Source organism: Takifugu rubripes, chromosome 22 (genome assembly GCF_901000725.2).
Source record: "Takifugu rubripes chromosome 22, fTakRub1.2, whole genome shotgun sequence".
Classification (NCBI taxonomy): Eukaryota; Metazoa; Chordata; class Actinopteri; order Tetraodontiformes; family Tetraodontidae; genus Takifugu; species Takifugu rubripes.
In genome coordinates, this window is record NC_042306.1 from 1,118,636 (window position 1) to 1,174,197 (window position 55,562).

Consider the following 55,562-nt stretch of genomic DNA (forward strand, 5'->3'; position numbering starts at 1 on the left):
TCTCCCCCTGTCAGGCGGCCCTCCCGAAGTTTCACCACCTTTGCCTGCTCCCCGTGCACCTCTGGAATTCTCTCTCAAACACAAACAAACTGTGCTCTTCCGTCCTCCAGGACTCTTTGCTACTTTCATTAGTGACAAAAGGAGCTGGGAAAAGGCTGGGCTCGCCTCCCAGCTGCACCGCCGGGTCTCCGACTTACAGTATTTCTCAGAACTTGTTGGGTTTTTTTTCCAGAAGCTGCCTGACGTGGCTCCGACGGAGATGCCTGCGTAAATATGGAGAGGAGAGTCAAGTGTGGGTTTTGGGGAGCAAATAGGCGACAACGGCAACATTGTTCACGTCTGTGCTCCAGGGAGAAGGAAGGATTCCAAATCCGAAGTATTTATCCTACCTACTCGTGGAAACGGATCGTTTCGATGGATAAACGGCCTGAAAAAAAAGCTAAATACAGGCTCCAGTTTTCAGAATTTCAGATGCATAAATGGCGCAACCTCCTCAGATCGCCCACGCTCCGGACCACGCCGCTCCCTGGAAAACTGAGCAGCTAAAGTGCAGATTTCTTTTTTTCATCATCACCCACAGCTTTTTGAGTTAGACATCAAGATGCCACGGCGAGAGTGTGTGCCGCGGCATCAGACGCTTCACTCTGCCTCTCGGCGTTCCCGGCAGCTCCCCAGAGGAAGCCGGGGCCCGCGGGTGGCGGGACCCTTCGGCGGTTCTGGCTGACCCTTGACCTTCGCTTACCTCCTGCTCGTTTGGCTCCGGCTGCACGTTGTCCAAAAAAAAAAAAAAAAGGAAGAGGAAAGAAGAGAAAGAGCATAACTTTAAAACTGGGAGAAAGTTGGGATCCCAGTGAAGTTTCTCCTGTGGAATTAATAATCACTGAAGGCTATTTAGCGGAACACTTTTGCAAATGGTGAAAAACGGCGGCTTAAAAGCACAGTCGGTCAATTATGCTCGTTAGAGGAGGGCAGATACGCAGACATGCATGTACACCGACCCCACACACACACACACACACGCGTACTTGACTTGCCTCATTAAAACCCATCCAGCTACTGGAACTCGGAGATGTGAGTGTTTCCCTTGAGGAGTGGGGCACGTTCATTTTGAGTAAGGCAGAAGATTCAACTTTTTTCTTCTTCTTCTTCTTCTTCTCCTCGCTTGCTTATAATTACAGAGATTGCTGGAATGCATGACCCTGAGAATAAGGCTGTGTCCTGGGAGAGTCCGCTCGACGCAGCACCGTCTTCAGTCTTACTCTCCATTGTGCGTCTCCCTTGTTGGATGCCACCCACACCAGACGTGAGCGAGGTCGAGGCAGCGCTCCCATCACTGAAGCAGGGCACCTTGGGGACTTTGTCTCTGCTCCAACTAAACCAACTCCTGAGGCTGAGGGGAAACAAAACAAGTCAAAGTAGCAAGTGACTTAAAACGCTGCCCTTTCCGAGCACGGACGCGAACACACGGCAGGAAAAAAAACAAACGATTCGGCGTTACGAAAACATGGAAACCCATGAAAATGTTTCAGCATCGTCGAGCAAAGGGTGAGAGCAGCTTCCCGGTTTCACAATCAATCACACACTGGACGGGGCAAATGCAGAGTTCATGATGAATTCCTTAAGAGAAACTTTGCCGTCCTAATTATAGTTTTGAGTAAACAACTAAAACTACAGCACCGTTGTTCTGGTGGAACAGCGAAGCAGAGGGGATGCAGAGGGAGTGGTCATCGTCATCGGTGACCTTCCAAGTGGATTTCCACAACTTCCACCTTCCCCAGCCAAGGAGCCCCACGGAGCTACTCCCAAACCGGGTCATTAGCACAGTGGTGTCACCAGGCAGCAGATCGCGGGCCAGAGAGGGAGCGAGAGGGGGACTCCTGGCACCGCGGTGGCTGCTGTGCGCTCTGACATTCAGGGCTGGCTGATCTATGGGGCTGGGGAGCCTGTGCCCTTGCTCTGGGTCTGCGTGAGGCGAAGGCCCTGGCAGCTTTCCCCGCTCACTTACTCCATCATAAAACTCAGGGCACGGGACGCGCCGGCGCTTGTTTGCCATGTTCCGATCGCAGCTGCAGGGTGAGATCGAGATGGAAGCGGAGGTTTTGTCGGTAGCGCCGCCGGGTGTCGCTCTGAAGCGCTCCCACGCCAGTGGCCGGGTCAGCGGGGGCGCCGCCGCATCCCCGATCCAAGTGGAACAGGTAGAGCGACGCCCTGACTGGCTGCCGACTGCAACGTCTCCTATGTAAAGTTTACAGATTGGACTTTTATGCACGTGTCATGACAATAGGCCCCAGAAAGTTGTGTTGCTGGCATGAGGAATGCCATTTAGCCACAATGGGAAGGCACCGTGGTGCGATCAAAAATCATTCTATGGGTTTTATGTCCTGCTCAAATGGCTTTGACCTCCACCGCCTGTCTCTAGCAAATGGTGACCACTATGAACGCGCCAAGGAGAGGACCCCCCGGGGACCTTACCGTGAGCCAAGACGGACATAAAAATCTCCCGGTGAAAGATGGACGTTCTCCACTTGGCACCGCCGGGCGAGATGAAAGGAAAACCTTTCAACATTTCTTCTTTTTTTTTCTTTCTCCTGAAATGAGAGTGATCCCCCCCCCCCCCCCCATCATTATCCCCCTCTCATTAGGAGATCTTCTCTGTAAGATGAGATCAAGCCTTCTCACCTCTGTGTGTCCTACTAGCGAACTAAACTGCAGCGTGGACGCGTCCTGCAGAACATAGTAAACACAGACTGGTGCTAATGTCTGAATTCTGGGTTCACTGGTCCCACCATCAATTTAATAATGTTATTTCAGTCTCCACATTGAGACACGATCAAGTGACAAACCCTCTGGTTTCAGCTGGATGGATAATTAAAGCGCACTAAAATTGAGTGTGTAGTCTGGACTTTGTAGCCCAGAGAAGAAAGAATCCCAAAGTGAATCAGGGGCCTTGAAGGTTTTTGAACGGGTGCATTTACCACTGCAGCAGCGGATGAAATCTGTGCTGCTCTCTCGCTGAGTAATGAGCTGCAGTGCAAATTAAGAGCAGCCATCTTCTCATCAGCATGTCCAATTTACCTCTGGAACGTCCCTGGAAAATAGGCAGGCAGCTGCGCGGAATGGCGGGAGTGTTGTGGTCCTCCGAAAGCACGCGGATTAAAAGAAAGGCTCGGAAGGATTAGAAAAACCCTCCCTCCCAGGACGGGCGCACATTATTCATCCTTCCACCTCCAATCGCTCATCCTTCTTACCTTCTTCACTCACACCCGCCCACCACCTTCCTGGCTCCCCGATGGCCCCCCCACCCCCACCCCCACCCCCACCTCCACATCCCTGACAGTTGCAGAAGACCCGGGACCCTCTCTCCGGACCGCGGTGGCATGTGTGGGGAGTTGCGATGGTGTTAATTAAAAGAAAAGGTGAGCACACACGGGGCTGGCAGAGAGCACAATCAGGAGGTTCCTCAGAGACGCCCAGAAAGGGACCGGCGTCCTCGGGCGGCTGGGGACGGCGGGATGGGGGAGTGATTGGACCATAAAGGATGGAGGGAACGTGACCCTGAAGCTACGGTGCAGCCAGAGGGCGGAGCGAGTGGTTCTGCTCACCTGTCTCTGCACATGCCTTCGTTTGGAGCTGATTAGCATGTCCCAGAGAAGGTCTCACCTCCCTAAACACCACACACACACACGCACACACACACGCGCGCGCGCACACACACACACACACACACACACACACACACACACACACACACACAGAGACCTTCGTTAGACAGCGGGATGCGTGCCAGAACTATTTGGAGGAGAATGTTGGGGAGGTAAGGAGAAACAGACCGAGTGTAGACGAGGAGAGGAGCAGGCAGGGCCGTCCAGAGAGGCCGGTGGGGGGGGGGGGGGTCAGAGGTCAGAGGCTGACGTTGGACTGGGATCACACAGAAGATCACGTCTCTGAGAATTAGCAGGTGGAGATCTGGCCCAGCTGCAGCCGCACCGTCGGAGGAGCGACATGAAATAATGATAAATGATCACATCGCCCAGCTCAAATATGTAGATTTATTTATTGAATAATTATCTTAAAAAAGGTGTCTCATTTGGGGAAACAGTTGGCCTACTTTAGGAATGCTCATACTAGTGGGGGGGGGGGGGCAACAACTGGGAATAAATGATAAATGGATCACACTTCACAGCAGCAAGAGTTTAAAAGATTAATGCACTTAAGTAAACTAATCACACCAGATCACTTTGGTTTTCCAAAAATAAGTCGCGTTCAGCTTCTTCTTCCCGGTCGGAGCGACCAGATTCTTCTCAAACGTCTCTCTCAGGTCAACACGTTGGGGCGATCAAACATGGCGAGCTGATTGCCACATTAATTAATTGCAATAAATGCTCGTGAGCTTTTAAGACAAACAAGAGGGAGTGAAACAGTTTTTCCTTCCTTTGCCCCCCAAACAAGCAGAGATAATTAAACGTCTATCCTCGGAGAAGAAGCGTTCCCACTGGAAGGTTGTTTGGTTTAAGGATTTACTCAGTGGTTTGACTCGCCAGGGACCCTCCATTTGAATCTGGAGGTTTTATATCTCTAACAAGGCTTTAATTGCCAAGGTAACGGACCACCTGATTAAACCCGACAATAAGTCTGCTTTATCTGCGGACTGGAGCGAGTGGAATGGGCTGCAGGGATGAGGGGGAACGTTCAAACCGAGCAAGCATATTAATGCTGCTTATTCAAATAAAGTGCAGAAGAGAAGAAATGGACCACTTCTTGTCAAAGTGACAGGTTGACCTTTCCCTGAACCCGCCCACATCTGTTCCCCCCCCCCCCCCCCCCCCCCCCCCCTGGAGAAAGTTAGACTGTTAGAACCCTAACACTGTGGTTCAGAAGAAAAGAGAAAAGAGTTGGTGGCCTCAAGTAAGAAATTTAGGGGCCTACGTTGTCTTCCGGTGTCCGAGGTGTGTAACTGAAGAAGCTTAAATCCCCTGGAGACCTGGAGGCCCTCCTGGAGAAAAACATTCTTAACATGAGTTATATCGCCTGAACCTGTTGTTTGGTAGAGTTCCCGTGTAGGGAGGTATCCCCATGGGAGCTACATCACCACCAGTTGGTCCACCGGGGCAATCGTCAATATCAGACTTTTCGGCGCCAATCAACTTTTAAATATATTAATAATATATTTAATATATATAAATTAAATATATATATTAATATATAATAATAATATTTCTAAATAGTAGTTAATCATTAATAGTTCATTCATTAATAGTTTTCTAAAACTATTTAGAAAACTACAGAGAAAAAGTTTGGGAAGAATTTGAGGCTTTCCGGTAGTCATCTTTGCAGCCATCTTTGTTTGTTACACGCGCTCGCAGACGGTGAAGCTTCCGATGAAGTTCTGGAGGACTGAGCTAATGACTGTGAGATGATCATGTATATATTCGCTTTACAATGCTTGGCGAGAAGGAAAAAAAAAAAAAAAAAAGTTGATTGGCGCCGAAAAGTCTGATATTGACGATTGGACCAACTGGTGGTGATGTAGCTCCCATGGGGATACCTCCCTACACAGGAACTCTACCAAACAACAGGTTCAGGCGATATAACTCATGTTAAGAATGTTTTTCTCCAGGAGGGCCTCCAGGTCTCCAGGGGATTTAAGCTTCTTCAGTTACACACCTCGGACACCGGAAGACAACGTAGGCCCCTAAATTTCTTACTTGAGGCCACCAACTCTTTTCTCTTTTCTTCTGAACCACAGTGTTAGGGTTCTAACAGTCTAACTTTCTCCAATAGTTTTCTCTTCTCTAGTTTTCACAAATGTTTCACAAAATGTTTGTTCTGTGGAAGGTTTCTGTTCTGTGTTGTTTCTTTCTTCACAGCCTTCTTCAGTCACACACACCATTCTCGGTTTGATCAGTTTCAACACACCCCAGTCATTGGAAGACATCGTAGCCGACAACATAGGCCCCTCACTGGAAGATTCTTCCCGCTGATAGAGAATCAACTCCCCCGTCTTGTAACGGAACACATACCCAAAACTCCCTGTTTGACTATAAGGCTCCAAAGACCATTCTTGCTGCAAAGGCTCAGAAGGTGACGCCTGAGAACGCTGTACAAACACCGTGGATTTTTCAACTACTTTTCCACACAATTCTCTTATAACGGTCACAGCCGTCTCACCAATCACGGATGTAGAACTACTCATGTTGTCCACAGATGGCTATGCCAGGACTATGGCAAAACTGTTTTGTAACTGTTTGTGACTGTTTTGTAACAGATGTGGGTGGGTTCAGGGAAAGGTCAACCTGTCACTTTGACAAGAAGTGGTCCATTTCTTCTCTTGCAGATCAAAGGACGGCCGCGCACCTTGACAGGGTTGATTTCAGCTTTAGAGGGGCAACAAGGAATCGAGCGAGAGCGGAGGAGGCGCCACTCCAAGCCCGGGCTCCCAGGCCACGTGCCCTCCTTATTGTAACGAGTGCATTTCTCTCCTCAAACTCTGACTGCTGAGAGTGTGTGTGTGTGTGTGTGTGTGTGTGTGTGTGTGTGCCGGGGGGGGGGGGGGGGGGTTATTCTTCAGAGGAGACAGGGAGCGTCTGGTGGTGAAAAACTCTGTGTTCAACTCCCATCTCTCCTGTCAGAGGGCTGACACGGGGCATCCGGGGACGAGGGGCTTTTGCTGCACCGAGTGTGGACACTGGCCTAGTTCTCCCCCCCCCCACACACACACCCCCAACCCCAACCGCACACCTCCGCCCCCACCCCCACCGCAACATCCCACCTACAAAACACTGCTCAGCCGCTTCATCTCATCTGTTCGTTACTGTCTTCCTGACCTCAATGAACTGCCCTGCACCCCCCCCACCCACCCCCCACCCCTCCCCTCCAGGCCTCCACCGCCTCATGCGGCTGCCTCCACTGTCTCCAAACCATCTCTTACTAATGAAAGCCGCATCATTTCCTGTTTGCGTCCACAATCCAGGGGTCACAACAGATGGAGCAGATGGATGTTTAATGGTTTGTTAATGGGAGAAGGAGCTTCCTCCCAATAAAACCAGTATATTAAAGCTCCTGACACATCAATGCAACAGTGCTCACCAAACTATGCAGTAAACCCCTGATTTGTAGTTCCAATTGTTGTACAAGAGCACTTTGATCAAAGGCGAGCAACAAAATTTCCCTCTAAGGAAACTTGTGTTTGAGTGACAGCAGCTGCAGGGGAGACGACCTGTTCTCATCCGAGGAGATGAAAAATGGCGTTTTCGGCACATCCGGGAGTGACGCTTCTCACCTAACGGCTGTTTGATGCCCTCGCTGAAAACACGCGGTTCAATCTGCTGAAGACATCCGCTCAAGTTTGTGGACGGAAAATGCTCTTTGTATGTCCACGTAAGACGGGAAAAAGTCTTTCCGGACAACAAAATTGAAGCTTCTCTCCATAAAATACGGCTGACATTCCGGAAACATTTCCACGGAAATGTGCCGTGTCAGGACGGCTCAGCCTCTCCCCGGCAGGTGTTAATGGTGCCGGTTGCTGTCGTGTTCCAAAGCCGGGCTATTTTTGATGGCGATCCCTTCGCCACACCGGCAGCACTCTTTCATGCTGCCAGCCCGGGGAATCCTCCCGGGATACAAAGTGCGCCTCTTAATTTCCCCCGGGATGCAGGCAGGAAATATACACTAGTGATTTCCTGAGGATGAGACGCGTGGAGAACCTTCGAGGAGGAGTTATGAGACATCTCCTGCTGGGCCGGAACAGCGCTAAAGTGCGCTAACTTAGGAGTCTATGCTTCCATTTTGTGTGTGTGTGTGTGTGTTTGTGTGTGTTTCCCAGGCTGAGGGTGGAATTGCGGAAGAGCAGAGCACTGCAACAAGGTGTGAGCCGGTGCAGCACAGTGAACTAGAGCCCCGGGAGACTCAGTGGCCCAGCGGGTTTGGTTTGTAGCCCCGTCACACACTTCTGAGGGGTGACGCGCCTCACTGCTCCGCTGAGGGAGAGCCTCTGCCATGTTTACTGTCATGTTCCGAGGAATGCTGCGTGGCTTCAAACACATCAAAGGCATCTACAGGAATACTGATACTGGGAATGCCGTGGGGAGAAGCAGACATATTCCTGAAAACACACATGCCATGACTGCAACATGACCCCCTCGCAAACGGAACAAAAAAGCAGTTCCGCCCGTCCAGACGCCACTTTTCCAGCATCAAGCCGCGGATGCGAAAGTCTGGTTCCCGTTTTACACGTTCTCCTTCACGCTGGCGCTTCTGGTTCTAAATTTGCCAATATCTTCTTTTGTGGGCACAGCCGTTGCCGTGGCAACAACACCAACAGGAACACCTTTGTTCTTCTCGTGCGAGCTGATCGGAAACGCGACTTTTTCCCCCCCCGACATCTGCGGGGATTTATTATTTTTTTAAGTGCAAATGAAACACTTTAATTACGCGGCCAGAAAAAAAAAAAAAAAAGAAATCTCACATTTTTGAAAAGGATCTCGTCAAATTGGTGCGTGACAAAACAGGCGGCGGCGCGATATCAGCTCAGCGCCTTGAACCTGTCCTCTTTCATGCCGCTCACTCCATCAGCGGCTTCCCGGGCGCCGCGTCACATGATTGGGTTTGATTTATAAAGACGAGTCGAGACTGATTTCACTAGCAAAGAGCTCCCCGCCCGGCGTGCTGTTTGTAGTGTTGACGAGGGCTGAGTTGTTTGCTGTGCCTCTAGGCGTGAGGATGAGGGGGGGGGGGACCAGCCTGGAGTTCCTGCCTGGCTCAGGGGGAGGTTGGACTGGATTAGACGGCTGACAGCTGGGCCACATCTCTGGAGGCGCGGGGGCAGAGAGGCCCCCTGTCTGCCTGCCTCTGCACCAAGTGTCAATTTGAACATGAAGGAAGGATGGAGCGAGCCAAAGAGTAAGTGAGGGAAGCGGGGGCCACTGCCGGCCCGTGTGGGCTGCCATCAGCCGTGCATGAGGCGTGCACACCGTTAGGCATCAGGAAGCACCCTGTTTATTTAGCTGCTTTGGACATGGATGGGGAGGGAGGGGGGGCAGAAAGGCACACACTCGGACGACCACCGACACAAAACAAAGCACCTGGACGCGGCCGCGGCTCCCCCTGCCCTGTGTGTGTGTGTGTGTGTGTGTGTGTGTGTGTGTGTGTGTGCGTGCGTGTGTGTGTGTGCTGCTGATAATTGCATCTGTTCCAGAATCAAAGCCAAAGCTGCTGCTTTTATCTGTGCAACAACGCCGCTCTCCTCAGGTGGCACCTGCACGATCAGGCTCAGTCGGGAGGACGACTGGAGACCGCCGCTAGCTGCAACGTTCCCAACTTCCTGATAAAAATCCCTCCTTCATCCCTAACGGGAAGAACGCTGCGTTCCCTCTAATGGGTTCCCTGAGAGACCGCGTCGTGTGTCTCCCAGACTCGGCCGTGGCCAGGATGTGGGCCGGAGTCGACTTTATTAGCCGCTGATGTTCTAAAGTGATTTATTTTTATAAATGAGTGCGGGGCAGCGATGCAAGTGGGGGTGGAGGCCAGTATGTAAATATGGACCCTCATTAAACACCACCACACAACATTATCTGCTCTTCCTCTGATTGCCTGCGCGCATTAACGAGGTGCAGCCATGTCTGCTCGCTAATGACAGTGTAATGATCACAGAATCCATGATGAAATCATCAGAAGGGCCGACCAGCACCGCCCATGCACTCAGGTGGAGCGCCCCCCCCCCCCCCCCCGCTCGCCCATTAGAGGAGCTCAGATGTGATTAAAACTTTTTCGAGTTGACTGACCTTCAGCTCAAGTCGATCTTCACCTCGAGACGATACATCCGGATCTCTCCGTGCGTTCCTCACCATCCAAATCTAAAAGGAACAAATATTTGCATCGTTTATTTTCACATTCCTGTCATGGAAATGAATCCTCATGGGTCATAAAGTGGAGTAGAAATATTGCTGATTACATTATATTGATGCCACATTTGTCCCTCCCTGTGCAGCTGTGTGCGTTTATAATAAATGTTGTGTTACGCTGATGGTGGGGTTGGAACTGAGCCTCAAACTTTCCTGTGAAGTCGGGACGCGGCCCTCTGGGGCTTCCGCCAGCCCATTTCTTCCTGAAGATGGAAATCTTTATGGCTTTTTCCACCAACGAGGAGATTAACCCCACAACACGCAGACATCTTATAGTTGATCTGAGCATCATTAGTCCCCATTAATAACTCATGGAAGTGCAAATAGCTTTTTTTTATCATCTTAATTACATGACATCTGAGGTCTCATCTAACGACGAGACTCTTCAGACTGAGACGGGCTCTGTGACTTTAGAGGTGCTCGTGTGTTCTTCTCCTGACACGCACGCCTGACACACTTGTGCGCGCGCGTGCACGTGCAGGGTGCCACTGCCCATTAGAGAGATGGATTGACAGGAGTGCAGAATAAATCTTTGTGGCAGTGAGTCAGAAATATAAATAGAGCACCCAAGACAGATTTGTCTGTGGTGTTGATGAAGCTACCTTTGGGGCCGCGGCTCTGTCTCTTTAGTAATGAGGACGACCGCAAACAGTTTGCCCGTCTAATGAGGAATGATAGGTTTGGAGGTGCCGTCCAAAAGAATTTGCAGCTCGCTTAAGCCTCGTCTGCTGCCACTGTTCTGTCAGAATCAGCCCCACCTGGTGGCACCGGGGGGCTCCTGTACCCCCGCGTGGAGGCTCCAGACACGTGCTTATACGTTGGTGTTTAGCGTTTTGTCCCCTTTCCTGCCCAGCGGGGGGTCTGTTTCTGTATCTCAGCTGATCTGAGCTCGTTGCGGTCTCATTTATTCACATATTAAAGGGCTTCTGGAATGAAACCTAGCGTCACGTCAAAGCGCTTCTGCATAAAATCTTTTTTAAGTGCCTGTAATCAGAACTTATTTTCCATAAGAATAAGCACCATTACCAGCAGCGGAGTTGTTTTAATTAGATCAATAAATGCTGGTAAAATCAGGTAGGCCGGGGAGGGAACGTACGCCCCATTATCCATTTTATCATCAAAGCGCGCCTTGTGCTAATTATGCTAGCAGAGCCCAGCCAGAGCCGCACCACTAGAGACTGATAATAGACGACTGCCCAGGGTTACAGTGATTGCACGCCGCAAACTCCCTCTGCACCGTCTCGTCTCGCCGGACAGGTTGCTGATATTTGTGCCAACGTGGGATGAAAAACAGCATTAAGAAGGTGTGACGAGAACGCCGCGTCTGAGTCTGAGAGCCGGCCTCCCATTAGACTGCTATTGCTAATCAATGCAAGGCATTATAGGTGGCATAAATCACACTTTGACACCTGCTGTATGGGTCGTTAACAGAGAAATCACCAGGGAGAGGCAGACAAAAGCAGACAAATGCTGCTAGCACGGCGTTAGCAGAGTCAACGGTAAGTTGAAAGGGTTTCGTGATGTCACTGACTCCTACATTCCTCAGAAAATCCACCGTCTGGATGCCGAGAGGCCGACGGACGACTCGTCCGATTACATTTGCGTGGCCAAACTAGCGCCGACCACCGCAGGCTCCTCAGATATTGGGCGGCGAGGAGAAAAAGCAGGTTCCTGTGAACATTTTAAAGTGGTTATTCTGAGTAAAAAGGCGTGCAGGAAAGTGCACACGCAGGCATTTGTAACCTGAATGCGGTACAGAGGGGGACCATCTGAAGACTCGCAGGCCCTTTGATGTCTCCTGGATATGGGCATAATGCATGTGTAATTAATAAGCCATTTGCATATGATGAACTAGGGCACTTAGTCAATGTTCTCGGGATACAAATACCTGAGGAAAACAATAACAGCGGAGAACATTAAAAAGGGGATTCTATGCAAAAAAAGACAAATCTATGGCCCGCTTCGGATTAGAAATACATTAGCAGCTAATTATATCCTAATTGCCAATATTTTAGCAGGTGTTTGTACTTAACCAGTGGTAATGCCCTCCTGGAACAGGCTCATCAACACCGTCCCCGGGTGAGTTCCACCAGCCCTCGGTGATCACGGCGTGACAGGTTGGTCGGAAAGGAGGGTGTAGGACAGTAACGACGTTACTGTCCCCCCCCCCCTTCCGAGAAAGGGGGGGGGGGGGGGGGGGAATCACACGTCAGCCTAATTGTAATTGTAATGCAGAAATGTGTCCATGAATAAGGGAAACGTCGCCATAGTGAGGGGATATTAGTGCTGAGAGCACACAGTTTGAAGTATATCTTTGAGTATTCATTTTTCTCCCAAATATTTTCAAAGCAATCAGAGACTCCGGGAGGCAGAATTCTCTCTCCTAATCAAACAGCAAATGTAACCCGGCGCTTGATTAAATATTGAGCTTAGAACCTTCAGATATCTTTTTTCATTGGCCTGCTGGCATTCGACAGCGAGGGAGCATCAAACCCCCGTCAAGTCCCCGGAGATCTGGAGACGTGCCGGGTGAGACGGAAATAGCAAATAAACGCAGCGTTCCCGGGCCTCCGTGGGGTCGAGGAGCACGAGGGACGCCAGCCAGGTCACGCGCTTTTATTGTTGTCGCGCTTTTATTGTGAAACAGGAAGTGGAATGCGTCTGTCCCTAAAGCTGCCGTGGCCACCGGGGGTTGTGTCTCCCTCTATAGGCGGCGGGTTTGTGGGTCCAAACGGAGGAATCCCGCCGCCCGGTCGCCGCGCGCCACTTATTTCCCATTATTTCCCCAGTTCTCAGCTTAATACTCAGCCTTGCGTCAACTTTCTGCTCCCTCTTTTTATTTTATTTTTTTCGTTCCACCCTCTCCTCTCACCGTTGGATCGTTCGACCTTGAGCGAGACGCCGTCGGGGTGCTTTTTTAGAACATAAGCGTTGCAGTTTCCCATAATCCACCGGGAGCGCGGAGGTGAACGCCGAGGCCCAGTAGCACTCTGAGTGGCTGGCAGCGGATCAAAAGCAAACGAGGTTCCTGAGCTCATTCCAATTATAACGGCACACACTATCAACTACAAATACAAACAGCACGTAAGTGATAGTGCTGGTGGCCGGGAGGACGGCTGCCAGAGAGCAGCCAGCATGCTAATCAGGATAACTCTCGCCATGGGCTATTTAGGGAATAGCCTCTTATCCTGCCGACTCCCCCATGCCTCCGCCCGGGAGACGGAAGAGAAAGAGGGGAGAGAATTCCCCGAGTGCTCAATCCAAGGACAAAATATGAGAAAATGGATCTTTATCTTTGCTCTCGGCCAGTATCCATATTAATTATCTATATCATATATATAAAGATGACTGCGTCTGCACTGAATAGCAGGTTAGGAGATTTATGAAATTATTAAGGAATAAGCAGCAATGAGCGCGTCCGGGTTGGTGTTTTGACCCCGGTCGTGACCTTTGGCGAGAGGTCGCGCAGAAGAAAGAAACAAGCTTCTCACCGTCTCTCTCGCTCATTATTGGGACAACACCTTCCCGAGCTTCCCGGTTCCTATCAGGTGGACCAGGCTGGGAGGAAGTGAGATCTTCTGGAGCAGCTGCCCCCCCCCCCCAACCACCCTCCCATGAACAACCCCTCAGAGTTTGGCGACTCTCCAGAGCCGCGCGGGGGTGGCGGAAGCCTGAGCGAGAGGCCTGAGCACATTGTGGCACGGCGGGACCCCAGCAGCTCCGGCCTGCAGGCACAACTCTCAAGGACACGCAGAACTGGGCCAGAGAACTTCCAGGCCTCCCACCGGTCGGTGCCGGCTGGGAGCGAGAGGAGGAGAAGGGGCAAAGTTTGCGAGCGGGCGTTGCCAGGAGAGACGCTCGGATTCTCCTGATCAGCGAAATGATTTCAAAACAAAGAGGTCAAACCTGCAGGTAGGCGGTAACCATGGAGACAAGCCTCATAAAGGAGATACAAAGAGTGAAAGCATGTGACCTGGACGTTATTATGTTTGTGTGTGGCGAGCTCTCTGATCTGCTAGTCAAACACAATTACTGACATCACAGCGAGCGATACGTGCAAACTGATGGCTCAGCCACCCTCACGCCGCCGCCGCCGCCGCCGCCGCCACCGCCGCCGAGGGAGGAGAGATTCCGGGTTTATGCATACAAATAAAAGCGTAATCTGGCGGCTTGCCGCTCGACTAAATCCAGGAGTTTTGCGGCGGAGCGGATCCTTTCTAATCTGCATTCACGATGAAAGATTTCCCCCTAAAAGAGGCCAAATCTTTAGCGTCGCCGATGGCGGCGGAGCACAAGTCCCCCCCCCCCCTGCGGTTGATTGCAGGCCGGCCTCCTCCGTTCCTCTTTATCAGGGGGAAGGAGCCACGCTGATCTGAGATGGAGGACCCCCGACCAGAACTTACCACATTGACCCATTCCACCATCCTGGGCCTCTAATGGAAGTCCTGGGTGTCCAGACGCCTCCCCCGCTCAGACGCGGACATCAAGTAGCGCCGGGCTCATCATTGGGAACAGCGGGCCGCCAGCCCCTCCCTGGGACGGCCTTTTTGGGAACATTGGGGGCAGACGTGTCCAGATGAGCACGTTCTAATTTGCGGGCCCAGGTTAATGCTCTGCCAGGAGCCCCGCAGGATCGATATTTTATTTCCCTAAAACGCCGGCGTGGTGAGAATGGGCTCACGGGGTGCTTTTAATACCGCCGCAGTTCAAGTGATGACTGGCTGCTATCGATTGTGCCCGCGTGGAACTACGTGCACCTTCTGGGGAAGGATCTATTTGTGTCGCCCAGGGTTGAGATGGGAGCGCCACTGGAAGAGGAGCGAGCTCAGCCAATGAGGCTGGCGAAAACATCAGAAGAGCCACGGTTCCATGATGACCCGAAGGGGAAAGAAATGACCACAATTAGCAAAGCTGCTATTTCACCGGGACTGGACTTTTACGAGGGCGGAGCGCGTCCAGGAGCGCACGCGCTCACCTTCGAGTCGAGGGCCTCGGCGAGCGCCGCCGTTCAGCGGCAAACGCTGCGCATCGACCACGTCCTCGCTCCCATTTGTGCACGTCCAGCCGGAAATCTTTGCGGCCCTAATAGCTGCTGGCTGCGCGTATCTGGCACACGCTGACGAACACGTGACTCCGTCCGTCTCCATCCGCCATTATTTTCCCAAACAATGCCAATTAATCAATCTCCGTAAACACAACAAATTGCTTCACAGAAAACTCGTTTGGCCCCGCAGCATTTATCGCGCGCATCAGCGCGGAGACAACGCGCGCCGCGTCCAAATCGCACGCCTTTTGTTTGCGGCCGCCCTGACATATTCATGACTGGGGCCATAATAGTCAGAATCCTGTTCTATCCCCCAGAGGGGGCGCAGAGAACGGTGTCACATCCAATTACTGCAGCACAATGTAGAGGTAAATCAAAACTGGTGCCGTGAACTCTGGAGTCTGAGGTGCACACACGCACACACGCACACACACACACACACACACACACACACAGGTTTACACACATGCATGGCACAGGAGCAAAGCAAACAGTTATATCAACACTGATAGAATATTGGAAAACACATTCTCCGGCAACTTGGAGGTCATGTATGGATTACACAGGGAGACGGGATTGGCTGCAGGCTGCAGGCTGCCCCCCCCCCCCCCCCAACATAAACAGACACGAGGTCCGGCAGTAGGCGAGGCAGACTCACACTTCTACAAATATGGATTTGTTGCATGTGCAGATATTGAAATTGCAGATGCAGACTATAAGCTCCTGGCTGGGGGTGGAGGTGGGGGTGGGGGTGGGGGTGGGGGGGGGCTCATCCACATCCTCTCGCCGGTTCCGTGCAGTCGAATAAATGCCTTTGTCTTATCCTCCGCAGGAGTCTTTGGAGGGGGCCCCGGTGGTTGGGGTGTGCAGCCCAGTTCCACCCTGGAGCGGCTGCGAAGGCTCCTGCCCAATAAAATAGGCTGCCTCCCCAGGGCCCCCCCTCAAGCCTCCAGTCAACGCTTGTTTTTGCACCATTTATTTAGTGTGACACATCTCCAATTAAACTGTGGAGGCTGCTGCATTTCCCCCCCATAACTACCTCTTATACCTCCCCATGGACTTTCTGTCACACTGAGGGTAGAGACAGAGAGACAGACACAGAGGGACAGAGAGACCTAGAGACACAGGGAGAGAGAGAGACCTGGAGACACAGGGAGAGAGAGAGAGACCTACAGACACAAGGAGAGAGAGAGAGACCTAGAGACACAGGGAGAGAGAGCGAGACCTAGAGACACAGGGAGAGAGAGAGAGACAGAGAGAGAGAGAGAGAGACCTAGAGACACAGGGAGAGAGAGAGAGACCTAGAGACACAGGGAGAGAGAGAGACCTAGAGACACAGGGAGAGAGAGAGACACAGAGACACAGGGAGAGAGAGAGACAGAGAGAGAGAGAGACCTAGAGACACAGGGAGAGAGAGAGAGAGACCTAGAGACACAGGGAGAGAGAGAGAGACCTAGAGACACAGGGAGAGAGAGAGAGACCTGGAGACACAGGGAGAGAGAGACCTAGAGACACAGGGAGAGAGAGAGAGACAGAGAGACACAGGGAGAGAGAGAGAGAGAGACCTAGAGACACAGGGAGAGAGAGAGAGAGACCTAGAGACACAGGGAGAGAGAGAGAGACCTGGAGACACAGGGAGAGAGAGAGAGTCCTACAGACACAGGGAGAGAGAGAGAGACCTGGAGACACAGGGAGAGAGAGAGAGACCTACAGACACAGGGGGAGAGGGGAGAGAGAGAGACAGAGAGAGAGGGGAGAAAGAGAGACCTAGAGACACAGGGAGAGAGAGAGAGAGAGACCAAGAGACACAGGGAGAGAGAGAGAGACCCAGGGAGAGAGGGGAGAGAGAGAGACCTACAGACACAGGGAGAGAGAGAGACCCAGGGAGAGAGGGGAGAGAGAGAGACCTAGAGACACAGACAGAGAGAGAGGGGGAGAGAGAGAGGCTGCCAGCCATGATCACAATGTCATTTTTCCCCTCAGTGGTTCGGCGCATCCTTTTGAAAGGTACCCTGAATTATAATTATCAAAATATTGAACGAGATAATCATCCTCTTAAATGATGCCGCCACTATCTGAGTGCGGGAAACACGCACGGTTGACGCGCCCCTGCGAGCCCCTCTAAACAACTCATTTACAATTTGTGAAAGATTGCGCTCCCTGATATGACGGACGTGAACGCACCACTCACCCCGCATCTATTTAAACTCGTCCAAAGATCCTTCAGGAGTCTCCTTGCCCCCCCACCCCAAACACCCACCCCCCAACCCCAGCAGCCCCAAACCCAGTCGCGGGAGGAGTGACTTTGTCCGACCCCGATGCCGTCTGCGAGAGCACAGCTGAGGGCAGCAGCTGCCAGGGAGGACTGGTGGGGGGCGCCCAAAACGCCGGCTCTGCCAAGCGGAGTGGGCCAGGGGGAGCCCCAGTGGCAGCTGGGAAGGGAGGGGCGGCCAGCTGTGGATCAGCAGGATAGTGGGTCGGTGAGGAGATGCCACCAAGAGCCGAGCGGGGGTACAAGAGTGCAGATATTCGGACCCGGAAGCGTCGAACTTCGCCTCTTAAAGCTCCGCAGCTGATGAGCCGTCCGCGCGGACCCGCCGCGTCGGCACCGGGGCCTCCTTCACACCCGCGCGCCTCATCTCACGTGCTGCGGCCGCACATCTGGTGCGCCATCTGTGTCCCTCCGCCCCCAGCGTGACAGGTAGTCCCCCCCCCCGTCTCTCCGGGGGGGGAGGAACAGAACGGGAGACGGACACGGAAAGTAATTTTGGGCGAAAATGTGCTCTGGACCTCTCTGCGTGCATCTGGACCGGACAGACAGGCCCGCTGGGCGGCGCGGGGGGGCTCCGGCGGATGAAGACGCATCTGTCACACCCGTCATTGGTTCCATATTACCAGGATAAACGGGCAGAAACGCGCACCCGCAGCATGAACGAGGCTCACACCAGTGTATATTAAAGACTTCTCCAATTTATTGTACAGTTATACAAGACACAGATGAGAGCAGGTCTTTCTGCTGCTGTGGTCGGGGATCCATGACGTCAAACACACCAGGGGTAGAAAAAACTGCACCGCTTTCTTGTTTTCTACCCCCCCAAAATTATGAGCTGAGAACATTAGTTTCACATCTTATGTTACATATTTGACAGCGACTGTAATATTCACAAACAACACTATTCGACATCAACTCATGACGTTTATTCAAAAGAAAAGATGAATCCAGCGCAGCGACGCCCGAAACGAGGAACGTGTCAGAAATATTTATTGTAACGTTTGATCTCGGCCATTTGCAGTCAATGGACAAGACTGAGGTGCTTATAAAAATAGTAACAAAAATAAAAACACAAAGAGAATCTGCAATGGAACCTGCTACGCGCCACCGACCCCGTCCGCCAAGTAACACGGAAAAACCAAATTAGACTAGTTTCTCCATCGGGTCATTCAAAGTTGTAATCCCCAGAGCCCCCACCCCCACCCCCGCTTGTGTTTTAGAACTTCTTCACTTGTTATTTTACAACAGAGTCGTCACCGAAGTAGCAGATTACACTGAATACTTACACGAGTCAACAAAAAAAATAAAAATAAAAAAAAAGCAAAGCAACACGCTGGATGGATCATCGTTTAAAAAATTGACACATACACGTGAAATAACACAGCTTTAGTACTAGTTCTCAATGTCTTATACAAAGTTAACTTGATCTAAAAAGCATAAAATATATTTTTACATCATCACATACATCAAGACATGTACCATGGCCTAGCAGGAAGTCGGTCTGGTGCCTTATTTCCAGCTCCCACGGTTCCTGACTGCTGGCGTTATTGCTTCTGATGAACAAGGAGCGAGTGGGGGGGGTGGTTGTGTGTGTGTGTGTGGGGGGGGGGGGGGCACAGAAATGAAGCACCAGAACAGATTAAACACGGACATTTGAATCATCTCCGATATCCAAACCTGTTGCGCACTTGTTTCACAATCTGCAATGCTAAAGGATAAGGCAGTTCCACATTTAAGGCATTGCTGCTTTGAGACATACCGGAGCGGAAGGGGGGGGGGGGCGTTGATACTACCGAGTCGATGTACACGTAAAGAGCTGTGCGACAGCCCGAACAGAGGGGAGAGTGTTCCGCATCTACGTATTTTTGTGTCTGAGAGGATCTCAACGAGCTACAACCGTCAGTTAGGCCCGATCAGCTGCTGACCAGAGGCCAACGCTGAGACAGACCCCAGCAGAGGTGTTGGGTGGGGGGGGGGGCTGTTGCTGTGACCCTCTCATTGCTGGTAATTTCCATACTGGCCCTGTAGAGAAAAGGTGCAACAGGTTGGTGTTAGTGACGCTCCCAGAAACAGCCAAAGAGTAAAAAAAGAAGCGCGAACGGGACGAGGGTGACAGAAACGTCTGGGTTGGACCATCGGCTGCGGTGGCCGGTGTTGACCAGCAGGTGGCAGCAGAGCGTCACAACTGTGAGCTCGGAGGTCTAACGTATGGACGTACATACATCGGGTCGGTGCAGCGGCATGGCTGACGACACTATTGCCTATGCAACAGTGGACACTAGGGCTACCAATCAGTGCTGGATGCATTTCTAAACAGGGGTCGAAGTAAGATTTACAAAGCAATAACAGAAGACAGTAAATTAGAAAGACGTTGGAATTTTAAAATATACTACGATCCTTTCAGCAGTGTGTGTGTGTATATATATATATATAGATAGATATTTAAAAAACACATTTTCAGCAATTATATATTACATTTCAGCAGACAAAATAGGCTGTGTTTCTGGACCTCTTGACTGAAAATTCGACCCCTGGTTAATAACAAAAAAAAAGAAAACAAGGAAAGAAAAACAGAGAAAGAAGGAAAGAAGGGAGAGAGAAACATGGCAGAAAGAGGCAGAAGAAATAAATGCAAATTAAGGCTAGGTGGTCAAAAAATCTAGATTGGACATTGAGGTCTTCACAGCAACCATTACCTTTGCTTCTTACAGAGCTAGTCAGGGGTTCAAATCCCTGGGTCTTTATTTCCTCATGTGCCCCTGAATATTCAAAGATAAAGATATCAAAGTGTAGCTGTGGTCCCCACATAAGACCACAGGAAATACAGGGCAACAAAAAGATCTCCCTTTAAAACACTAGAGCAGTCTGCATCAAGTTAAAGGAGGAATCTCCATAACAACCCCCCCATGTTCTCTGGGAGTCCTCATATTTTATGGAACCGCCACATAAGCCAGGACATACAGCTCAGAGTAATGACTAACACATTAGTAAGACTTTTCTGCATTCAATATCGCCACAAATGTGATGAAAGCATGCACATTACCTATGAATATTTAACTCCACTTACCCTGATCTCGGATGTTAAAACACAAAACATCGTAAATCATAAGAGACAGACTAAGACAAATGTGGAGGCGAGCCTTGGCGACCGTGCGCTCTCGTGGCTATACTCACCTGGTCGTAACCGTAGGGACGCTGCTGCTGGCCCTGCGGGGGTCCAGGCTGAGGGGGGCGGTAGGCGGCGTACTGCTGTCCTTGCCCCTGAGGGTAGTTGGGATACTGCCCTGGACCGCTCTGGGAGGGGCCTGAAAGATCCAGAAGCTGTTTCACAAAGATGCTGGGAGATCTGAACGGATGTGTGAACGCTAATCTTTGATTTCAGGACCAACCCCACCGTTTTGTTGCATCTCTCTGTGAACCGACGAACACTGTAGCGTTCAAAGGCTCCAGGAGCGAAAACAGCCCAAAGTTTTGCTCATTAACAGGTTCCATTTCCTACTTGTTACTCTGAACTCGGGGGATTCCGTTAGTTTTCTATCACTAATGGGCTGCGATTAAAAAAAAAAGCTGATGGATGACAAAGAGAGGGTGGAGGATATGTCGGACCCATTTGTTAAGACTGCCTCCACAACAACGGTGAATAACAATGAGGGAGTCGGTGCTGGAGCCAGCCAGCGGTTCCCTAATGCAAGAAGACATCAAGGATTCTGTTGGTCTTCATTAGAGAAACAGGCTTCATTAAAAAAAAGGAGAGAGACTCAGCCCCCGTGCACTGTTGCATCCCGTGCAGGTGCTGGGAAGGACCGGGCAACGCTTGACTGGGGGCTCAAGTCAAATGAGGCCCACGCAGCATCGTTAGTCGTTCATAACGCCTCGCGCTGTCGAGCGGAACCTTGTGGGGGCTCGTGAGAAAATGTGCCTGTGCCAGATGAATCTCACCTCCCAGCCTCTGCTGCTCAGCGAGCTCATTACTGAGATGAGCTCCAGTGAAGGGAGGTTACATCTAAAACACCGCAAAGAACACAGACCTGGTGGCGTAAACGCAACATTTTTAAACATCCTTCAAACAGGCGGAAGCTCCGTTAGGAACCCACCAACCGTCTGCGTCCATCCACAATCACCCAGTGAAATGCTAACGCTAACAGGCGGCAAGCCACAGTAGCTGCTGCTGCGAGGCGCGGAGGGCGCCCCCTAGAGGAGGAGGCTGGCGCACTCACCGTAAGCCTGCTGCTGTGGAGGGTAGCCCTGCTGACCCGGGTACTGCTGCTGGGGTGGGTAGCCCTGCTGCTGGGGAGGGCCCTGCTGGTATGGCTCCTGCTGCTGGCCGTACTGGGCGTTACCTTCGGGGAGCAACAGCACGCAACGTGAACAAAGACAGGGCGAGCAACGGCGGCTGGGAGGCGTGAAATGAATGCGTTCTTCTGCTACTTTTCGGGAGGAATTGATGCGGAATCTGTAAGAATTCGTTGACTTTGTTAAAAAAGGAAAATACAACACAACTGCGCGGCGACATTCTACAAGCAAAGGTTGTTGTGGTGGTGTTAGAAAAAGGCTAAAACTAAGTGATGCATGCTGTGGTGAGAGGACATCAGTCGGAAAAGAAAAGAGCTCCAAGTGTTATTGTAACGCTACACTGATGCCTTTAGGTGCCCAGCTTTTATGCTTCTACACAGAATCCACATTATAAACAGGACAACAGCCAGGTTTGATCCACAATTCCTCCAAATACGAGTAGATCCACCACCATGGCTTTCAAGTACATTAAATTAGACGCGACTGAATTATAAATATGTGTCATCTGCTGTTTAGACTCATGAGACCACCCCGAACAGAAAAATCCTCCAAAGTTTCTTGATAACTAATTAGCCTGCTAGCTAGTTAGCAGCAGAGAGGTCCTGTGGGTTGACTGGATTCGTCCTGGTCGTGAACCAAAGCCGCCCAGCAGGACCCCTGAGGAGGCCCAGATCTCTGACGGCGATGGAGGAAACCAGGCTCAGCCCAGGAGCCTCCCTCCTTTTACTGCCCCTGACCTTTCCCTCACTTTTGAGTGGAACACCAGCCCGAAGAACTGAAATTTGTCTCAGCCCGGAATAATTTTCAAATTCCCAGAAAATAATGAAGAAACTGAAATCGGGATTTTTTGGCACAGTCTCTTTGCATCATTTGTGTTTTAACACAATTCCTGGGTTTCTCTTTGCTCCTGTTCAGATTGTAGGGTTCTCCTACCTTCTGAGGCTCCCTGGCCTGCGTGACTGTACTGGTCCCCATAGTAGTCTTCCTGCCCTGGGTACTGCTGAGGGGGTCCTACATACACATACACACAACATACACACAAGTAGATTCAAAGGATTGAAGAGTTGCTTGTGTGAGGGGAAGAATAGAGAGGATGATACCTTGCCTCTAATCGTTAGAAAGGTTTCTTTAGATTACTTATTTGTTTCTTTTTCTTTTTTTTGATTGGAGGCTTTATTTTAGAGGTTTAGACCTGGGGAGGCTGATCTAAAGCAGTAGAAATGGAGGAAGTAGAGAAAAGGAATAGGAGGAAATGTAGATTGTTAGCAGAAGAACCGGTCGCAGCGTTCACCCCCACAGACACTCGGACGGCTTTACCTTGCTGCGGAGGTCGATACGGTGGCATCGGCCTCTGCCCCATGACGTGGTTGCCCTGGTTAACCTGGCCCATCATGCCCATGGGGTTCTGCTGTCCTTGGTAGTGTGGCCCGGCACCCCCGGGGGGCATGTTGTACTGTTGGGAGGGGGGCTGCTGGTGCATCATGGGCCCTGAAGTACACCAAGAGAAGTTAGAAAAACCCAAACCTGCAGAAAACTCTGCTAGCACCAACAGGAAGCAGCAGCTCTACCCTGATTTGGCGGCATGTTCATGTTTGGTCGAGGTGCGTAGTTGCCCATGGGCTGCCCCTGGGTCATGTTCATTTGGTTCTGCACTGGCATGCCTTGGGAAGAGGGGACAGCGTGATTGTAACCACCCATAGACCCGTGGCTGCTGGGCGGCAGGTTCATAGAGCCGCTGGGCATGTTGGGGGGCTGGTTGGGACCTGGCCCGGGACCTTGCATGGGCATGTGATTTGGCCCTGGGAAATAGCAACACAAGTGAATGGTGATGCTCCTGGAAAAGCTCAGGACTGCTGCAGACACAGGCACACGGGTTCATTTCTGTCAAGCAGTGAAAACGGTGAGAAATGAGACGACTAAAGGCTGTTGGGAACGGCCTTAACTGACATCAGCTTTAAATGACTGTACAGTTACTGCACCACAGGAAGCAGCGTCGAGAAAGAGAGGACGAGTTTAGGACCACCAAAGCTGGCAAAACGGTGACATCATCTTTCAGTGGATCGACCTCCCTCACAGCTCTGTGCTGTTGCTAGGCAACCCCAGTGAGGAAAGGAAGAGAAAGAAGGAGGGAGGGAAATTTCAGAGAGAGGGTTCAACTACCAGGCATCTGTCCATTCATCTGGTTCTGCATGTGGGGGGCCGGAGGGCCGCCGCTGACCATGCCGTCAGAGGGCATGTTGTGGCCGTGGGGAGGTTGCGTTGGGGGCCCGCTTTGGTTCATCCCGCCAGGGCCCATGGGCATATTCTGAGTGGGCGGCTACAGGCAAACACCCGGGAAACAAAAACACCATCAGTGGCAGGAATAAAAAGATTCCTCACATTCATCAAGAGCAAGACGAAGCAAACAAGGTCGAATGGGTCAGTCATGTCGTTAAAAATCAGGAAATTACTCATTAACCAATAATTAGAAAGAAAAATAGATTGCAGATAAGGTGATATACGCCATGATGTTTTTAATGTTTCACTGTCAACATCTAGAACTTTTAGGGAATTAGAGGCTCATTAATAAAACTAAAACGATTAAAAGAACATTTCATTGGTGGAGAGCAGAGAAAGTATCACATTACCAACTCGTTTACACAATGACTGCAAGGATGGATGTGACCATATTCCACAAACACACACAATAATAATAATAAATCACTTAATCATTCATCATAGAATTGATGTCTTCTCTATTATTGCATTTTTAATCACCCCTTACAAATGTGCGGTCACATCGACACTATGACTAAACTGACAAAAGTCGCCTATTGTCACGTATCTCACGTATCATCCATAGTATTGCACACACACACGCACACACACACGGCCAGTAACACCACTCACCGCAGGGAGGAGGGACTGCATGTTTTGGTTGGAGTCTGCTATCGTCGCCAGATACACCAGATTTCTGTGCAGCATCTGTTGGTACCTGTGCAGGTGGAGGTTCACCGTGACGGGTTGTGAGAAAAAGGTGATATTAAAAGAGGCAGAAAAGGCAAACGAGCACAACTTTGTCCGTACTCACTGTGAACACTCTGCAGTCTTTCCTTTACTCTGGAAGTCCATTATACACTGGATCAGCTGGTTGTTTTCGTCAAGTAACTGCACACATTTGCACCATGTGTTAATATAGAGCATAAAATGTTGAAAGCAACAAAGAGTAAGCAGAATTCCGGGCCATGCGAATCATTTGCACCGCAATATCAGGCTTTTCTTTTACATGCGAGAGTGCATTTGTTGCTAACAAAAGACGCATTTTGCTAGCTAGCTGCCCTTAGCCAACGAAACCGTGGGCCTTAAAGTACAATTCCATGTTAGTTCGTTAAATCTAGCCGAGCCCTGTCGTGTAATCTCGGGAGCGTGACTCTGGGCACATTCATATTCACCGCGCTTTGACCCTGTAAAATCGTTTCCGATCTATTCAGTCACCCTGGACGGCCGCTGCTACACTGATTAGCCACCGCTAGCACACTGATGCTGGAGCCTCCATTCTGAGTCGCGCTAAAAAGATGAATTACCTTTTGTATTCCAGCGGGTGTTATATCACCTTTCCCACGCTGTCTATGAGGTGTAAACGCCACCGACATGGTGATACTCGGTAAAATAATATAATCTAGAGCATAAAAGTCAAATGTGTGAACACTTAACAAACCAGTTACAAGTCAACCCAACAGCCACAATTGGGATGAAATTTTGTAATGGATTGAACCGTTGTGGGGGGAGACTAACAGGGATCAAAATCTTGGTTGTCGTATAATTATCCAATAAAAGTTCAAGGCTGTCACGCAGTCGTCAGAATATTAAGAAATAAATGCTATGCTCACAGAACACTTAACTCTTCCGGTAAACGTACACATATTTTGTGTGAGAATTAGTTACTGCGTCACCTATTTATTTTCAATAATGGAACGGTCTGGTCCAGTCCAACAGATGACAGGAAATTGTTCAGTGAGGGGGGTTGGAGAACAGTACACTTTCGTAATATTCAGCTATTATCCATAATCTGAATGAATGTTGCACATCTGTAGATTTACGATTTGTGGTCCCGGTTTTATGTGCTAAATTGAATTCCCATTGCAGCCATTGTGCTTATCAAACATTAAACTACTCAAAAAGGTATCGGGTGAACATCGAATATTATTTTAACTGTGATTATATTGATTGAGCAGCAAATCTTTCACGTCACATTAACACGAAAAAAAAAATCGCAAATAGTGCGTTAAATATTCTTTAACTTCCCCCGCCGGGTTTGACCCCAGTTTTGGTACCGTCCGGGTTCATAGTTCATGCGCATGCGCAGTTCCCACACATGACAGCGCTCGTTAGCCGATACTAGCTGAATCATTTGTTGAAGTACTGTCTTTTCAGTAATTATACACACGTCTTAGTACGATGGCGGCAAGGTATGACAGAGCCATCACTGTATTTTCGCCTGATGGTCATCTCTTTCAAGTGGAGTACGCACAGGAAGCTGTAAAGAAAGGGTCCACGGCGGTAAGTTTTAAAATGAAAGTAATTTTTTTTAAGCTAACAATAGCAATAGTCAGCTAGCCTAACAGCTAAGCTCCCACCTAAACTGAGTTTAAATCACTAAAGTTGTAAATTTCGTCGTTACTATTAGCAGTTGGCTAGATTTCACAATGGGGCTTCTTCCTATAGTTTCATAAATGGCAACTAAATGCTGTGTTAAAGGTTCGTCCTGAAAGCACTTTGTCGCTGTGTCACTCTCACAAGTTTCGTTTTTAGTGTTCCCACAAATTTACCCTGATGTTAGTTTGCAGTTAAAAATGTGGAGGGCAAAGTGTTATTAAAGCTTTACATCACTTGCAGAAAATCTTTGTCACGATTTAAAAGCAGATCAGTGAATTACATCTTGCCGATGACATTTGCTATGACACGCGTAATAACTGTTCAATAAAGGTTTTCACCGATTATTTTGTTCTGAACAGGTGGGAATTAGAGGGAAAGACATCGTTGTGCTCGGCGTTGAGAAAAAGTCCGTCGCCAAGTTGCAGGAGGAGAGGACTGTCCGTAAGATATGTGCCCTGGATGAGCATGTCTGCATGGCGTTTGCAGGTAACCGAATAAGAACATAAAACATTGTTCACCTGTCTATGAAACGATAATCTCATCTCTCTGTCTTTTGTCAGGTCTGACAGCAGATGCCCGTATTGTGATCAACAGAGCCCGTGTTGAATGCCAGAGCCACAGACTAACGGTTGAAGACCCAGTCACAGTGGAATACATCACGCGCTACATCGCTACGCTGAAGCAGGTAGCGCTTTGGATCGTTTGTGGCCGTGGGAATGCCACTCAAAAGATTTCCCCTATGTCTTGGGAGAGATTGCATTTCTCCTTGTTGTGTTTGCAGCGCTACACTCAGAGCAATGGGCGCCGGCCATTTGGAATCTCTGCGCTAATTGTGGGCTTTGATTACGATGGAACGCCCAGGCTGTATCAGACGGACCCATCAGGAACCTACCATGCCTGGAAGGTCAGCACGGTTCTACTGTCTGTTCCTTTAGTCGTTGTTTTGTTACTCCATCGGTGTACAGAGCATTTTCTCTCTTTCTCGGGGGGGAAAAAGGCAAATGCAATTGGACGCAGTGCAAAAACTGTAAGGGAGTTCCTGGAGAAGAACTACACGGATGAAGCTATTGCTGGGGACAACGAGGCCATCAAGCTGGCTATCAAGGCGCTGCTGGAGGTAAGATCAGTTTGAAAATTCCTATCAAACATTTCAAGTCTTTCATGTTCAGGCTCAAACATCTTTAAGCTGGATGACAGAAGTAGCGTAGAGAGCAGTTCCAAGAAAGAACCCATATGTGAATGTATGACCAAAGTTTAAAAATGCTATATTTAGCTCTCATGGCATCTAAGGTTCGTTAAGTTAACGGGACTGAGACGCTGAGACAGGTCTGTCATCTTTCAGGTCGTCCAGTCGGGTGGCAAAAACATCGAGCTCGCCGTCATCAGAAGGAACCAGCCACTAAAGGTGATTGGCTGACCTGAATTGTCTTTCTCTCGCCCGGGTTTCACTTTTTAATTTCAAAGTCGCTTTTTTTCTTTCAGATTTTGGAATCCAAGGAAATCGAGGCCCTGGTGGCTGAAATTGAGAAGGAAAAGGAGGAGGAGGCAGAGAAGAAGAAGCAGAAGAAATCAACTTGAGTCAAAATAACAATAAAGCGGAGAGTCAAAAGTCTGTAACATCCCCCAACGTAATGGAAGCAAATGATAATAAAGCTGACTTGTTTGTAATGTGCTGCTGGTTAATAGCCTCCCTGGATTCTATTGTCTTTGTTAATGGTGCAGCAAATGGTCAGAATGGAGGGAAAATGGCCTCTACCTGGTTTTCTGCTCTCATCGATTATTCCAGCAGATCCTGAGAAAGATGACTATGATTTTAAAAAGCACTAGCGGCAGCAGAGTGGACGTGTGTCTGTGTGTGTGTGGGGGGGGGGTGATGAAGCCCAATGGTGTTCATTTATAAGAGTTCTGCCAGATCCAGGATGAGAGCGGGACAGAGCGTCTGTCCTCGCTTGCTTTATAAAGCGCTCACCTCTCCCTCACTCATTAATAACAAATTAGTAATGAGCCAATGAAGTGTCTCATGGGGGCCTGGCGAGACCCCGTTCTGCCACCCCCCCACCCCCCCTTCTTTTTTTATTTCACCCTAAATTCGCTTATCAAGCAGCCGCTGCTCTGAATTCTCAACGACACAATTATGGCCGGCGGTGTGGTAGGGCTGCTTAATGGGATCCTGGCCCCAGACCCCAGTGGGAACTTTCAGTGACTTTAATCTGGAGCCCTTTGAAAAGTTGCGCCGCTGTGCTGAGGAGCCCCGGGGGTTCCCTCCGACTCTCACCAAAGACATAATGGTGAATGGTAAAGTCCTTCATTTAGAATCGGCTCCCCCAGCCAGGATTTCTAAACTAGGTGCCTCGACTACAGAGCAATTGGACTTTGTGAGCCGTTTGTCTTGTTTGTGAGTCTTGGGATCATGTTAGGAGATCAATTAATCCTGCAGTATTACTACCGTGTCTCCAGCTCCCGGGAGGGGGGCAGAGCGGCTCTGCCCTGCGTGGAAGTCTGCTGGAGAAGGTTATTGTCAGCCGAGTGAAATCCCCTAAAAGACACACGTGCACCTTAATCAAGTTTATATTCTGGCTTATCCAGGCAGTCTCCTCCACGTGTCGCAGCCCCTCCGCCCCCAAACCTGTTTCGGAGCCGCTCCGGGAGGACCTCCTTCCCGTCCTTCTCTCCTCTTTGTCGCCGTCGCCCGCCATCAGCAGCGTCGCCCCCGGACAGAGTCCATCTCTCTCATCGCTGCGGCTGCTGCTCGTCATTAATGGCTTCACCAGAGGTCACCGACGGCCTCGGGACGCGTCCTCTCCGAGCAACAATGCGCGCCGCCGCGGGGCCGCCGACGAGTGCATCGCTTGGATGTGTGCGCGCACATACAGATACCCATACAAAAAACAGCGCCCCCCCCCCCCCCCCCCCCCCCCCCCCCCCTCCAATAAAAATCTGTCATGCATGCAGCTAAAGTGAAACTGGGAACAAACATTGCTTATGTGCTTTTTAGGGATTTGTAAAACTTATTTCCAAGTCAGATTTCTGTCTCTGGATCTATTCTTGTAACAGAACCCCCCCCACCTCCCCCACCCCCAGTGGCTCGTTTTTAGACCGTCCTGGGATGTGTGAATTCCGAATGGCCGTGGGTCCAAATCGCCTCCTTCAGAACTCCTTCAAGGTTAACTGCACACAGACATGCACCCCTGGGGGCTGAAGGTTACATTAGTCTTCCATTAAAGACTGCGGCTCCTCCAGGTGTTCCGGCTCGGTACCGGCAGAGGGCAGTGTTGCATAAAAGCAGCAGCCTGCCATCGTCTCTCTTCTCACTCTCTGTCCTGCAGATTGACAGTGTGGCTGACATCTTTGTTCCCCCCTGCTTTTCAACACACACAAAAGGCCTCTGAAACAATTGGAATCTATCCGCGGTGATTTGTTTCCCTCCAAAATATCATCAGATGAATAAAGCGGCGCCGCTCGTGGCCCACAGCGATGGCCAGGCTGTCATAGTGTGTTGGGTCATAAAAGGCTACGCTCTCAACACTGTCCCTTTTCTGCTTGTCACATGTCGACAGTTACGCACCCGTGTGTGTGTGTGTGTGTGTGTGTGATGCCCCTCGGGGCTCTGCAGCAGTATGAAGAGAAGTTTGGGCTCATTGGTGAGCGTCCTCCCAGATCCAGGAGCGACCAGAACGCTACATGTTTCTTTCAATCTTCCCTCTCAACTTGTAGCTTCGGGGGTGCATTTTAGAATATCCTCTTGTCCCATAGCAAACATCTCATCTTTTCTGTCCTTAAATCTAGCTCTTGCATTCAGATACACACTCATCACACACACATGTCTCTTAATTTTGCATGAAAACACACCACATAGGGTGAGGGAACACACGCCACTGACAGCTCTGCTTTATTTTTGTGCCCCTTGAAAGGTGCTGGAATACTAACAGTTCCTGTAAAGAGGCCAGAAGGATGGTTTAGAGTTACCCCCCCTCACCTGTCAGTAAAGGTTTTGTCTGGCGGAAGAATACAAGTTCATCTGTCTCTAATTGAAAGGAGACACCACTGGACCTAAAGCGGAAGGATGAGGGACGGAAAAGAAGGCAGACAGAGCTGAAATAAACAATTCCCAGGATGCCGCGGGGCAAACCCGAACGGCCTTCAGGGCTCCGTGGCCTCTCGGGCCGTGGCAGAAGCCAGTCACACACATCACATAGCATTACCCGGGATGGGGTTACAGGAAAATGTCAGCCGACGCATAAGGAGGAACCATCAGCCCATAGGATAATTCGATTGCCCGAGGGAGGCGCGATCTTGCATTCCCACGATTCCTCTCTTTCCACCCACACCCTCTTTTCATTGTATTTCTGAATCTATTTTTCCTTTCTGAGGTTGTTTCATGCTTCCCTTTCTCCCCTTCGCTCTGCATCCCTGTGAACGGAGGCGTCCTCGCGGCGGCGCCTCCTCCTCTCCTGCGCGTGGGAATTTTGAGGCCCGTCGTTTTGGAGCGTGACCTCCGATACCTCGGATTACAAGCCGAACCTCATCCAGAATCTCCTGACCCTGCTACAGTGTCTTAGAGCATCGACCCCCCCCCCCCCCTTCCCCTTCATGCTAGGGTTCCACGGGGCATCTTTTGGTCCAGATGTGGTTAAGATGCAATAATGTAAAAAGGAAGCGATGGCGCAGGAGCGTGCAGCTGCAGCTCTGTGCGTGCGCCGGGCGAAGACAGAGAAATATGGAGAGAGCAAAAGAAGGATAGACAGCGCGCAGATATGTGAGTGCGTCTGACAGAGAGGACAGCCCCGCAGGCAGGTCCCAGCCCTTCAGCACCAAAAATGACACATGACTGCTTTGACTTTTGTCATCCCCCGTCTCCCTCCGCCCCCAAACCCAAGCCTGCAACAAACACCAAGGCCTAGCTCGGGTGCACACACGCACGCACGCACACACACACACACACACTCTGAGACACACAGTCACACACTGTATACTGCTTAGATTACATTATCTTTATCCCCGGGACATGAGCCCTCCTTGTTGGATGACATTTGGGCTTGTGCAGCACTAAGGTTACCTTTCTTTGCCCCTGAGTTATAGATGGCTGTCTGCAGAATGCATTTGAAATGAAGGCCAGGGGTGGGTGGTGTGTGTGTGTGTGTGTGTGTGTGTGGGGGGGGGGGGGGGGGGGGGGGATCAGATGAGAAAGATTTCCAAAAGCACTTTGATCAGAGGCATCAACAGTCACGCACAAACTTGTTAAGCAGTATGTAAATTTGGGCTGATACTGAATAAAGTTGCCAGAATGGCATGAATCCATTGTGCTGCGATGATCAAAATAAAAGAGGGCTTCATACGCTGGGGGGCAAGAAAGTCACAGACATGAAGGTTTTTTTCCCCCCCTTCCCTCTTTTTTTCTACAAAGGGGCTGATGGGATGCAGAGAAGAGAGGAGGGGAGGGAAATGAAAGATAGGGGGAAAGCCTGGAAGGATCTCAATCTAAATTAGCGCAGTAGAAGTGAGACTCTGCTGAGTGAGACGTATAATTAAAACCAAAGTGATGAAAACATCAGCGCTCATCCAGCCCTCCACCAGATGAGCTTTTCGGAAATTGCCGGCGCGGTGATGATGGGAGAGCGTTCCGAGGCCGTGGGTATTGTTGGAGAAACGGCGAGCCGCACCTCGGCGCCGTCCCCCGTCTCTCTGCCCCGTCTCACCTTGGCGCTGTCTGACACCCTGAGATGAATAGAAGCTGTCACCTAAACTCTTGTAGCCTGTCAGCTTTTAAACAAACAGCAGAAGAAGAAGAAAAAAATCACAGGAAGGCATCCGGCGTGAGAACTGGAGGACTCTCGCTGTGATTGAAGACGCGGCCGCGACCCCGAACTTGGTCGGTCACACCTCGCCGCCGTCTAACCAGGACGCTTAATCACGTCCTTCTTCTGCGCCCGTGTTTGGAGCCCGTTCCCCCCCTCCAGTGGTGTGTTCCTCCACTAAATCTGTCCATCTGACGACAAATGTACCTGCACCCAACAGACCTTTCAAAAAACCCCCACAAGTCTTACTTAGCGAGGGGTAAAAAAACCGCCAGGCCCCTCAGGTGTGTTCCCTCTCACGCTGCCTGCCTGCACCTGCACAGAGTCTCTCAAGTCCTCCGTGTGTCTCTCCTCACAATGGAGACGTTGCATCGCCTCTGGGTCCTCTCTCCAGCTGAGAGCCACCTCTCTCCAGAGGACAGGGGAGGAACAACCGCCAGCGCCAACAACTGATCCAGGCAGATAAAGGTGCAGGAAGGGAAGGAGGCGGCAGTCTGGGCAGCGCCGACCTTCCCCGATTCCACCGCCATCTGACCTAATCATTCATGACGCATGACAATGATTCACCGCTTCAGTCAAGTGGTGCTAAAACCAGAGCGTTCTGGGAGGTTCTGCCCCAGACCGGATGTCAAAATACCTCAAACTGCCATAAAAAGTGAGCCTGCTTTGCATTAAACTGGCTCCGTGAGAAAACACCAGGCTCCCGAGGTCCCTGGAGCCCAGCGGAGCTGGCGGAGGCAGGTGACCCACCCACAGATCGGCGCCCCCTAGGGCGGCTGACTGGAACGGCGGTCGCAGGTCGCCGCGGCTGCAGCTGGAGGCCCCCGAGGTTAAAGAGGAGAACGGCGATGCTGATGCAAACCAGACTTCCGGGGTTCCGTATTCACCAGGACTCCGGGTTTGGTTCCTCGGTCATCTCCTCCTGGTCTCAGTCCGGCTCGGGAGTTCTGGGAAAGCCGAGCAGCAGCGTTTGTCCTGACAAAGACCTCGATACGAACGGGGGCCTGAGCGAGAGTGCTTATTTTATTCTCTCCCACGCCGCTGCGGGCGATGGCTGTATTAATGCAATGGCAGGGATCTTTGAAGTTGTGACTTTATGAGACAAAAGCTAATTTCCTTTCCTTTGTTCATTATCGAGGGAGACTTCCAGCAGGGCGGAAAGCACGCTGTGCTAATTATTCCGTTCTTGAGTCGTCTTGAAAGTGTGAACTGGATTTTACTGGGCCTCTCACAGGTGAGCGGGAGGATCCGATGCACCAACATGGAGGGACACTGATGGCCGACAGGTCACCTCAAACACGGCGTCCACGCCACCGAGTCGCTTCCCTTCAGCTCCAAACAGAACTTCCCGATAGCAGCACGCTCACAGCCTCCCCGGACCCAAAAACCTGATTTTACCTGAACCCAATCTTGCAAACGAGTAGCAGAGTTTGTGGGGCCAAGTTTGACACGTGACATAATGGGATTTCCACCTTTCCCTCAGCCCGAGCTTGGCAGAGCATGAAGCCGAAGCCGCGCTTCCCGTTCCGTCTTTACGGCGTTCCGAGATGCCGCCCACAACACCTGAGCGCGGCCCAATCACGGAGGTGTTCCGTGGCATCCAGACGGGGTCGCACTGAGCAGGAGAGGAGCCTCCTCTTCCTCCTCCTCCTCCTCCTCCTCCTCCTCATTTGTTTGTGCTCATTTCATTCCGCGTGCAGCCTCCTGGCAGGCAGGTCAAGGTTTACCCTCGCACCACACACCATTTCCCTCACACGCCGCCGGGGGGGAGGAACACTCGGCGCCAGAGGCAAGGGCAAAGCCGCGCGGCTCACACAGCACCGCCGCCATCCCCACCTCCACGGTCGCTGATAGAGAGGCAGCTTCCACACAATCAGCGGCCGCCCTGTCTTTATTTCCCCCATTTCCCCTCCCCCGTCCCTCCTCTGCCCCCTGCCCTTTATCTGGCTGTATATTATTGATTTCTGTCAGTGGTAAGGTATATGTCTATTAACCGACAGATTTAATAGAGCGACAATAGAAAGCTACTCATTTGTTCCCCCTGTAGTGTAAGTGTTCATATTGAGAGTGTGATACTAACCCTGGCTAGGAGCTAGTGCTGGATTTTTAGCTGTAAATGGAAAACGCCTGTGGGCTTTTCATTTTCTGGGCCCAGACGTTCCCTTCATGGTGTCGGAGCCCTTGTGTTCACAGAGTTCATGTTTTGCTGCAGGGCTTCTCTCTTTTTTTTATTTTTTTTTATTTTGTTTTATCTCATAGCTTAGACTAGCAGGGCTTTAACTCCCAGAGGACTCCTGCGTAGCAACCGCACAGATCAACAAAGTAAGTTTGTTTATGTTGGCTGTGTCCGTATGTTGTCGACTTATACGTTTCTCAGTCTCCATTTCCTGCCTCTCCTTGCCCCAGGGGAAAAGAGCCCTCTAATTGGATCTTGTTCTAATTGAGCCTAATACTGGAGCTAACCGGAGTTGGGCCCTGTGGCTAACGAAGAGCTGAATCAAAACTAGGCACTAAAACTTTGACTGTGCCTGTGTGTGTGTGTGTGTGTGTGTGTGTGTGTGTGTGTGTGTGTGTGTGTGTCCCTGCTTTTTGCTCTATATTTTAACATGAATGCATCACACTGTTCTACAGAGTAACACATGCCTTGCTGCTGACTTGGGATTGATCAGCGGTGCGTCTCCGGGTTCCTCCGTCATTTCTAATCAGTTCTGATCCAACGGTGGTCAGTGGGTGGGCACCACATTCTTGTCAGTCAATCTGTGAACATCAAAAAGGAATGAATCATCTTCAGCTGTGTTCCTGTCATAAAGATACTCCACAGCTTTACCGTATTTTGCATGTTTGGGCCTGTTTAGTCGCTCCGGATTTGTATGCTAACCTCGCTACACGTCTCACTGGCAGCTGCTCACATTACTCACGCAGCCTTTGAAGCTTGTAGTGTTAGCGAAGCTAATCATCCAAGTTTCACTTTCACCTCTGTGATCAACGTGGTTGGTGGGTTTCACTGTGTCCTGGAGGATTAATTTTGACTTGTATAACGTGAAATTGGTCTGTATGTCAGGCTCGTCCTACATTTAGCTGTGCTAGCATGTCGGCTATTCTTTCGTAGACTTTTTTTTGCCTGGACTTTGTTGTCCGTCCACTTCTGGTAACTTCTTTTGGTCCATTTTCAAAGTTAAATTTTGAACTTCAGTAAATTATTGTTCTTCGGCACATGTTGGGGGAATGTTTGGGGTTCGTGGAAAGTTCTTTTTCCTTGAGTAGTTTTTGGTGGAAGTGGATTTTAAACAAATGCTGAAATTTCTTGCAGTGGAGAAGAGGCCATTGGCAGAGATGCTTGATCCTGGGTTCTTCCCACATCTCCCCCCCCCCCACCAGAGTCTGAAGACCTGCTCACAGCACATTTCCTGACTGAATCTGCTTATTATTCTTACTTTGCTTGGCTAAACATTGAAATAGACAGAAAGAAATGGAAAATGAAGGCCACCAAGTTTACTGCCGGGGGGGCTGGGGACCAGAATGACTTCTCCAGGTCCCTCGGGCTAAAATCATTTGTTTGTGTGTATTTATTTTATCTTTCTGCTGTATATCTCAGAAATGCCCAGGTGTACAGACACGCTGCACATCCTCACAGTTGAATGTACGGATATCTAGCTACCCCCCCCCCCCCCCCCCCCCCCCCCCCCCCCCCTAGGTTTGAGGCTACTTTCTATCTCCACGTCAAAACTCAAAGACAAAACGATCATTTTGCCACATCTTATTTAGAGTCAACGAGGTGGCCAGTGGGCAGCTGTTTCCATGAAACGACACATAAGTCAGAACTACAGTCGCAGTTTCAAAGTCAAGTTAAACTTTGCTGTTTACATTTAATAGATTTCATGCCAACCTTGGCACTTGCAGACAGCCCTAACACATGGCTCATCTAACCTCTCACTTCTTTAACTGGGAGTCTTCTTCTCTGGCTCGTTATGACTACGAATCAATTTTGCACCGTCTTTGCGTGGATCCTCCAGGTTATTTTAGGGAGTATTAACTGGCAAGAGTTGTTAGCTTCAGGTGTTGCTGCTATGAAGCCATTAGCCAGTTAGTTCTATGAATAAATGCAGCAATAGTACGGTATGAACTTAGTTCCACAGCTTTTTTTGTTTGTTTTTCCACCCAGCATCTTTTCTCTGCTCTTAAAAACATGATTTTAATAAATAAAGATGACTGAAGTAGCTGGGGTCCCACTTTGAGCCACACAAACTGGCTGCAAACTGGACTTTCTGAGGAGTCGCTGGGATGCAGGCGGTCGGGGGCGGGGCTTGGGACGGGGATTCGTGGGCGGGGCTTGAGGGGTGGAGTCAATCGATTGCACCCGGAGCGTCACAGATGGAGGCTCAGGTAGCTCCAAGTTGCAACTCGCCCCGGGCGGCTCTGCCGCGTCGAGAGGGTGACACGTTGTTCCAGAGCAAATTTGGTTTTCCAAACGTCCTGCCCCGGGATGCAGCCTGGAGCGGACTGGGAAGATCGGAAAATGTTGATACTGGGAAACTTTGCCGCGGCTCATGTTTGCAGAAGCCGCGGATCAGAATGTTCTCGTCGTTGCAGGCCAGAACAATTTTGAGGAAAAATCTTCTTTCTTGACGAGTGTTCGCGCACCTGTTGGGAGCTGAGCCCCCACACGTGTCCAGCGCTCCTTTAACCCCCCCCAGCTCTCGTCTTTGTCGACACTCTTCATTAGTCCTCCGTTGCTCAGGAGGGGCTGGAGTGAAACCGTGCGTGCCCCCTCCTCCCTTTCGTCCTTGAGCCCTGCAGGATTCTCGGGGGTTCCTCGTCGCCCCCCCCCCCCCCCCCCCCCCATGTCTCGGAGGTGAGAGGGCGGGTGATAATTGAACGCTCGCTGGTACTTAACAAATGCACCGAAAGACGGAATCGAAAAACCTGTTAATGAGATTTCCCTCCCCAGGCCCCGCTCGGGGATATTATTCTTATAATTTCTTAATCTAACGAATTACTCAAAGTTTATTTTCAGCTCTATTTCTTCTTCTCACCCTATAGGACTCATTTTATTGTCAGTTTCTGCTATTGACACAGCATCAAACCGGTCTTAGCGGAGCAAAACTGGGGGAGCGCCGGCCAACCTGGGCCAAACGACGGCGCAGACGCTCGTGTTTAGGTTTGTTTACCCCACAAGATGGCTCCTGGCTCGCCGAATGGACCATGAAAATGGCTGCTCTCCGGTGCCTCCGGCGCTCTTTATAGATTGAGGTTCTTCATGTGGCAGTTACAGGCTGCTGGGAAAGACACCCCAGGGGTCGCACTCTCATTAAGGGCAGCGGCTCCGGGCGCTTTCTGCATCGCTTCCTGTGGCCACTGACCTCCATTTCACCTGTGGGCTCGCAGCTCCTCTCCTCGGTCTCCCTGTCGCTCGCAGCGGCGCCCTGAGGGTCCTCACGCGGCCGGCGTGGCTCTTGACCGGCCCGGCCCGGCCCGGCCCGCCGACACCCCTCCCTCCCTGGAACGATCACAAGGGTCACGCCTGCCCCCGCCAAAATGGCAGCCATGTCCTTGGGCTTTTAGAGGAGGCATTTTCCGAGGCGAGGAGCTAGGATAGCGCTGAAAGTCTGACGGTGAAAACACCAACAAGCCATCCGTCATTTGACCGCGTCCCCGAACTCCTTCAGCCGTTTCTGCGGCCGCCTCCTCGCCGCTTCGTTCTGGCCTGGGCGCGCACGAGGAGCACCTAAAGGTGATCTCCACCAGGTAGTTAATCATTGATCAAAAAAATAAACATTACTCTGGACTTGCGGCGCCATTGTGCCTGAAGAGCGCGGAGAAATATCAATAAACACCCCCTGATCTTTTTTTTTTTTAATTAAAAGCCAAAGGCTCGATGCCCCCTCGCTCTTGTACTTTAATCGACTTTAAAGCGCTTCGGCTCTCCGGCTCCAATTTTGGGAAAACACGACCAACAAAGAGCCGAATGTTTGCCGAGATGCTAACGTGTTAGCACGCCAGCCAACGTCGGCTGAGGAGACGCTGAAGGGCGGCCCCCCGCACGTCTTACTGGGGGATTGAGATATCAGACCGGTTCCCATCAGCGAGACTTTCACCCGCGGGCGAAACAATTTTGTCCTCCATTAGTAAACAATTAGATTATATCCAAATGCACGTGCACAGTCTCCACAAACTGTAGGTCCTCTGCCTGCACTTGTGTGCGTGTGCTGACATTAGGATGCAAACAGGCACGTGCATAGGTATAAAAACACACACACACACACACACACATGCCCTGCAGGTATAAGGTTCCAGTTGGTGTATCTCTGTCTCTAAGCTCCAGTTTGATGCCCTAGTCTCATGGTATCCAACCCCCACTCTTCCTGCTCCCCCCAGGGCTCCTGAGTGTGTAAGATGGCTACTGAACCAAGAGGGCATTGTTTCTCTCCACTGGGGTTTCATAATTGAACGTTCACATTTATGCACTCCTGCACCAAAAGTAGAATCCGAGCACGTAACCAGATTAAACACATGAATTATCACGAGTGAAAAGTCCGACCTGAGATCGCACTCGCGATTACTGACGCGCGGCAGCAGCGGCGGCGGCGGCGCGTGACTCCAAAATGTCGGACGCTTCCGCGGCGGCTAATTACATTTGCGAGGACTGGCGTCTTTCTGCGGGAGGTGAAAACAGCAGTCAGCCCGCATCAGGTTGTGTGCTTCTTGGGCACACGTGTGAGCGGAGCGGGGAGGAGAAAAGACGGCGGGCAGCAGGGACAAACCCGTCAGCCACTCAGATCGCATCAGGTCTGTCGGGACACATTGGAGCACAGCGAGCCTGATGGGATGTGCCCCCCGGGGTTGCAAAGCAGGCCAGATGACATACAGACGCAGGGGCAGGCAAAGAAGGAAGGAAGAATGGAGGACGCCACATCCTGCCTTTAATGCGCAATATGCTCCATTAGCGGGCACGCAATTACGAGCGCTAACCCCCGACTAAATAATGTACTGTCATACAGTAAAGCAGCCGCTGCGGATGTGCACGTGGGCGCCTTTCAAGGCGGCGTCACCGCCAACACACGGCGTGGGGCGACGGCCCCGGCTGCAGCTACGTAAACACACGCTCAGGGATGTAGCCGCTAACGCGTAGCCGCGATCTCACACCAGATAACCTACATGTTAAACAACATGGCACATATGCTAATGTGAAGACATCGTGTTTATGAGGCGCGCACAATGCGTATGCCCGCGCGCGGGTAAATGCACAGACACGCTTGGGTACATATGTCTGCAGGGGCACAACAGGAAATAGACACTTTTCTTCATGCCTGTTCTTTAATTGGGGCATTTATTGTTTTGCCGTGGTGTTTACTTCATTAAACGAAGGCGGTCTTTTTGGGGGGGAATGTCTCAAGGTTTATATAAGCAAAACGATGCTTTCAGCCATTAAGTTGCAAATGAACGTATCCTTATGGCTGAGGGATATGCCCGTCCAAGCTGCGTTTATATTTCACACTAATCAACTTGACTTTAACGTGTTGGATTTCAGTTTGATTTTCTTTCATCACAAATATCGCTTCCCCCCCAAGGCTGTGCATGTGTGTCTGCATCCGCCAGCGTTGAGTGCGCATGTGGGTGTGTGTATAGCCTTGTGTTAGCTGTCCATGGCACCTTCATGTCTTCCACCTCTCCCTCTCTTTGTGTGTGTGAGGTGGGGGTGTCACAAGGACAAAATGAACTAATGTTGAATATTCCGTATTGGTTTTACTGTAATTCTTTTCTAATTCTTAGTTTATTCAATTTCATCTCCTTGAGGCTGGTAGGTATGGAAATGAGGCCTGTTCTTTTTTCTTCTTCTTTTTTTGCCTGTGTAAATTGCAGCTATCACCTCGAGCCGTTCGAACAAGATTACCCAGATGGCCTTGCGTGGTGCGCCTGAAGTTTTATTTTCCTCCTCTGCCTGCTTTTCCTTCTTGGCTCCAGGGAAGAGGCCAGGGAGCTGGGAAGCCTCCTGAAGGCTCTGGGCGAAGCCACGAGGCAGCAGCTGTGGCAAAGAGAGATCTGGGGGAGGAAGAAGAGGAGGGTGTATTAGCGAGGGCGGGGGGGTGGAGGGGACTGGTGTGTGTGTGTGTGTGCACATCTGCAGGGAGGAAGGCAGTAAAATCTGAGAACACCAGCAGTTAAGAATGCTACCCCCTACTGTACCTGGCCTGGCAGTCAAGGGGGGCAGGGTGACTCTGAGGGGGGGCTGAGGGGGGCTGGGAGGGGGGTGAAGCCTTTCCTAGATACAGGAACGTGTCTCCAGGTTTAATCATCTCAGATGGTGACACGAGACACACGGCAATGACCTTAACGTGACCTTCTCTGACCCCCTGTAAGAACAGGCTTCCATCTGTTCCCCACATCCTGCATCCTAGTTCAGTACCAGTGCACCACCACGTGCACCACCACGTGCACCACCACGTGCACCACCACGTGCACGTGCTGCCTCCTGATGGGACACAGGGCTTGGGTGGGGAGCACTACTCTTCACAGTTCATTATGGGACACCTCGAGAGCACTAAGTAGGGAGCAGGAGTCAGACTCCGCCCACCCTCGTTAGTGCACTATATAGGGAATAGGGGGTAATTTCATACCTGGCTGTGACTGCTGCGTTCCATCTGTGCCCGTTTGTCAGAAGTTTCAACTGGAACCTCCCCCCCGGGGTCAGTTTCCTAATCAGAAAGTTGGAGGTTCCTCAGAAGCCCTGAGTTGACTTTCAACGATGGCTGCACCCCCCCCCCCCCTGAAGAGCGAGGAGCTTCTGTCTGTTGGGGCTGTTGCCTGACTTGTTCTGAGGCACCAAATCAGCCGCCTGCGTCGTCTCGTTCCCTCTATGTGTGGAAATGCTGCTTCAGTACAGGCTAAGCTAACGCAAATCCCAATTTCCTGGTGTGGTGGTCATGTGACTGAGACAGGAAGTGACCTCACTAAACTTGTAGCCTCCCCTGTATACTAAAGTAAAAGTTCTGTCATGCTGTGTATTATATTGAAGCTGTTCTTTCCAGACACATTGATGGGGATGAATAGAAAACAAATAAAATAACTGTAACATGTGGGTAAATCCTGAAATCCCAAATTTCAGCTTCCGACTCACGTCGCGTTCATCGTCGTGCCAGGTTTGTCGTTGGGTTTCCACTCGCCCTGGACATAATCTGCTGCTGGTTTTCTGCCCGGAGGAGGAATATATTTTTAATACATTAAGGTGGCCCAGAGATAGAGAATTATGCATAGTTAGGATGTTCACCTGTTTATTATTCCAACACGCAACAGCCTCTATCCGCACTAATCTCCAAAAGAACACACCCAACTCCCAGATTGCTGATCTTGGCTTGCAGGCGAGGGTGAAAGGAGATTCTCTTCTGAGATACGTGGAGTGGAGGAGCGGAGACAGGAGCTGCATAAGGAGCCTAAAGAGTCCAGACGTCGACAGACGCCCACCTTAAACACACATCTAATTTACTCCTATTACAATATCGGACAATGCAGCAAATGCCCCCAGAATGCCCCCCTCCCTTCCCCCGGGGTGACTTCACTGACGGCCTGTCAGGTGCTGCAGCCAGCCAGTCAATGCTAAGCTATCCCTGTTTGTTTCCACTCCCTCCATTTGTTTGTTTTGTTAAAGTTTTGCTCTCCATCATAATGAATCACTTTTTTTTTTTTCATCTCGTTCTTATTTATTCTCATGGCTGGAGGTGGAGCGCAGTGGTTGATGAGGGGCTGAAATGAACTGAGCCTTAGCCTTAGCCCCGGGGCCGGTGCATATCTTAGCATAAGTGATGGCCGACCGGAGGGCTAGAGCCTCGCTGAGAGCGCCCCTAGGACAGCAACTCTGACAGATCGTGTATTTATAGGTCTGTTGAAAGACCTCTATTGTGTCCCACATAGCCCCAGAGCATGTCTGTCCTCTGTATTATAATAAAGCCGCCGGCCTTACCGCGATGATGGATGGGTGGCCCTCGAATGGCAAGCTCCAGAATCATTAGAGTACTCCCAACATTCAGGTCCACTGATGTAAAAGACCGCTACGAGGAGCGCCGCTGCCAGTGAGCAATGCGGCACGCTGAGGAGCTTTTAATCAAGGAAAGGTAACTGTTATTAATTATCTGCTCACGGTGAGGGAACGGGGCGAGGGAGCTCTTCTTAGGGAACGCCTTTGCATTGGGTTGGCTTTTAACTGAGGCTTAACACCTTCTGACAGTTAGCATTGCCGATAAATGCTAGCATTCCGCTGCACTAACTCGGCCCAGAGTGGCTGAAAGTTTAATTGAGCTCAGCCTATTTGTTAGGAGATTGTTGAAGAAACTATTTCCGGGGGCGGGGGGTGGTAAGCAGAAGTTGCTCAGAAATGTTCTATAGACCCTCTCCCCTGAAACAGCTTGACTTTTCTGTGCCTAAAGCCTCACGAGCAGAGTGGTGTTTGAGCTGTTTCCCAATCTCGTGTTCTTCTGTTACCTCTGGAGTAGAATATAAATGATTCCCTCTCCGTGTACAGTGTCTGCCAAGGGGCCTGCAGCCACCACGGTCCGGTCTAAAATTCCTCACTGCAAGAGCTCCATAACTCAAGGCCCCACTGATAAATAAGCAATGGAAAGCCTGGCGAGTTGTGGGGGCAGTACCTGGAATCCTCCACTTGGAGCGATGTCACGTACTGCATCATGATTATATCACCACAGAACCGGTCCAAATCTGGAGCAAACAAAGAAAATGCCTCAACCGTTGAGATATCTGACGTTTTTTATTCTGTAAAATGGGCTTTGATCAGCCTATCTGACCGATGATTTGTTCTGTATCTCGGCGTTGTTTTCATTTAGCATGCTAACGTGCTAAAATTCGACATTTACTCGCGCTCTGCGGCGCCCAAACTGATGTTTGCGGGGCTTTTCTCACTCACTAAAATGTGATATACATAAATCTTCAAGGAGAAAAAGTGCTGCCTTTTTAATGCTCCCAAAACTTCCTTTCTGGCTGAACTGACAAAGTCGTCAGCCTATCGCAGCTTACTGGGTTAAAGCGCGCCTCGGGCCTTTACAGAGGTGGCAAACCTGTGGAAAAATGAAGGCGCACACGTTACTATGATACCAAAATAACAACAACTTCTCCACTTCGCCCAGTCCTCCTCCCTTTGGGTGCCGAGCTTCCCTTTCGACCTCCTCAGCAACGGCGTCGGGGTGACACATTACTCCACCGGTGAATATCCATATATTGAGTTATTAGCCGTCTCCGGATTGTCCGTCCAACAATGCTCGGAGAGCCCGAAGAGCGCGGCGGCATTCATCACGCGGATGAACTAATTTTTCCACTCGAAATAATTGCTGGAAATATGGGGGCCATTATATTAGAATAAAGGTATTTATGAGCCTTCAATCTCATAGTCTCACTGCGAGATATCTTTGAAAATTTGAAATCAGCTCCAGAGGCTGAGAGCGAGGGAGAGAGCGAGAGAGAACAAGAGAAATGGCAAGGGAGGGATGTGGGAGTTGTGTTTTGCTTTTTCGCCACGGGTTACATTTATAATTATCTTGCTGGCATAGAATGGCCAGGAGGCTTTTTCAATAAAGGTAGGAGGCACATACAGAGCAGAGCGTTACCTACAGATCAACACAAGAGAACCGGAGAACGGGTGCAAAGTATGTCCACTAATAAGTGGATTCGTTAGGACACCCATTAGCCACCGCTTGCATGGCGCCGATGATTTGAAGAGGAGGCGAACGAGTCCGTCGGCCGACCTTCAGCGGTGGTGAGCCAGCGGGGCCCGAGGAGGGAGAGGGGAAGATGGCCACGCTCGTGTCCTCCGGGGCTTCCTTCTGCCTTTTGATGAGTGGAGATAATCAGCAGAGAGCGCCGCGATGAGCGACGCGATCACAGACGCGCCACAGAGCAGGATCTCCAGCCGCTTTCATTCTCCTCCAAACCCCCTTTTGTCCTCTAAGTCGCTCGCTCGATGCCATTCATCTCCGCACCAACAGGCTGTGTCCGGAGAGGAGGATATCTGCCATTCCTTTTCAAGTCGCTGCCAACGCAGGGGAGTGGGAGGAGAGGGCGTGATGGGGTCTCATTAAACTCACGCAGCCCCCACAGGTTGTCTCCAAAATCACCTCGTTTGCACAAAAACGGCTGCTGATTTGAAGCTCAACACGCCGCCGCCGCCGCCGCCGCTCTCGCCTAGCAACCTCGCTCACTGGAGTTCAGGAGAATAACTCCGTGAAGATGTGAGGCCGTTTCTGTTCTAAACATTAATGCCGCGAATGTTCGGCGAGGGTGAAGAGCTGAGAAGAGGAGGTCAAAGTGGAGCTGCTCCTCAGGGAGAGGAACCGAGAGGAGCAGGACCATCTGCCACGCCCGGGTTTACCTTCCTCATGTAGCTGTGGAGCGGCTCACAGGGGTGAGGGGCCGCTCAGGTCTGACATCATCAGAGGATGATTATTGTGATCTGATACCGTCGCATCCAGGATGCTAACAAGATGGTATCTTCCACGTCCTGATGTCTCCACTTTAGCAGAAATAAACGTTTTATTGATCTTTGTCCAGTGTCAGAGGCGCTAGACTATAGCTTAGCACAGCCTAGCTTAGCGCAACTTAGCTTACCTTAGCGAATCTTAGCGCAGCACAGTTTAGCTTAGCGCAATTTAGCTTAGCACAGGGGTAAAACTAGCTGTGGTTGAAATATGACGGCCCTGTTCTTTCTCACCTGTAGTTTTTTGAAGGGCTTATTTCTACTTCACAATAACAATTTGAACATGTGACCGGGAGCAGCTCGTGCGTGGTGCACCTCCGCACGGCGTCAGTCAAACAGAAATCGAGGGCAAGGAGGCCTGAAAGGGAGAAATATAGCATAAACCGCAGATAGCCGACGAAAAGTGGAGATTCTGCCAAAAGGGATGAAGACAAGACGACAAGGCTCTGTGTGGGCTTTCACTTTGGATTTTGGCCCTCCAGGGGTATGTGGAAGCACAACTGACAGGACTTGCGTGGAGAAGTCGGCTCTATTCAATATAACTAAGTAAAAAAATGCCCCCATGCAGCTGCTGATGCACCAGCATAAACCCTGCGAGGGCCAGCGCCGCCCTGGAGTTGGCGCTACCTCTGTGGTGGCAGGGAGGCGGAACACGAACCCGTCACCTCCTCGTTTGACAGTAAACACGCGGACAATGTCGGAAAAGGATAATATTCAGCGATTACGGCTTCAAAAAGCCCATCGGAGCTGTAAATGTGCTGTCAACCGCGGCCCCTCCGGCAGCTAACACAGTGAACCAACACCACGGCAACTTGAGTTGAAATTTATTTCACATTTTTCTGCTACATTCCTCTTTGACTCAAATCTGGGGAGCGTAGGTGGGTCCGTCCTCTCCGAAACACTCTCTATCCAACTTCATATCAGCGCGTGCTACAACTAAAAGTGATCCTGGATCGGGTGGTACCATAAGCTTTAATCTGTTCAGTCATGTCGGCGGCGACACATTTGCTTTAAAAAGATTAAATGTGAAAAATGAAAAACACAAACACTTATACAATGAAAGGAAGTTACAGGTCATGACTCGGAGGAATATTCTGATCTAATTTCATGATTCCCAGGGTGGAACGGGAAGGGGGGGGGGTGGTGGGGGGGTTAAGTTCCCCACTCAGCCAGAAATGTGTGACATAATAATTTACTAAACTGTGAAAATGGGCAAAAAAGTTTGATTTTGACCCCACTAATGTCAGTCGTACAACATGACACGATGGATCAAACCATAAAAACACGTCGTCTGGATCACAATGTTCAAGATCAGGTGGATCAGAAGCTGCTTTGTTGAATGTGTTTATGACAACTCAGACATTCAGAAGGTTAAGCGTGATCTTTTTACAGGGTGGGACTGGAATAACTTAATCAGATTAGCAGTGAGATGTCAAAATATAGGTATCAGCGTCAAAAGCCTTTTTAAAAATTCATACGGATGGAAAAGAACTCATATTTAACCTAATGTAGGCTCTAAGTTTTAAAACAAACTTTTGGGGGGGGGGGGGGGGGATCCAGCACATATAAATCTGTTTTCAAATTGGTTTGTGGGGGTTAGACAATCAGACACGTCCGTGTAATCTCAAACTGAATCGTCTTGTATCTTCTTGTGGCAAAAAAAAAAAAAAAAAGAAAAATCTGGTTGATGGTTTTTTGAGTTTAAGAAAACTAAAAACATCAACAAACAGACTCAGAGTCCAAAAGAGCTCTGCAGCATTCGACCTTTGGCTGCCACAGGAAAGTCTAGCGCCCCCTACTGCCCGGGAGGCCTCTAGTCCAGCTGCTCCTGCTTTATCCTGTTGGAGTTGGAGCCTCGTTGGCTCGGCCTCCTCAGCTCCCTCCTCAGGACGTACTCGCTGAACTGGGAGGAGTCCACGCCTCCGCCGCAGGAGCCGGCGATCTCGAAGCCGCGCTGCTGCAGGCGCTCCAGGACCTGCAAGAGAGGGCGGGTCAGAGTCACCCCGCTGACCAGCAGCTCCATCAGCGCCCTCGCTCGACCCGCTAAACCCGAACGTCTCTTTAAAAACTGGGGAAATCTGAATCCAAAGAGCCTCCTCCCAGCAATCTGCTGGCTCGCCTGCGTAAAGTGGAGCATTGGAAACAGATTTGGGGGCTGCTGTGATGGGAGTTTCCATTGTTTTCTGCTGTTTATGTGTGGTGGTGCCTGATCTGGAGGCCCTGCAGACATCTCCTGACGTGTCCAGGAGCTCTGTGGGATCACATTCCATCGAAGAGGCCCCCGGGGAGCGTGGCGGCTTTCTCACCGCCACTTGGCTCGGCGGCGTCTGCTCAGCGAAAACGCCCCTCGCCCCACCACCACCCGCCCCCCCCCTCGCTTCCAGCCCCGAGCCTCCACCAAAACTACAAAGGTCCCCCTACTTGCTGGCAGCTCTCTCTGCCCCCTCCTTCCTTCTCACAAACCCCCCCGTCCTGCCTCCATTAGACGCAGATACAGCATCCACCGCCGGCGTGCTTTAATAACCAAACAGGATTATGGGCCCTGCCCGGGGACAACCTGCCAGGGAGCATGCTCACTCTCTCTCTCTCTCTCGCTCGCTCGCTCTTTGCACAGCTCACACACTTCAGAGACGAGCTTGTTTGTGTGTTTTGTGGAAAAGGAGGTGCAGGGTTGACTTTCTCGGATGGAGACACAAATAATTGTGAAATCTTTTCAAACGTGTCCCCCCCCCCCACCGCCTCATGAGTTATTGATGCGTCTCTCAAGGCTCTGGCAGCACTAACTCAGGGGAACGTCACAGGCTGCTTCCAAAACACACATTTAAGTCCTACAGACACACTCCGTGCACATGTTGTCTCTTTACATGGAGTTAGCATGTATCTCCCCACGAGAGCTAGCGTCGCTACACGTGGAGCACGCAGGCTAACGAGAAAATCGCTCCTACACGATAAGATGTGAGGAGGGTGTCAGTCAGCACGTGCACGAACCCCAAACACCCAAGGAGAGGAAGACCAGTCTCATACTGGTGTTTTTGTGGGCGCTCATCTCATACTGGTGGTGAACCAGGCAGCTGTGTGTGATGTGTCACTCGGATCTAGTTTATAAGCCACAAATAAATGAATAAATTAACCCTAAACAAACTCAGCATGTTCAGTTAAGTCAGCAAAAAACCTGAACCCAATCTCCCATTTTCCCTCGGCTCCTGGAGGATGGAAATGATGGTTTTTATCTTCACTGACAATTTCAGAGGTTTGTTCAAAGACTAAAACTGGAATGTGAAATAAATCCCTCCGCAGGAGTGACAGATGTCTGGTGAGGAGAAATAACAACTTTTATATCATCGTCACGTAAAATCGTTAAATGTTTAACGAGATTTCTGGAAACAGATGATTAAAAGGGAGGAAGAGGAGGAGTTGATGAGTGCTTCCTCATCCTGCCACCAGAGGGCAATCCAGACCAACTGAGTCTGAGTTTTCATCTCTTCATTTGTTATTCCGTCATCGGTGACGTTTGGAGAGCGGAACTGTCGTTTAAACATCACGTGACCGAAGCAAATCAGGAAAAACCTCAACTGGGATGATTTTATACGCTGGATTTCACTCCTGTGAAGGAGGTGAGATTATTAGTTAATGTATTGACTCCTCCTAATCTGTTTCTATGGGATTCTCCTTTTCCTTTAGAGGACTTTTCCACCTCTGGAGTCCTGGTTGGAATCAGTATTCCGTTGAGATGCAGTAAAGGAGGCGATAAGCTTGAGTAATCAGGCCTTATTAAACTGACTCTTTGCTCTTTTGAACTCATCAAAGGAGCCATTTTCTGCCAGGCGGTTCTTTTGATTCCGCTAGATCTCAGAGCGAGATGAAGTCAGACTAGAAGTGCATTAGCTGAGAGGACACCGGCTCGGCGTTCCCGTTACCTGGACGGAGTTCAGATGGCAGTAGCCGTTGAGCGGGAAGCGGATGACGTGCGTGGAGTCGTGGTTCCAGCCGGCGTTGACCGAGTTGCACATGACGTCGCCGATCTCCGGGAACACGTCCTCGATCAGGGCCTTGTCGCCGCTGAGCGTGATCCTCTCGCCCAGTTCGGGGGCCACGCGCACCACCAGGCACTCGCAGGGGCGCAGCACCCGGCCCAGCTCCTGGTCCTGGCGCCAGCGCTCCAGCTCGGCCAGCATGGGCTGCAGCTGGAAGTAGCGCGCCTCCTCGTACAGCAGGCTGTAGTCCTGGAGGAGGCAAGGAACAGTTTAAATCTGGGGGGGGGGGGGCAGCACAGCGTCTAGGTCTGACTGTGGCGGCGGAAACGCAGCCTGGAGGCGCCCAAAGACGCCGACCACGCGGTTCCTCATTTCCTGTCGGCGCTTCATGATAATCCAGTGACATTCCTGACAAGAGATCAGATTCGCTGATATTCCGACTCCCAAAAAGTTCCTCCCCAAACTAGCGTGAGCTTTGTGAGTGAGCTCATGTGGAGAATGGCGTAATCGCAGCTGTCTGGCTGATTTTTATCTATTTACTAAAGCAGCAACAGCACATACGCCCGCTTCTGTTTCAGCCATAAAGCTCATGTATCCCCTCCGGCAGAACCAGGGAAAAACTTCTCCCTTTTCTGAGCCGATATGAAAGCAGCTGGTGACTTAAACGTGGCCAACAGTGCGTCGGGATACTGCAGATCAAAATAGCTATAAACGCAAAGGGCTAATCGCCTCGCGCTCCTATTGGGGGGTTGTTTTTTTCTTTCTAATTTGGAGCCGACCCAAGAGTGCAAAACAGGAAGAAGTTTGGAAAAGCGACGTTTCTACCCGAGTGAGCAGCGAGCCGAGCGGAGGAGGAGGAGGAGGAGATGCGGAGGGACGGGCAGCACAGGGCTGTGTGGGGTAGAGCGGTGGATCTGTTCCTTGCAGGACTGCAGGGCCTGAAAGGCATCACAACGCAGTTTTCTCAGGCTCCTCTCGCCATGTGAACGTGGCCCGGGCCTGAACCGGGATCTGTCTTGCGTCTTTGCTTATTTTAGCTGACATACTTTCCACTGATTGAGTCACTGTGGACAGTCCATCAGATAATACGCTTATTTGTTTTCTCCTGAGGCGAGTTAAGTAATTACAGACTAAATGACACATAAGAATTTTTTGAAGAATAGGTGGGGGGGGGGGGGGGGGGGGGGAATGCTAACGTGTCACATGCACGGAGCCTCAGCCTGCGTGGACGCTTGGCACGAGAACATAGAGGAGGCTCAGCCAATGTCGCCCGCTGTTTATTTATGGGCGAGCGCGATGGTTTTTCCTTTATTGTAATCTCAGGATCGGGAGGGAGGCTCTGGTTTTGCTCCAGGTCTCCAGCGTGGGAGCCCAGGCAGAGGTCTGGTGACCAAAGGCGCGGCACTCAGCGTGCACGCCGCCTTCGCCGCCGTCCACTCACTTTGAAGTCGTCCGGGATGAGGAGCTTGGACGTCCTGAGGAAGTTGAGGATGTAGCGGAACATGTGTCCATCCCTGTCAATGAAGTAGTGCTGCTTCAGGCTGTCCAGGACTATGGGCTCCGTACCATCAAAGAGACGGCCGATTCTGCCCACAGAGAGGGGAGGGGGAGAGATGGAAGGGGGGGGGGCAAATGGGGACAATACGTCAAGAACAGTTCACACAGCAGAATTCCTGCTCAACATTTAGAGACGACACAAGACCTCAGCGCTAAAGAAAGCTGGAAAACAGAGGTGGTATGAAAGGGTGAGGCCAGCTGGTTGCCGGTTGCCCGGGGCGACCAGCCAGCCGGCCTCAGGCCGCGGCCTGGGAGCGTGGCTGCGGCCTCTCGGTCTCCAGATGGCCCAGGCCCTTTGGTCCTCCGCTGCTGCTGTGACATCTGTCATAATAACCAAGTTGCTTTTGTCTGCACGCTGCACTTGTTTACGCCCCGAAACGACTGTGGGGAAGGATGGGGACGGGAAGGCGGCTGAATCCGGAGCGTTTCGGAGCACTCCGTACACCGGCTACTGTCCTGTCCACCAGACGCACGTATGGGACGCTTTAGTGATGTGATGGGATGTGACATTTGGCTGTTTAATGTCACAGGATGACATTAAACATTAAACAGGCTGACATTTTGATACTGATAAATCTGGCATGAAAGCTTTAAGAAATGTCTCCCCCGGTTTGGGGAAGCCACTTCACACACACACACACACACACACACACAGATCTGTGCTCACCGGGATTCTGGGAATTTGGTTAAGGTGGCCAGGCTGCTGGTGTACATGTGTCCGCCCACGTCGATGTGCACGGGGGCGTTGGACTTGGTGAGCTGTGCAGGAGTCGGGATGCCCTGGTTACTCAACGGAGACACCGGTGACCGTGTGATCATGGGTCTGGACATGCTGGAGCGATTATCCTGTAAAACACAGCGAAGCCGAGGTAAGTCAGACAGGACGAGGAGGCTCCTTCCTGATCCAGATGTGCCGATAACGCTTTGGAAAGCCAGCCTGGGGGGGTCTGTAATTAGGATTTAGATGATTTTCATTCCAAAGATTAAACAACAGTCTGGTTAACAAACAGCAGGAGTGAGGGGGGGGTTTCTTCTCTGCGTGCTGGAGCCGCCTGACCTTGACCTGAATGTTGCCACATCCACAAGCACCCATTCCTGTGGGCCATAATCTCCCAAAACCAAATTAATTTTCCGGCATCAATCTGAGAGTCTTGGAAACGAGCAGTAATGAGTCTTGATTGGAATTCTGTAATAGGATTTGGAGAAACCGTCTCCGGTTAACCTACAAACACCATTAACGGGCAGATCTCCTTGGAAATATTACTCAAAAGTTTCAGACACTTTGTGGAAATTGGAAACACTCGAGGACGCCCGTGCGTCGCGTCTGTCGGCGGGAGACCCCGCTCAGGTTCCACGCGAGTAAAACAAGACCGAAAAAAAAAAACCACGTTAAAAGATTTGAAACATTTATAATGGTGAAGCAGGACGCGGAAGAATAACGCGCCGCCGGTGCGCATTCGATGAACACGCAAAGCTTCCAGAGAAGCTCCGCGCGTGTGTCACGTAAACGCGCGCAGTCGGAGCCCGACCCGAAGCCCCGAACCCGCTTTGTTTCCCAAAACGAGCGGATGAAATGTTGGCGTTTACCTGCGCCGGCATCACTGAGTTGGGAGACGAATTCACCGGGTGGTCATTCTGCTTGAGAGACGCTGCGGGGACCGGCTCTCCCCGGACCGCGTACATGAGCGAGGACTCCCTGCACTCCGCCGCTCGCATCGGGAGCCGTTTGAGGGACGCGTGCACGGACTCGTCCGCGGAACTGATTGGACGCGGTCGTTTTCTCGCCTTCTGATGCGTTAAGTCCATGATGTCCGTCTCGTCCATGGCCGCGCTCACTTTAAAGGTGCTCGGATCGACGCGCTCGCCTTCGCTTCCTTCCTTCCGATGCCTCCGCAACACGCTGGTGCCAAATGTGGAGCTGGGCAGGAGCGCCGTGGCTGTCAGACGGAGCGGCTTCCTTCGGAATGGCTGGGAGAAGTCAAAGCCCCGACAACATTAGCATCGCGGCGCCCGCGGCTCTTCTGGGCTGTCGCTGCTGCCGCGGCAGGTATGAGTGTCGCATTTTTATATAATGAAATAAATCGCGCCTCGCACGGCTCGATGCCCCCACTGCACGGCAGCGGCGCGCATCTGGACACGCCGCAGCTGGCCTTTGCCCTTTCGGGGCAGCTTTTCTGCCCCCCCTTCCCCAGATAGAGGTTGCATTAAACGTCCAGACCCAAAGGGTCCTTAGCTTCTGGGATGGTGACCAGCCCACTCACACACCTGGACAAAGGTGTCCCTTTAAACGCCCCCCCCCCCCCACCCACAAACACACGTCACTCCTCCCATCAACTTTTTAAAAAAGCCTTTTGCTTTTTTTCCCTTTTAATTAGAATCTCGACTGAGTGATTTAAAGCCGTGCACAGGCCACATGCACAGATGTGCCTCCACTCTCAGCACCGCAGAGACGACTCCAGTGTTTGAACTTAAAGTCGGGTGCTCTCCTCAGCTGCACCTTTTTTTTTCATACAGAGAAAAAGCAGGGAATCCACAAATTTTAATAACATTCAGATTAAAATTAATTAGTTCAACCGCTGGCCTTAAAACATCCACCCTTCTGCTTCTCATTGGCAGCGCGGGTTTCACACCTAGCTACCCAATTAGCAATTAAGCTTGCCTTTGAGTGCAGGCCTCCAATGCGGTGTGTGATCCTGCTCTGATTTGCATGCCGCTTGTGCATGCGCTGATAAGCGCAGGCAGCAGCCATACATAGTTTTAAAATTCAACTCCAGAAATCCCTCGCAGAAGGCAAAAGGACCCGCGGGGCACGAGGGAGAGAAATCACATGGCTGCTCTTCAAAAGGGGACCTGTGTAAGGCAGCCGGCAAAGTGCGTGGGATCACACTCAGAATGCAGGTAATTTGTTCCCTGACTAATTTGTGGAGATGGTGGTGGTGGTGGTGGTGGTGGTGTGTGTGTGTGTGTGTGTGTGTGTGTGGGAGCCTGTAGAGAGCAAGTTCTGAAAACAGCTTGGTGGAATTGGATTTCCTCAAAGCCTTGTCATCGCAAAGGTGGATTGGGTGTAAAATCTGTGAGGCATTATGGAAAATTGCAGGGGAGACAGAGGAGAGGGTGAAAGAGCGGGTAGGTGGGAAGTGGAAGGGGGTTACAGGCACGCCGCCGCTATCACCCGCCGCTATCTGGAGGTACACAAGCACACCTGCAGCTCGCTGCTTCACACTGGGAGCTGATCTATCAAGCCCCAGGTGCTCGTCACCTGTTGCCCGTTGACGGAAGATCCTGAAGTTTCCAGCACGACTAGAACAGAAAAAAGCCTCAGACTCTGAGAGCGGGCCCGTTTGGCCCGCCTGTGTTGTGCCACAGTATGCAAAAACAAATCAGAAACAGGCACGCCGCACCGGAGCCCGCAGCCATTTGGCTGCTGCGCGTTACTCCACCGTTTTCCATCTGAAGCCTTTAAAGCCTGACGTGCAAAATCATCACTTCGCCGTCTTTGCAACTTCAAAAAAGCAAAGAAAACAATCCGGGAAGGAGGCACCTGCCGGCCGCGGCCGCAGTCGAGGGCCCCATCCAGGGTTTCGGGTTCGCGTCCCACAGTGCAGCTCTTTAGAGCTTCGACGTATCGGAGAAGATGCAATTAGCATTTCAGACCGGAGCATTAGCATTCAGTTGGGGGACCCGTATTTACATAATCTGGAAGGGCCGGCGCTACGCCGCTGCCCTCGGGCGTTTGCTTCAAACGTCCGCATGGAGACAAATCTACAGATTCTGGGTGAACTTTAGTCAAAGCCCGCAGGGCAGAAAACAGGTAGCGAGACTCCTGGAGCAGAACATCACGTCCGCTGACGTGTGCAGCTTTAAGGTTTCGGACTTTTGGTTTTAATCGATGTCACAAAACTCTGTTTTAGAAGAGCTGCGTATAAGTTGGTTGACACCGCCTAAAAGAGCTAAAAGACCCAAAGGAATCAACCTTCCCTCCTCTGTTGTGTGTCAAAATCCTCAAAACTGACAACCTGCAGTGACACAAAAGGCCACAAAAGTGATACAGGTTTCCCACCAGCGACTTCCTTTAGAGACGGTGGTGCCGGGTCACTGGAGACCACGATGGGGCCAGTAAATGTCACGATGGGGCCAGTAAATGTAACGGACCCGCTCTGAAAAGTTCGACTTGTGTGTCTTTTGTTCGGTGCAGTTTGTGTGTAAACGCCGGCGCGCAGCGGTTTTGTTAGTAGAGCGCCATCTAGTGATCGTCCCTGACAACTCCACCCCTTTCGGTTTATCCCCTCACTTTTGTGGAACTCGGTTAAATTCAGCAAACTTGAAGAAAACGTGAATTATTTGTTCACAGTGTCACCAAAAATAAATAAATCGAAGTTTGAGTTGTTAAGGTATTTTAGTCGATTCCCACTCGGACTTTGGAGTTGGTTAGGCACCGAGGGGGAAACATTTCCTCGATATCTTCCTTCATTTACATTGGAATTTATATGTGGAGAAAGCTAAATGTTGGGTTTGGTGGCGCTTCATCTCTCCTACATTCACGTTTGCGAGGATTCGCCGCCCCGAACAGAAACACAAATAACGCCCGCGGCCAAATGACTCCACAATGGCGTCTTTCATTAAAGGATCTGGGGCAGTCAGGAAATGGAGCGCTCGCACGACAAAATAACGCTCGGAACCACCTTTGGGGAGACGACGGAACGCAGGTCCGACTAAGTTGGGCGCAAGTTACAAAGCAACAGCGGCGCGGAGACGGTAACGCGTCCGCCACCGAAATGCGCCAGCAGCGAATTCACGCGGCGGAAAAAAACCCGATCAGAGCGACCGGATCGAATTCCAGTGCGATTTTTTGCTCAGATCAGAGGTGGCCAAGGTGTGTGTGATGCACGCGCACCCACCCGTGCCGCGACTATAGAACAATAGCAGGAAATGGTTAAATATTTCTTTAAAGAACTGCGCCGCTCGAATCGTTTGGCACATGCGTAAAAGCGGCTGCGCCTCGTCGTCCCGGTCCACCCAGCCACGGAAACAACAAACCAAATAAAAATCCCCGCTTACCTGAAACATAGAGCAGCATAAAGTATCTGTTGTGCACCTTTTCTCTCCGTTTTGGCCCCCTGTCTGCCTCGCTTCCTACACCAGCGAGAAATGCAATAGCTTGGCTAAGGTAGACAGAACAAAATACAGAGAATACTTGCTCCGGGGCTCCGAAACCCCTCAAGGCAAAGATCAGGATACAATTAGCTCATGTCTCTGCCCCAGTCTAAACCAGTCTGCAAAATAAAACTCCGAGCAGTGGAACAGATCACAGGACCGCTTCAGCCTTTTGTTCAGTTTATGTTTTTATAAAATCAAATAAAGAAATCTGCCTTTTGAATTTATTTTTTTTCCCACAACACCCTCACTCCTTGTGCCTCCAACTTGCCTCTTCGCTCTCTCTCCCTCGCAGAGGAGCTGATTTTAATCGTTATGATTAGTTTTGATGTAACGCTCCCCGGGGCCATTGCTACAAATGGATGGAGTGTTTCTTTGCCAGGGAGGAAAAGCAGCAGATGATGATAATTATATAGATTGTTGGTGGAGTCCTTAGATTCTCCCCTTCTTCTCCCTCTCGGTCT

The 55,562-nt window shown here is 50.8% G+C and overlaps 3 protein-coding genes and 2 long non-coding RNA genes across 14 annotated transcripts in view; 1 reads left to right on the top strand and 4 right to left on the bottom strand.

Annotated features, from left to right (window-relative positions):
- The window catches only part of LOC115247946 (uncharacterized), a 2,188-nt gene extending 1,434 nt beyond the window's left edge, over window positions 1-754 (bottom strand). The window contains exon 1 of the long non-coding RNA XR_003886999.1: window positions 1-754. This exon is cut by the window's left edge and continues 824 nt beyond it. This is a non-coding gene — a long non-coding RNA (uncharacterized lncRNA).
- Window positions 755-17,893: 17,139 nt separating this feature from the next.
- Window positions 17,894-25,265, bottom strand: ss18 (SS18 subunit of BAF chromatin remodeling complex). Of its 9 annotated transcripts, XM_011618838.2 has the most exons (11): window positions 25,072-25,140; window positions 24,579-24,655; window positions 24,398-24,482; window positions 23,669-23,825; window positions 23,077-23,307; window positions 22,826-22,996; window positions 22,442-22,519; window positions 21,433-21,555; window positions 20,390-20,520; window positions 19,912-19,974; window positions 17,894-19,237 (listed from the first exon to the last, which is right to left on the bottom strand). In XM_011618838.2, exons 1-10 carry the CDS (start codon window positions 25,138-25,140, stop codon window positions 19,957-19,959), a joined length of 1,140 nt encoding a protein of 379 aa, XP_011617140.1. In that variant the 3' UTR covers window positions 17,894-19,237; window positions 19,912-19,956. The 9 variants fall into 9 exon arrangements, 8 of the variants coding, with proteins under 8 accessions (XP_011617140.1, XP_003977698.1, XP_029686890.1 ...); XR_003886991.1 differs by having other exon boundaries at window positions 19,912-20,520; XM_003977649.3 differs by lacking the exon at window positions 19,912-19,974.
- A 573-nt stretch (window positions 25,266-25,838) lies between these two features.
- psma8 (proteasome 20S subunit alpha 8) lies at window positions 25,839-27,826 on the top strand. The gene is made up of 7 exons (XM_003977647.3): window positions 25,839-26,047; window positions 26,503-26,629; window positions 26,704-26,828; window positions 26,925-27,047; window positions 27,141-27,260; window positions 27,486-27,548; window positions 27,626-27,826. Exons 1-7 carry the CDS (start codon window positions 25,946-25,948, stop codon window positions 27,719-27,721), a joined length of 756 nt encoding a protein of 251 aa, XP_003977696.1. The 5' UTR covers window positions 25,839-25,945; the 3' UTR covers window positions 27,722-27,826.
- A 6,065-nt stretch (window positions 27,827-33,891) lies between these two features.
- LOC115247943 (uncharacterized) lies at window positions 33,892-40,817 on the bottom strand. Its single transcript, XR_003886996.1, has 3 exons — window positions 40,554-40,817; window positions 39,830-39,978; window positions 33,892-34,695 (listed from the first exon to the last, which is right to left on the bottom strand). It is a non-coding gene; the product is annotated as an uncharacterized lncRNA (long non-coding RNA).
- A 4,403-nt stretch (window positions 40,818-45,220) lies between these two features.
- On the bottom strand, window positions 45,221-55,257 carry kctd1 (potassium channel tetramerization domain containing 1). 2 transcript variants are annotated; one of them, XM_029831024.1, is made up of 6 exons: window positions 55,003-55,257; window positions 51,532-51,912; window positions 50,612-50,790; window positions 49,829-49,973; window positions 48,331-48,636; window positions 45,221-46,388 (listed from the first exon to the last, which is right to left on the bottom strand). In XM_029831024.1, exons 1-6 carry the CDS (start codon window positions 55,009-55,011, stop codon window positions 46,227-46,229), a joined length of 1,182 nt encoding a protein of 393 aa, XP_029686884.1. In that variant the 5' UTR covers window positions 55,012-55,257; the 3' UTR covers window positions 45,221-46,226. The 2 variants fall into 2 exon arrangements, with proteins under 2 accessions (XP_029686884.1, XP_029686885.1); XM_029831025.1 differs by lacking the exon at window positions 51,532-51,912 and having other exon boundaries at window positions 55,003-55,254.
- Between the last annotated feature and the right edge of the window lie 305 nt (window positions 55,258-55,562).

Bases quoted from the DNA above. Each gene is read 5' to 3' on its own strand.
- ss18 (XM_029831026.1), bottom strand. From the start codon at position 25,140: ATGTCGGTGGCGTTTACACCTCATAGACAGCGTGGGAAAGGTGATATA. The intron at 22,520-22,825 runs GTAAAGCCGTCC...ATGTGTATGTAG, and splicing joins GTATCGACCTCCGCAGCAAG to GACCCCCTCAGCAGTACCCA. The intron at 21,556-22,441 runs GTAGGAGAACCC...TGCTCCCCGAAG, and splicing joins AGGCCAGGGAGCCTCAGAAG to GTAACGCCCAGTACGGCCAG.
- psma8 (XM_003977647.3), top strand. From the start codon at position 25,946: ATGGCGGCAAGGTATGACAGAGCCATCACTGTATTTTCGCCTGATGGT. The intron at 26,630-26,703 runs GTAACCGAATAA...GTCTTTTGTCAG, and splicing joins TGTCTGCATGGCGTTTGCAG to GTCTGACAGCAGATGCCCGT. The intron at 26,829-26,924 runs GTAGCGCTTTGG...TTGTGTTTGCAG, and splicing joins ACATCGCTACGCTGAAGCAG to CGCTACACTCAGAGCAATGG.
- kctd1 (XM_029831024.1), bottom strand. The intron at 49,974-50,611 runs GTGAGCACAGAT...CTCTGTGGGCAG, and splicing joins ACCAAATTCCCAGAATCCCG to AATCGGCCGTCTCTTTGATG. The intron at 46,389-48,330 runs GTAACGGGAACG...CCTCTCTTGCAG, and splicing joins GCCATCTGAACTCCGTCCAG to GTCCTGGAGCGCCTGCAGCA.